Raw genomic sequence first — 71,379 nt, 5'->3', positions numbered from 1 at the left:
CATTGACCTTGACAGTTTCTATGACCCAGCCAGTCCTTCTCCTGATGCGTGACCGAAAAAACATTATGCCTCACTTTTATTTGCCTCGGAATGCCGAGTGATTATGTAACCGTTAAACTCCCTCGGGCTTGATGCTCGAATACTTTTGATCCATCGTCCAGTACTTTAGGATTTATCCGAACTTGGTTTATTTCCGAATATGCTTGCGTTTTGCCTTCAAGTGGACTTTGTTCTTTGCTCGGAATAATCTTTGTGCTTGAGATGCAGCTCTGAGGTGGTGACTCCAGTCGACCTCCACTCCATCGTCCTTGCGGATAGGGACGGAGCATGCACTGCAATCGACCTGCACCTCGTCGTCCTTGCGGATAGGGATGGAGTGCACATTGTACTTGTGGCGTAGCTCCGAAGGAGAAGGTTGCAGTCGACCTGCACCTCGTTGTCCTTGCGGATAGGGATGGAGCGCACATTGTACTTGTGGCGTAGCTCCGATGGAGAAGGTTGCAGTCGACCTGCACCTCGTCGTCCTTGCGGATAGGGATGGACCGCACATTGTACTTGTGGCGTAGCTCTGAAGGAGAAGGTTGCAGTCGACCTGCACCTCGTCGTCCTTGCGGATAGGGATGGAGCGCACATTGTACTTGTGGCGTAGCTCCGAAGGAGAAGGTTGCAGTCGACCTGCACCTCGTCGTCCTTGCGGATAGGGATGTGTTTCGAACTTAGGCGAGTACTGTACTGCAGCTAAGCCCCCGAGTGGGAGGGTTGCTCTCCACTCGGTAGGATTTTTCAAACTTAGGCGAGTACTAGACTGCAGCTAAGCCCACGAGTGGGAGGGTTGCTCTCCACTCGGTAGGATTTTTCAAACTTAGGCGAGTACTGGACTGCAGCTAAGCCCCTGAGTGGGAGGATTGCTCACCACTCGGTAAGATTTTTTCAAACTTAGGCGAGTACTGGACTGCAGCTAAGCCCCCGAGTGGGAGGGTTTCTCACCACCCGATAGGATTTTTTCAAACTTAGGCGAGTACTAGACTGCAGCTAAGCCTCCGAGTGGGAGGGTTTCTCTCCACTCGGTAGGATTTTTCAAACTTAGGCGAGTACTGGACTGCAGTTAAGCCCCTGAGTGGGAGGATTGCTCACCACTCGGTAGGATTTTTTCAAACTTAGGCGAGTATTGGACTGCAGCTAAGCCTCCGAGTGGGAGGATTGCTCACCACTCGGTAGGATTTTTTCAAACTTAGGCGAGTACTGGACTGCAGCTAATCCCCCGAGTGGGAGGGTTGCTCTCCACTCGGTAGGATTTTTCAAACTTAGGTGAGTACTGGACTGCAGCTAAGCCCCCGAGTGGGAGGATTGCTCACCACTCGGTAGGATTTTTCAAACTTAGGCGAGTACTGGACTACAGCTAAGCCTCCGAGTGGGAGGATTGCTCACTACTCGGTAGGATTTTTCAAACTTAGGCGAGTACTAGACTGCAGCTAAGCCTCTGAGTGGGAGGGTTGCTCTCCACTCGGTAGGATTTTTCAAACTTAGGCGAGTACTGGACTGCAGCTAAGCCCCCGAGTGGGAGGATTGCTCACCACTCGGTAGGATTTTTTCAAACTTAGGCGAGTACTGGACCGCAGCTAAGCCTCCGAGTGGGAGACCGGCTCATCACTCGATAGGATTTTGAAAACTTAGGCGAAACGGGAGCTAAGCCCCCGAGTGGGAGGGTTGCTCTCCACTCGGTAGGATTTTTTCTCGAACTTAGGCGAAACGGATTCACGACTAAGTCACCCACTGGGGGTTTTCAGACATAAACAAAAGCAACAACAATCGTGCCAGAGGACTGTAAAGCTCTTGTCTTTGGTAAAAAAGTTACAACGGTATTTCTCATTACATTTTATTCGAATGAATATTTAAGTATAAAAGGGGCGGAGCAGCTCCGCGTTCCAAGCCCGTGGCTCGTCCTTCTTGTGCTCGACACTGTAAAGGTGGTATGCTCCATTGTGGAGCACTCTGGTGACAATGAAGGGGCCTTCCCAAGCTGGGGCGAGCTTGTGTGGTTTCTGCTGATCCACTCGAAGAACCAAGTCTCCCTCTTGAAAGGCTCGACCCTTCACGTGTCTAGCGTGGAATCGATGCAAGTCTTGTTGACAAATGGTCGACTGGATCAAGGCCATCTCTCTTTCCTCCTCTAGGAGGTCGACTGCGTCTTGCCGAGCTTGTTCTGCTTCATCTTCAGAGAAGAGCTCAACTCGTGGAGCATTATGAAGCAAGTCACTCGGTAGAACAGCTTCAGCTCCGTAGACTAAGAAGAATGGAGTTCGGCCGGTCGACCGATTAGAAGTTGTCCTCAATCCCCAGAGAACTGATGGAAGTTCATCAACCTAGGCGCCCGCTGCGTGCTTGAGATCTCGCATCAGTCGGGGTTTCAGTCCTTTGAGAATCGGGCCATTTGCTCTTTCTGGAGGACATATCTGAGCTTGTCTCCTCGGGGGGATACCAGTACTACCCCAGCACCGGAACCATTCAGCATCTTGGAACCATCAAAGAACATGGTCCGGTGCTCCTAGTGTACTTGAGTAGGCAGTTGTTGTTCTATCCACTCGGCGAGGAAATCTGCTATTGCTTGGGACTTGATAGCTTTCTTTGCCTCGAACTTGATATCTAAGGGAAGGAGTTCAATCGCCCCCTTTGCCACTCGACCAGTTGCATCTCTATTGTTCAGAATCTCCAATAACGGAGTGTCGCTGATGACTATAATGGAGTGATCAGAGAAGTAATGTGCAACCTTCTTCGTGGTCATATAGATCCCATAAACAAGCTTTTGATAATGTGGATATCTTTGCTTTGATGGAGTCAAAACTTCAGAAACATAGTATACTGGGCGCTGAATTTTGTAAGCTTTTCCTTCTTCTTCCTGCTCGACCGTAAGTACTATACTGACGACTTGTCCAGTGGCTTCAATGTAAAGCAGTAAAGACTCTTTGCTGATTGGGGCAGCAAGCACGGGCTGGGTGGAAAGTAGGGCTTTAAGCTCTGTAAATGCTGCATCAGCTTTAGGAGTCCACTCGAACTTATCTGACTTCTTCATCAGTCGGTAAAGAGGCAGTGCCTTTTCACCGAGGCGAGAAATAAATCAACTTAGGGTGGCCAAACAACCAGTAAGCTTCTGGACATCATGCACACGCATAGGGCGTTTCATCCGGAGTATGGCACCCACTTTCTCTGGGTTAGTGTCGATCCCTCGTTCAGAAACGAGAAAACCGAGTAATTTTCTGCCTGGAACTTCAAACATGCACTTTGATGGATTAAGCTTGATATCATACCTTCTGAGGTTGGCAAAGGTTTCAACAAGGTCAGCCAGTAGGTCAGAACCTTTACGTGACTTGACCAGAATGTCATCCATGTACGCTTCCACATTCCGACTGATCTGAGTGAGCAGGCACTTCTGAATCATCCGCATGAATGTGGCTCCAGCATTCTTCAAACTGAATGGCATAGTGACATAACAGAAGCATCCAAATGGGGTGATGAAAGCTGTTTTTATCTCATCGGGTCCGTACAGACGGATCTGATGGTACCCGGAATAAGCGTCCAAAAAGGACAAACACTCGCACCCCGCGGTCGAATCGACTATTTGGTCGATGCGGGGGAGAGGAAAGTGATCTTTCGGGCAGGCCCGATTGATATGTTTGAAGTCGATGCTCATGCGAAGTGAGTCGTCCTTCTTTGGGACCATGACAACATTAGCTAACCACTCAGAGTGGTAAATCTCTCGGATAAACTCAGCTGCCAGAAGCCAAGCCACTTCTTCACCGATTGCCTTCCTCTTCTGTACGGTGGACCGTCGAAGATGTTCTTTGACTGGTTTCACTTTTGGGTCGACTCGCAAACGATGCTCAGCCAGTCCCCTGGGAACACCTGCCATGTCAGAAGGTTTCCATGCAAAGATATCCCAGTTCTCACGGAGGAACTGGATGAGTGCTTCTTCCTATTTGGAGTCGAGTGTTGTTGAAATGTGGGTCGGAGCAGCATTGGGATCAGTCGGGTGAACATGAATCGGTTTCGTTTCACCGCATGACTGAAATGATGAATCTGTGGCAGGCTTCTTGATACGTCTCCAACGTATCTATAATTTTTGATTGCTCCATGCTATATTATCTACTATTTTGGACATTATTGGGCTTTATTATCCACTTTTATATTATTTTTGGGACTAACCTATTAACCGGAGGCCCAGCCCAGAATTGTTGTTTTTTGCCTGTTTTAGGGTTTCAGAGAAAAGCAATATCAAACGGAGTCTAAACGAAATGAAACCTTTGGAAACGTGATTTTCTCATCAGATAAGATCCAGGAGACTTGGACCCTCCATCAAGAAAGCCACGAGGTGGTCACGAGGGACTCGAGCGTAGCCTCCTACTGGATTGATACCTTGGTTGTCAAAAACTGAGGGAAATACTTACGCTACTTTGCTGCGTCATCCCTTCCTCTTTGGGGAAATCCAACGCAGTGCTCAAGAGGTAGCAAGAAGAATTTCTGGCGCCGTTGCCGGGGAGTCTGCGCAAAAGTCAACATACCATGTACCCATCACAATACCTATCTCCCGCATTACATTATTTGCCATTTGCCTCTCGTTTTCCTCTCCCCCACTTCACCCTTGCCGTTTTATTCGTCCTCTCTCTCTCTATCCTCCCTCTCTTTTGCCGTTTGCCTTTTGTTTGCTCGTGTGTTAGTTTGCTTGTTTGTCGCGATGGCTCAAGATAATACTAAATTGTGTGACTTCACCAATACCAATAATAATGATTTCCTTAGCACTCCGATTGCTCCTCTTACCGATGTTGAATCTTGTGAAATTAATACTGCCTTGTTGAATCTTGTCATGAAAGATCCGTTCTCCGGCCTTCCTAGTGAAGATGTCGCTACCCATCTTAATAGCTTCGTTGATTTGTGTGACATGCAAAAGAAGAAAGATGTCGATAATGATATTGTTAAATTGAAGCTATTTCCTTTTTCGCTTAGAGATCGTGCTAAAGCTTGGTTTTCGTCTTTGCCTAAAAATAGTATTGATTCATGGAACAAGTGCAAAGATGCTTTTATCTCTAAGTATTTTCCTCCCGCTAAGATCATCTCTCTTAGAAACGATATTATGAATTTTAAACAACTTGATCATGAACATGTTGCACAAGCTTGGGAGAGAATGAAATTAATGATACGTAATTGCCCTACTCATGGTTTAAATTTGTGGATGATTGTTCAGAACTTTTATGCCGGATTAAATTTTGCTTCTAGAAATCTTTTGGGTTCGGCCGCGGGAGGCACTTTGTAGCGACCAGACCTCAAACAGTCTGATCTTTGTGCTCCGGTGTCATCCCTGGATCAGTAATGCTGACACCACACAGAAGTCGGAGGATTTATAGCAGAGTAGCAATCACACACTTATTACATCGAGTGTCTCAAAAGAGAACTTATTACAATAAATATGGCTTAAGGCCATCTAATAACGATAACAGCGGAAGGCTTGGAAGATAACTGAGTCTATCAACTCCAACGGCATCACTGAGTATAGAACCACGACCTAAAACTCCTTAATCATCGTCTGAAAAGTCTGCAACATTAACGTTGCAGCCCGAAACGGGTCAGCACATGGAATATGCTGGCAAGGTAACACATAGAGAGTAATGGAATGCAACAGCTATACTATATGCATATTTGGCTGGTGGAAAGCTCTATGGTTACAGTTTTTGCGTAAAGCCAATTTTTCCCTACTTCAAAGGAATAAAATTTATTTAACTATCATGGTAGTTGTTAAACATTGAGAATGGTTGACAACATTCTCAATCCCAATTAAGCATCATCATTAAACATAACCCAACAAAATTAATTTAGAGTAACATGTTGAGATTCACATGAAAATCCAGGTACTAGATACTCAAGATGTCCATAACCAGGGACACAGCTAACCATGATTAGTTTGATACACTCTGCAGAGGTTTGCGCACTTTTCCCCACAAGACTCGATCGCCTCCGCTTGTTTTCTCGCACTACATGATGTTTGAGAAGACGGATGACCAAGACATAGTCTTTCAGAAGCGCTAGCACCTTACGATCGGGTAGACCGTACCACCTATATCCCCTACATCTGCTAGTCTACCACTGTAAGAGTTCGCACAACTTAGTCAACTATGCTAGAGCCCATAATAGCTTGTGGCTGCACACGAAAGTTTCTAGTATGAATAGTCTTATGATCCCTTTGAGCCTGGATGGCGGTCCAAAAGAAAACAGGCAAGTCCCGGAATACCCAGGTGCCTCAATCCACCCAGATGTGTGTTTAAGTTGCCACCTTAGATAAACCATTACTTAACGATCTCACATCTGTCATGGATGTCACTCACCCAATCCACGTCTACTAGCATAGCATGGCATAATAAGCAAACGTAGAAGTAACTCCCAAAGGTTTGATAATAAACAGGTAATAGGTACTACCTCATCTACTTCCCATCCCACAATTTAATTAGATCCTAATCATGCAATGTGTGAGGATTTGATCTAATGCAATAAAACTGGGTAGTAGAAAAGGTATGATCAAAGTGTTACTTGCCTTGCTGATGATCCGGGAAACCTAACGATTCGAAGTAACAGGCTGCGCACTCCGGGTACTCTATCGCAAACAAACAAACAAGCATATAATAAGTACTCTCCTAATGCACAGGTAAAACTCAAATAAGATATCTAACCAGAAGGTTCAACTTAAGAACTCCGGTTGGCAAAAAGAATCAAATCGAACGAAGCAATGAAAGTCAAACGGCGAAAGAAAACAACTTCGTTCTAATAATCTGGATCTAGGGCAAGTTTTACAGTAGCAAAATCTTGTTTAAGTTGGTTAAACGGATAGAGGGTTTCGAGACGAAACTCTAGGCGCTTGAATCGCCTGATTCCGATAAACGAGCGAAAAGTTATACTAAAACGAAAATCGGATCAGGAATCGCGATCAGAAAAATCGCGGATTTAATCCGAGAGAAGAAAACGACGAACGGATTAACGAACGAACGTTCGTTATCCAGATCTAAACGATGAACGTGTTCGTTTAAACGAACAAACGAGCGAACGCTCGCTATTTAACCTAAACCGAAAAAAATCGATCTAAAAAAACTAAAACAAAAAAAGCCAAAAAAACCGACGGAAAACCGTTCGGTTTTCAAAAAAAACCGGCGGCGCGGACTACGATGCGGCGGCGAACCTCGGCGGGCGTGCGGCGGCGCGGCGGCGCGCAGGCGGCGGCGGCGGCGGCGGCTGGGGCGGGGCTGGGGCTGGGGCGCTGGCTAGGGTTCCCTCCCCCGGGGTGGGCCGGCTTATAAAGCCCCTACGGGCCGGGAGTCCTAGTCGGACACGGCCCGTAGGTCGGTTCCCTTTTTTTAAATAGTTACGCTCAGAAGAAAAATCAAAAGAAATACTAAACGGACTCCAAAAATCCTGAAATAAATTTTCCCGGGCTTCTAAAATCAGGCCCGACAAAGTGAACATTTATTTGGGCCCTAAATGCAATTTTGAAAAACGCACATTTTTTTCCTAAATTCAAATAAAACACCGAAAAACTCCGAAATAAAAACTTATTTGATTTTATTATTAAATCCTCAATATTTCTCTATTTTGGGAAAGTCATATTATTCCCTCTCTCATATTTTTGTAATAGAAATAATTGATGATAAAATAAATGAAATCAAATGATCCTATTCTCAAAATTTGAGAAAACTCAAATATGAAAATAACGAAATCCCCAACTCTCTCCGTGGGTCCTTGAGTTGCGTAAAATTTCTAGGATCAACCAAAATGCAAAATAAAATATGTTATGCAATGATGATCTAATGTATAACATTCCAAATTGAAAATTTGGGATGTTACAAACCTACCGCCCTTAAGAGGAATCTCACCCTCAAGATTCGGGTTGGCTAGAAAATAGGTGAGGGTGGTCTTTGAGCAAATCTTCCTCTCGCTCCCAGGTGGCTTCATCCTCCGTGTGGTGGCTCCACTGAACTTTGCAAAACTTGATAACTTTGCTGCGGATGACTCGACTGGCAAACTCGAGAATCTTAATTGGTTTCTCCTCATAGGTCAAATCGTTATCCAACTGAATTGTTTCCAAAGGCACTGTATCTCTCAACGGTATGTCAGCCATCTCCGCGTGACATTTCTTTAACTGAGATACGTGGAACACATCATGTACTCCTGACAATCCTTCGGGTAATTCCAACTTGTAGGCCACTTGTCCCATACGCTCCAAAACTCAATATGGTCCTACAAATCGTGGCGCTAACTTCCCTTTAACTCCAAAACACTTTGTTCCCCGAAGTGGAGATACTCGAAGATAAGCTCTGTCTCCGACTTCGTAAACTGTCTCCTTGCGTTTAGAATCTGCATAACTTTTCTGTCTAGACTGGGCTACCTTGAGCCTATCGCGAATCAATTTCACCTTCTGTTCAGACTCTTTAATCAAGTCAGGTCCAAACAACTGGCGGTCTCCAACTTCGTCCCACGACAGCGGTGTCCTGCACCTCCTTCCGTACAAAGCTTCGAAAGGGGCCATCTTCAAACTGGTTTGGTAACTGTTGTTGTAAGAGAACTCGGCATATGGCAGATTGTCATCCCAACTAGATCCATAATCTAGCGCACAAGCTCTCAGCATATCCTCCAAAATCTGAGTGACTCTCTCGGTCTGTCCATCTGTCTGTGGATGAAAAGCTGTACTGAATTCTAGCCTGGTACCCAAAGTTTCGTGCAACTGCTTCCAGAACTTTGAGGTAAACTGGGTTCCTCTATCTGATACGATACTCCTCGGAACTCCATGCAGACATAATATTCTGGTCATGTATATCTTTGCCAACTTAGCACTGGTGTAAGTGGTCTTTACTGGGATGAAATGAGCTACTTTCGTCAATCGATCAACTACAACCCAAATTGAGTCATAGCCTGAACGAGTCCTGGGCAATCCCGTGATAAAATCCATGCCTAGCTTATCCCACTTCCATTCGGGTATCGGCAATGGTTGTAACAATCCTGCTGGCTTCTGATGCTCTGCCTTTACTCTCTGGCATACATCACAAACTGCTACATACTCCGCTATATCCTTCTTCATTCCGGTCCACCAGAAAATATCCTTCAAATCCAAATACATCTTGGTATTTCCTGGGTGAATCGAATACGGTGAATCGTGTGCCTCTTGAAAAATCAACTTCCTGATCTCTGGGTTATTGGGCACATAAACATGGTCTTCAAACCATAGGGTATCGTGCTCATCCTCACGAAATCCTTTAGCTTTTCCTTTGCTCAGTTTCTCCTTTATAGCGGCAACCTCTTTGTCAGCTTTCTGAGCTTCCCTGATTCTATCCATCAAAGTTGATTGAATCTCCAATGCTGCTACATAGCTTCTCGAAACTATTTCCAAACATAGTTCACGAAGATTTTCTCCTAACTCCTTGGGTATTTCTCCCGTCATTAATGTATTGACATGGCTCTTACGGCTTAATGTGTCAGCTACTACATTAGCCTTTCTGGGATGATAATGTAATTTCATATCATAATCTTTGATAAGCTCCAACCATCTCCTTTGTCTGAGATTCAACTCCTTCTGTGTGAAAATGTACTTCAAACTCTTATGATCCGTGTACACCTCACAATGGTTTCCAATGAGGAAATGTCTCCATGTTTTCAAAGCATGCACTACGGCTGCTAACTCTAAATCATGCATAGCATAATTCAACTCATGGGGCTTCAGTTGTCTTGAGGCATATGAAACAACTCCCCCTTCCTGCATAAGCACTGCTCCAAGTCCTCGACGTGAAGCGTCGCAGTACACCTCATAATCTTTGGTCTGGTCTGGCAAAATCAACACTGGTGAGGTAACCAAGCGTTTCTTCAACTCCTGAAAACTAGCCTCACACTCCTCTGTCCATATGAACTTGGTATCTTTCTTTCACAACTCAGTCATAGGCTTCGCAATCTTTGAGAAATTCTCAATAAATCTCCGGTAGTATCCTGCGAGTCCAAGAAAACTCCGGATCTCTCCAACTGTTGTTCGGGCTTCCCACTTGGTCACGGTTTCAACTTTAGCGGGATCTACTGCTATACCTTCTCCGGATATAACGTGTCCGAGGAATCCTACTTCCTTCAACCAAAACTCACATTTGCTGAACTTGGCATATAATTGGTGTTCTCTAAGCTTTCCAAGTACCAAACGCAAATGCTCCTTATGCTCCTCTTCATTCTTCGAATAAACCAGGATATCATCAATGAACACTATGACGAACTTATCCCAAAACTCCATAAACACTTTGTTCATCATGTTCATAAAGTAGGCAGGCGCGTTAGTCAGACCAAATGACATAACGGTATACTCATACAGCCCATACCTGGTGGTAAAAGCTGTCTTCGGAATATCATGTTCTCGGATCTTCAACTAGTGGTATCCTGATCGTAGATCGATCTTGGAAAATACTTTAGCTCCTTGCAATCGATCAAACAGATCGTTGATCATTGGTAGTGGGTACTTGTTCTTGATCGTTACCTCGTTCAATCCTCGATAATCAACAACCATCCTTAACGATCCATCCTTCTTCTCCACTAGAAGTACTGGCGATCCCCAAGGTGAAGAACTTGGGCGAATATATCCCTTACCCAGTAACTCCTTAATCTGCTTCTTAATTTCCACCAAATCCTTTGCTGGCATCCTATAAGGTCTCCTTAATATTGGCCTAGTGCCGGGCAATAGCTCAATCAAGAACTCAATATCTCTATCCGGTGGCATGCCTGGCAACTCTTCTGGAAATACATCAGGGAAATCCCTTACCACTAGTACTTCCTCCTGCACAACTCCTGTTAGGCAATTTACTTGGGTCCTCTTCGGCACATGCCGGGATACATACTTGATCCTTCTCCCTTCTGGGGTGGTAAGCAAAATTGACTTACTAGCACATTCAATATTCCCTTCATACTTTGATAACCAATCCATGCCTAATATCACATCCAATCCTTGAGATTCCAATACTATTAGGTCTGAGGGAAAAACATAGTTACCAATCCTTAATGGTAACCGATCACACCATAGACTAGCCACATACTCTGCTCCGGGCGAGGTTACTAACATGGGTGACCTAAGGGCTTGGGTTGGTAGGTTATACTTATCCACAAATCCCCTTGAGATGTATGAATGCGATGCACCAGTATCAAAAAGAACGAGTGCAGTAAATGACTTAACCAAAAACTTACCTATTACTGCATCGGGCTGAGCTTCAACCTCCTCCACGCTAACGTGGTTCACCTGTCCCTTGTTGAAAGGGTTCGGCTTCTTCCCAGAACTTCCATTGCTATTTCCATTTTGTAATTCAGGACATTCATTGGCATAATGTCCGGTCTTCGAACACTTATAGCAAGTGACTTGGCTTAGGTCCTTCTTGGCTGGGGTTGAGGGGTTGGTGCGGTTCTGGCCGTTGCTTCCTCCATTGCCATTACCATTCTTGGTGCCATTGTGATTGTGCGAGCTACCTCCTCCATGGGTATGCTGAAAATGTCGTCCCGGTCTAGGGGTAAAACGTGGCTTCTGCTGAGCTCCTGAATTATACTTTCCTTGTCCATACTTCCTCTTGCGATTCTCAATTTGCTGCTGCTTCCCTTCAATCATAAGAGCACGATCTACCAACTCCTGGTAGTTATTGAAGGTGGCTACCATCAACTGCATGCTCAACTCATCATTCCGTCCTTCCAAAACTTCTCTTGCTTAGCTGCATCCGTAGCGACGTCATCTGGGGCATAACGTGCTAACTTACTAAATTCCTCCACATACTGCCAACTGTCCTTCCTCCTTGGCGCAAGTTGCGAAACTCACGCTTCTTTATGGCCATAGCTCCTGCTGAAACATGGGCAGTACGGAAAGCCTGCTGAAACTGGTCCCATGTGACAGTGTCTACTGAGAAAGTGGCTGTGAAATTCTCCCACCATGATGCTGCGGGTCCTTCTAACTGATGTGCGGCAAACTTCACCTTCTTCGCATCTGTGCATCCTGCTGTGGTCAACTCCCTAGCTGTCTTGCGGAGCCAATCATTTGCTACTATCGGCTCGGTGCTATTGGAAAACACCGGCGGATTTAGCCTAAGAAAACGGGCTAAGTGGTCAACAGGTGGTGGTGGTGGTGGTGGGTTGTTGTTGTTGTTCCCCTGATTCTGATTCTGGACTAGCAACTGCATCAATGTGTTCTGCTGCTGGATCAACTGGGTGAGCTCCGGTGGGAAAGCAAAACCGGGGTCACGTCTCGGAGGCATCTGAGGGTTTAGAAAAGATGAGATATAAGAATAGAGAGGGTCTAAAGAGAAAACACTACCCATATGCACATGAGGCAAAAGCAAACAATTCACTTCAATCAATCAAACAAAGGCATACAATCGATCTAACTATCGCAAAAGTGCTCGGGTTACTATATTTACATGGTGGACTACTACTACGGATGAGGTGGTCTATTAGAAATATTCTACGGTTGTTGACTCCATAATACCTGCTCCTGCTTCATCAACATAGTCATCATCGCTACTATCTGCTTCCGAGTCGGTGCCGTCGATGATGATGTAGTCTTCCGGGCTGATCTCCTTGGGTTCTTCGTCTTCATCTACGGGTGTCAGGCCTCCCATAAATATTCCAATCTTCTTGATCAGGTCGTCATTCTTCTCCACCAATACTTCAATTTCCTCTTCATAATCTTCACGTGTAGCCTTGAGTTCCTCCTCCAGTTCCTTGATTCTTGTCTTTGCCTTCTTCAGATATATCATGTCGGCGCACATCTGGTTCTCCTGTCGTCGAATGTGCTGGTTTAGCTCCTGGATAAAAGCTGCAATTGATCTATCCTTCCTGGTGCTAATCATCTCCCAGTGTTCATCTCGGCACCCACAAATCTGGTAGATAGTGTCCTTGAGATCCTTGCGGTAGACTTCTCCAATGCGTCCCATGGCGATGTGAGCTGCCATGCTCTTTCCTAGACTCCAAGTTGGTGCATCAAAAGAAAACTCTATGGGCTCAGTGACTGGCATGAACGTTCTTCCTGGAACTTGAACTTGAATCATCCAGCGCTCTTCTTCAGGTAAAGTGGCGTTGTAGGTTCCCGTGAAGCTTGGTACTCCTATGTTCAGGTATCTAGTGACTTCCTTCAAGTGACGTCCAAAGGGTGTATCTTCATCCGGTTGTGTGAACTTGTTCCTTGCATCCGCCATCCTAAGGAGTAGAAAAGATGAGAGGTCAGAAGAGAAGAGAGTGATCTAGGTCTGTAGCTTAGTGGTCGTGTCCTACAGTCAGCGTGTTCTCTGATACCATCTCTATAGCGACCAGACCTCAAACAGTCTGATCTCTGTGCTCCGGTGTCATCCCTGGATCAGTAATGCTGACACCACACAGTACTCAGAGGATTTATAGCAGAGTAGCAATCACACACTTATTACATCGAGTGTCTCAAAAGAGAACTTATTACGATAAATATGGCTTAAGGCCATCTAATAACGATAACAGCGGAATGCTTGGAAGATAACTGAGTCCATCAAATCCAACAGCATCACTAAGTATAGAACCACGACCTAAAACTCCTTAATCGTCGTCTGAAAAGTCTGCAACATTAACGTTGCAGCCCAAAACGGGTCAGCACATGGAATATGCTGGCAAGGTAACACATAGAGAGTAATGGAATGCAACAGCTATACTATATGCATATTTGGCTGGTGGAAAGCTCTATGGTTACAGTTTTTGCGTAAAGCCAATTTTTCCCTACTTCAAAGGAATAAAATTTATTTAACTATCATGGTAGTTGTTAAACATTGAGAATGGTTGACAACATTCTCAATCCCAATTAAGCATCATCATTAAACATAACCCAACAAAATTAATTTAGAGTAACATGTTGAGATTCACATGAAAATCCAGGTACTAGATACTCAAGATGTCCATAACCGGGGACACGGCTAACCATGATTAGTTTGATACACTCTGCAGAGGTTTGCGCACTTTTCCCCACAAGACTCGATCGCCTCCGCTTGTTTTCTCGCACTACATGATGTTTGAGAAGACGGATGACCGAGACATAGTCTTTCAGAACCGCTAGCACCTTACGATCGGGTAGACCGTACCACCTATATCCCCTACATCTGCTAGTCTACCACTTTAAGAGTTCGCACAACTTAGTCAACTATGCTAGAGCCCATAATAGCTTGTGGCTCCACACGGAAGTTTCTAGTATGAATAGTCTTATGATCCCTTTGAGCCTGGGTGGCGGTCCAAAAGAAAACAGGCAAGTCCCGGAATACCCAGGTGCCTCAATCCACCCAGATGTGTGTTTAAGTTGCCACCTTAGATAAACCATTAATTAATAATCTCACATCTGTCATGGATGTCACTCACCCAATCCACGTCTACTAGCATAGCATGGCATAATAAGCAAACGTAGAAGTAACTCCCAAAGGTTTGATAATAAACAGGTAATAGGTACTACCTCATCTACTTCCCATCCCACAATTTAATTAGATCCTAATCCTGCAATGTGTGAGGATTTGATCTAATGCAATAAAACTGGGTAGTAGAAAAGGTATGATCAAAGTGTTACTTGCCTTGCTGATGATCCGGGAAACCAAACGATTCGAAGTAACAGGCTGCGCACTCCGGGTACTCTATCGCAAACAAACAAACAAGCATACAATAAGTACTCACCTAATGCACAGGTAAAACTCAAATAAGAGATCTAACCAGAAGGTTCAACTTAAGAACTCCGGTTGGCAAAAAGAATCAAATCGAACGAAGCAACGAAAGTCAAATGGCAAAAGAAAACAACTTCGTTCTAGTAATCTGGATCTAGGGCAAGTTTTATAGTAGCAAAATCTTGTTTAAGTTGGTTAAACGGATAGAGGGTTTCGAGACGAAACTCTAGGCGCTTGAATCGCCTGATTCCGATAAACGAGCGAAAAGTTATACTAAAACGAAAATCGGATCAGGAATCGCGATCAGAAAAATCACGAATTTAATCCGAGAAAAGAAAATGATGAACAGATTAACGAACGAACGTTCGTTATCCAGATCTAAACGATGAACGTATTCGTTTAAACGAACAAACAAGTGAACGCTCGCTATTTAACCTAAACCGAAAAAAAAACGATCTAAAAAACGAAAACTAAAAACACCGAAAAAAACCGACGGAAAACCGTTCGGTTTTCAAAAAAAACCGGCGGCGCGGACTATGAGGCGGCGGCGAACCTCGGCGGGCGGGCGGCGGGGCGGCGGCGGCGGCTGGGGCGGGGTGGGGCTGGGGCTGGGGCGCTGGCTAGGGTTCCCTCCCCCGGGGTGGGCCGGCTTATAAAGCCCCTACGGGCCGGGAGTCCTAGTCGGACACGGCCCGTAGGTCGGTTCCCTTTTTTTAAATAGTTACGCTCGGAAGAAAAATAAAAAGAAATACTAAACGGACTCCAAAAATCCCGAAATAAATTTTCCCGGACTTCTAAAATCAAGCCCGACAAAGTGAACATTTATTTGGGCCCTAAATGCAGTTTTGAAAAACGCACATTTTTTCCTAAATTCAAATGAAACATCGAAAAACTCCGAAATAAAAACTTATTTGATTTTATTAATAAATCCTCAATATTTCTCTATTTTGGGAAAGTCATATTATTCCCTCTCTCATATTTTTGTAATAGAAATAATTGATGATAAAATAAATAAAATCAAATGATCCTATTCTCAAAATTTGAGAAAACTCAAATATGAAAATAACGAAATCCCCAACTCTCTCCATGGGTCCTTGAGTTGCGTAGAATTTCTAAGATCAACCAAAATGCAAAATAAAATATGTTATGCAATGATGATCTAATGTATAACATTCCAAATTGAAAATTTGGGATGTTACACACTTTTATGGAAATCACTTTATGAGAAGCTGCTAAACTCCTAGATGATATTATGGTTAATTATTCTCAATGGCATACTGAAAGATCTACTAAAAAGGTGCATGCGATAGAAGAAATTAATGTTTTGAGTGGAAAGATGGATGAACTTATGAAATTATTTGCTAATAAGAGTTTTTCTTCTAATCCTAATGATGTGCCCTTGTCTACTTTGATTGAGAATAATAATGAATCTATCGATGTGAATTTTGTTGGTAGGAACAATTTTGGTAACAACGCGTATAGAGGAAATTTAAATCCTAGGCCTGATCCTAGTAATCCCTCTAATAATTATGGTAATTCCTACAACAATGCTTATAGAAATTATAATAAGATGCCCTCTGATTTTGAATCTAATATTAAAGAATTTATTTCTTTGCAAAAGAATTTTAACACTATGATTGAAGAAAAATTGCTTAAGATTGATGATTTGGCTAGGAACGTTGATAGAATTGCTCTTGATGTTGATTCTTTGAAAATTAGATCTATTCCACCTAAGCATGATATCAATGAGTCTCTCAAAGCCATGATAATTTCCATTGACGAGTGCAAAGATAGAACCGCTAGGATGCGTGCTAAGAAAGATGCCTTTCATAAAAGCGTTTTCTTCTAGTTCCTATGAAAATAATGATGAAGATCTAAAAGTTATTGATGTGTCCCCTATTAAATCTTTGTTTTGCAATATGAATCTTGATAATGATGGGACTGAATATGGTCCACCTTTACCTAGAAGGTGTTCTAAGAATTCAGAATTTGTTGATCTTGATACTAAATTTGATAAAAGTGGGATTGAAAAAATTAAAACCCTAGATGTTGCTAAACCCACTATTATGGATTTCAAGGAATTTAACTATGAAAATTGCTCTTTAATTGATTGTATTTCCTTGTTGCAATCCGTGCTAAAATCTCCTCATGCTTATAGTCAAAACAAAGCGTTTACTAAACATATCGTTGATGCCTTGATGCAATCTTAAACTTGAATTGGAAGTTTCTATCCCTAGAAAACTTTATGATGAGTGGTAACCAACTATTAAAATTAAAATTAAAAATTATGAGTTTTATGCTTTGTGTGATTTGGGTGCTAGTGTCTCTACTATTCCCAAAACTTTGTGTGATTTACTAGATTTCCGTGATTTTGATGATTGCTCTCTAAACTTGCACCTTGCGGATTCCACTATTAATAAAACTATGGGAAGAATTAATGATGTTTTTATTGTTGCTAATAGGAATTATGTGCCCGTAGATTTCATCGTTCTTGATATAGATTGCAATCCTTCTTGCCCTATTATTCTCGGTAGACCTTTTCTTAGAACGGTTGGTGCAATTATTGAAATGAAGGAAGGGAATGTTAGATTTCAATTTCCATTAGAAAAGGGCATGGAACACTTCCCTAGAAAGAAAATAAAATTACCATATGAATCTATCATGATAGCCACTTACGGATTGCCTACCAAAGATGGCAATACCTAGATCTATTCTTGCTTGTTATGCCTAGCTAGGGGCGTTAAACGATAGCGCTTGTTGGGAGGCAACCCAATTTTATTTTTATTCCTTGCCTTTTGCTCCTGTTTAGTAATAAATAAATTATTTAGACTCTGTTTTGTTGTGTTTTTTGTGTTTAATTAGTGTTTGTGCCAAGTAGAACCGTTGGGAAGACTTGGGGAAAAGTCTTGTTGAACTTGCTGTAAAAAACAGAAACTTTAGCGCTCACGAGAAGTGCTGTCATTTTTATTTGAAAAGTACTATTTAGTTAATTCTTTTTGCAGATGATTAATAGATAAATTCTTCATGTCCATCAGTTTATTTTAGAATTTTTGGGGTTCCAGATCTTGCGCTAGCTACAGAGTACTACAGACTGTTCTGTTTTTGACAGATTCTGTTTTTCGTATGTTGTTTGCTTATTTTGATGAATCTATGGCTAGTAAAATAGTTTATAATCCATAGAGAAGTTGGAATACAGTATGTTAAACACCCATATAAATAAATAATGAGTCCATTACAGTACCTTGAAGTGGTCTTTTATTTTTCTTTCGCTAACGGAGCTCACGAGTTTTCTACTTTAAGTTTTGTGTTGTGAAGTTTTCAAGTTTTGGGTAAAGATTTGATGGATTATGGAACAAGAAGTGGCAAGAACCTAAGCTTGGGGATTCCCATGGCACCCCCAAGATAATCTAAGGACACCTAAAAGCCAAAGCTTGGGATGCCCCGAAAGGCATCCCCTCTTTCGTCTACTTCTATCGGTAACTTTACTTGGAGCTATATTTTTATTCACCACATGATATGTGTTTTGCTTGGAGCGTATTTTATGATTTGAATCTTTGCTTATTAGTTCACCACAATCATCCTTGCTGTACACACCTTTTGAGAGAGCCATACATGATTTGGAATTTGATAGAATACTCTATGTGCTTCACTTATATCTTTTGAGCTTTATAGTTTTGCTCTAGTGCTTCACTTATATCTTTTAGAGCACGGTGGTGGATTTGTTTTATAGAAAATATTGATCTCTCATGCTTCACTTAGATTATTTTGAGAGTCTTCATAGCATGGTAATATGCTTAAAATCCTAATATGCTTGGTATGCAAGATTAATAATAAAACTTTCGTATGAGTGTGTTGAATAGTAAGAAGAAATTGATGCTTGATAATTGTTTTGAGATATGAGGATGGTGATATTAGAGTCATGCTAGTTGAGTAGTTGTGAATTTGAGAAATGCTTGTGTTAAAGTTTGTGATTCCCGTAGCATGCATGTATGGTGAACCGTTATGTGATGAAGTCGGAGGATGATTTATTTATCGATTGTTTTCCTTATGAGTGGCGGTCGGGGACGAGCGATGGTCTTTTCCTACCAATCTATCCCCCTAGGAGCATGCGCGTAATACTTTGCTTTGATAACTTCTAGATTTTTGCAATAAGTATATGAGTTCCTTATGACTAATGTTGAGTCCATGGATTATATGCACTTTCCTTCCTTCCACCATTGCTAGCCTCTCTAATACCGCGCACTTTTCGCCGGTATCATACACCCACCAAATACCTTCCTCAAAACAGCCACCATACCTACCTATCATGGCATTTCCATAGCCATTCCGAGATATATTGCCATGCAACTTTCCACCATTCCATTCATTATGACACACTCCATCATTGTCATATTGCTAGCATGATCATGTAGTTGACATCGTATTTGTGGCAAATCCACCGTTCATAATTCTTTCATACATGTCACTCATGATTCAATGCATATCCCGGTACACCGCCGGAGGCATTCATATAGAGTCATATTTTGTTCCAAGTATCGAGTTGTAATTGTTGAGTTGTAAGAAAAATAAAAAGTGTGATGATCATCATTTTTAGAGCATTGTCCCAAGTGAGGAAAGGATGATGGAGACTATGATTCCCCCACAAGTCGGGATGAGACTTCGGACGAAAAATAAATAAAAGAGGCCAAAGAAGCCCAAATAAAAAAAGAGGCCATAAAAAAGAGAAAAGGCCCAAATAAAAAAAATGAGAGAAAAAGAGAGAAGGGACAATGTTACTATCCTTTTACCACACTTGTGCTTCAAAGTAGCACCATGATCTTCATGATAGAGAGTCTCTCATTATGTCACTTTCATATACTAGTGGGAATTTTTCATTATAGAACTTGGCTTGTATATTCCAATGACGGGCTTCCTCAAAATGCCCTAGGTCTTCGTGAGCAAGCGATTTGGATACACACCCACTTAGATTCTTTTGAGCTTTCATATACTTATAGCTCTAGTGCATCCGTTGCATGGCAATCCCTACTCACTCACATTGATATCTATTGATGGGCATCTCCATAGCCCGTTGATACGCCTAGTTGATGTGAGACTATCTTCTCCCTTTTTGTCTTCTCCACAACCACCATTCGATTCCACCTATAGTGGTATATCCATGGCTCACGCTCATGTATTGCGTGAAGATCGAAAAAGTTTTGAAAATGTCAAAAGTATGAAACAATTGCTTGGCTTGTCATCGAGGTTGTGCATGATTTAAATACTTTGTGTGGTGAAGATAGAGCAGAGCCAGACTATATGATTTTGTAGGGATAGCTTTCTTTGGCCATGATATTTTGAGAAGACATAATTGCTTTGTTAGTATGCTTGAAGTATTATTATTTTTATATCAATATGAACTTTTGTCTTGAATCTTTCGAATCTGAATATCCATACCACAATTAAGAAGATTTACATTGAAATTATGCCAAGTAGCACTCCGCATCAAAAAATCTGTTTTTATCATTTACCTACTCGAGGACGAGCAGGAATTAAGCTTGGGGATGCTTGATACGTCTCCGACGTATCTATAATTTTTTATTGCTCCATGTTATATTATCCACTGCTTTAGACATTATTGGGCTTTATTATCCACTTTTATATTATTTTTGGACTAACCTATTAACCGGAGGCCCAGCCCAGAATTGTCATTTTTTGCCTGTTTTAGGGTTTCGAAGAAAAGGAATATCAAACGGAGTCCAAATGGAATGAAACCTTCGGAAACTTGATTTTCTCATCAGATAAGATCCAAGAGACTTGGACCCTCCGTCAAGAAAGCCACGAGGTGGTCACGAGGGACTCGAGCGTAGCCTCCTACTAGATGGATACCCTTGGTTCTCAAAAACTAAGGGAAATACTTACACTACTTTGCTGCATCATCCCTTCCTCTTCGGGGAAATCCAACGCAGTGCTCAAGAGGTAGCACTTCTTAGCTCGTAGCAAATCACTCGGATCTGCATTTTTCTGATATTCCTGCAATTCCACTACTGCCATCTGCGCATCAGCGATCTTCGAGCCTTTCTGGAAGCATTCTTCTGCCTTCTTTCTGTTGCCAGTGATAGTGATCACGCCCTTAGGACCATGCATCTTCAGTTTGAGGTACACATAGCATGGTCGAGCCATAAAACGTGCATAAGCTGGCCTGCCCAGAATAGCGTGATAAGCACTCTGGAAATCCACAACTTCAAATGTCAATTTTTCTTTGTGGTAATTCTTGGAATCACCGAAAACCATGTCGAGAGCAATCTGGCCGAGTGATGCGGCCTTCTTGCCTGGAATGACTCCATGGAAACCCATATTGCTTTCACTGAGTCTGGACATCGGAATGCCCATTCCTTTCAACGTCTCTGCATACAGTATATTCAGGCCACTGCCACCATCCATTAGAAACTTAGTCAATCGGATGGCTTCGACCACTGGGTCGACCACCAACGCTTGCCTCCCAGGGGTGGCTATGTGCGCTGGGTGATCGGACTGGTCGAATGTAATGGCAGTCTGAGACCACTTCAAATAACTGGGTGTCACCGGGGCGACCATGTTTACTTCTCTGTTGATGACTTTCAGTCGACTCTTACTTTCAACGTCATCGAAAATCATCAGAGTGGAATTGACGTGGGGGTAACCATCATCGTCCTCCTCCTCATCCTCAACCTTGTCTGCTTCCTTCTCCTTTTCCTTGGGTTGTTTCTCTCGGAATTGCTGGATTAGGAGTCGACACTGTCAAGTGGTATGCTTTGGGTAAATGAAATTACCATCTTCATCCTTCTTGGTGTGAAAGTGGCACGGTAAATCCAGCACATCATTTCCACCTTGATCTTTTACTTTCTTGGGGTTCCACGGTCCTTTGGATTTCCCCTTGAACTTCCCTTGAGTTACGGTCAAGGCTTCCCCAGGAGTAGCTGGCTTGGCTTTGCGCTTCTGCTTCCGACTGGAGTTCCCTCCTCCGGTTTCGTGGGCGACTGTTTTGTGCTTGCCACTCCGGAGTCGGTCTTCTTCTTCACCATTGGCGTACTTGGTGGCAATCTTCATCATCCGAGTCAGAGTCATATCTCCTATCCGACCGAATTTCAGATTCAACTCTCGATACTTAACGCCTTCTTTGAAGGCACAAATTGCTTGGTGATCTGACACATTCTCCACTGTGTGGTGCAACGTGATCCATCTCTGGATATAATCCCTCAAAGTTTCATTCGGTTTCTGAACACAACACTGTAATTCTATCAACCCTGCTGGCCGCTTGCAAGTACCTTCAAATGTTCTGACAAATACTCGAGCAAGATCTTCCCAAGTATAAATACTAGCAGGAGCTAACTGATTCAGCCACGCACTGGCCGAGCCCTCTAGCATCAAAGGAAGGTGCTTCATGGCCACCTCATCGTTGCCGCCACCGATCTGAACAGCCACTCGGTAATCTTCAAGCCAAGTGTCAGGCTTGGACTCACCAGTGAACTTACTGACTCCAGTCGCCAACCTGAAGTTGGGAGGAATCACCGCAGCCCTGATGGCTCTGCTGAAGCACTCCGGGCCTGAGACATGCATTCTAATGCTGGTTGGAAAATCTCTGTTAGGGCCTTCTCTGTGAGCTCTGTTTCTGTCGACCAGACCCTAAACGAGAATAGATCTCGCATCGAGGCTTGGTTCCCTGGGGTCGACTGGAATCCTTCGCCCACCACTGTGAGGGTGTCTGTCATCCTGCTGACGGGGCACGTATGATCCACTCCTTGGGGGAGGCGTGGGCCCTCGACGACGATCATCGTGATCGAGTCGGTGATCATACTGCTCATGGTTTCTGTGCTGATCTCGACGGTCTCCACGTCCCTCACGCCTCAGGGGCGATCTCGGGCTGTGAGCCGACTGGACTGTGTCTGCAACTACGGATCTGTTATGAATCATATTCCATGACTGAGATACTACTGTATTCTGCTCTCCCGCGGCTCGGAGCAAAGCCCGGATCTGCACCAAACCTCGACCAGCTTTTGACTAGGAAGGTTGAATTGACTCCGCTATTCGGGCTACAGCTGCAAGATTCTGGATTGGAGTTCGGTATACCTGAGTCGGAGGTGGAAAAAGTTGACGTCGACTCGATTCGGGAGCACGCTGCCGAGCACGCTTGTCGAGTGCGCACTGGAGGTTCTCTAGTCGAGTGTGCTCAACCAAGTTGGCCACGCGCGCCTCCTCCAAGGCCTGGGCCTCAGGGGTTTCTCCAATGATAGGAGTGTAAAGTGCATCCATGTTCCGATGGTGAAGTTCCTCCCTCCTCTGTGAAGAGAGGGGTTCGGGTCGGTACTCTTCGTGGACACGCGACGGATCGCCGCCACCATCACCTCCGTCTTCATGGGGGAAGCCAGGAGGACTACGTGGTCCATTGACCATCAAAACTTCCGCCACGGGGTCGCTGCTATCGCACTCGGATGCAGTCTCTACGGAGTCGGTCGAACAGGCCATAGAGAGTTTCATCGGGCTCGATCGCTGTGACCTAGGGGGTGGCCGATTGGTGAGCCACCGCACGACTCACCCACTGCTGAAGCCTCAACCGACCGGAACATTTGCTCCAGCGAGTTGCAGGAAGGGGGGAAGCTACAGGAGCCGACCGATACTGGGTCGACGGCTGCCGCAGGAGGACGCCGCGGACACACGCGCGAAAGTGCGTTACCCCGCGGACGGGGAGTGCATCGACGTCGAGTGGAGCCTCCTGAAGCCAAGCGGAGTCGTCGGCGACAAACACGAGCGCGCCGAGACGGATCTCGCGGCCCTCAGCCAAACCTCCGCCTGAAACCATGATGAAGGGGATCGGAAAAATTGCAACTTTTCCAACAAATCGCTAAGACACTGGCCCCACAGTGGGCGCCAACTATCGTGGTTCTAAGTCTGACAGTAGAATGGGGGGTAGGAATGTAGAGGCAAGATCCTAGCTATGGAGGAGTTGTACACGCAGGTTTAACGAGTTCAGGCCCTTCTCGGAGGAAGTAATAGCCCTACGTCTCGGAGCCCGGAGACGGTCGACTGGATTATGAGCGTGTGTGTTACAGGGGGTGCGAACCCTTGTCCAGAGGAGGGGGTGGCTTATATAGAGTGCGCCAGGACCCCAGCTCCCCTCCGTTACATAGGATTCAATGTACATAAAGGGGTGGCGTTACAAGTAACGCCTATATTGAAGTGCTACAAATGATCATTAAATATATGAGTAAATACCCGACCGTTGCTGCGTAGAGCGGCTTTAGGTCTTCTTATATGTCGAGTGGTTTCATGGTCGAGTGACCTGGATAAAGAGAGGTCTCCGAGTGAATGGTAGGTCGAGTGAACTTCACTCGACACCTTTGCTGGATCCCTTCTTCTGATTCTTGAACTTCTTTGTTCTTAGGACAAGGGCTTTAGGTAGGACGTATAGGTCAGGCCTATTACCCTACCCCAGGTTCGTGTCCTCATCACACACCTCAACAGAATGGATTTGTTGAGAGGAAGAACCGGACACTCGTCGAAATGGCAAGAACGATGCTTGATGAGTACAAGACGCCAAAACACTTTTGGGCGGAAGCGGTTGAGACAGCTTGTCATGCAATAAATCACTTGTATCTTCACAAGCTACTCGGCAAGACGGCATACGAGCTCCTCACCGGTAACAAACCACAAGTTGGATACTTTCGAGTATTCGGCTCAAAGTGCTACATTCTTGATAAGCATCATCGCTCGAAATTTGCTCCTAAGTCTCATGAAGGTTTTCTACTTGGTTATGCTCAAACTCTCACACATACCGTGTCTACAATAATTTCACCCGAAAGATTGAAGAGACGGTGGATGTGAAGTTTGATGAATCTAACGGCTCGCAAGTAGAGCAATTGCCAGTTGATGTAGGAGACAAAGACCCTTCGGAAGCAATCCAAGACTTGTCTATTGGCGAGATTCGTCCAACGGAGGTGAAGGAGAGTACCTCGTCCATCCAAGTGGAAGCTTCTACCTCACGACAAGGTGAACCAAGAGGTGATACGGAAGCATCCACAAGTGGGACACATCAAGATGAACAAAACGAGGAAGTGCATCAAGATGAACGCCAACAACCTCCTTCTCCACCACGACAAGAGAATGACAACGTCAACAACGAAGAAGGCCAAGAAGAAGAACAAGATGAAGAAGATGTTCAACCAAGATCCGCAAAAGCTTTCACGAGTTCGAGAAAGAATTGCTAAAGATCATCCCGTCGAGCAAATCTACAATGATATCCAAACCGGGACAATCACTCGCTCAAAAACTCGTTTAGCTAACTTTTGTGAACACTATTCATTCATCTCTCGCATTGAACCTATGAAGGTTGAAGAAGCATTGGAAGATCTGGACTGGATAAGCGCTATGCATGAAGAGCTACACAACTTTGAGAGAAATCAAGTGTGGACATTGGTTGAAAAGCCCGACAACAACCACAACATCATTGGTACCAAATGGGTGTTTCGCAACAAGCAAGATGAAGATGGTCAAGTCGTCTGCAACAAAGCACGCCTAGTCGCCCAAGGCTACACTCAAGTCGAAGGTATGGACTATGGTGAGACATATGCCCCCGTTGCTAGACTTGAGTCCATTCGCATCTTACTTGCCTATGCTAATCATCATGATATCACCTTGTACCAAATGGACATTAAAAGTGCTTTTCTAAATGGTGAAATTGAGGAGGAAGTTTATGTTAAGCAACCTCCCGGATTTGTCAATCCTAAGAAACCTAATCATGTTTGCAAACTTCACAAAGCTCTTTATGGTCTCAAACAAGCTCCTAGAGCATGGTATAAATGCTTGATCAAGTTTCTTATTGAAAAAGGCTTTGAAATTGGAAAAATAGATTCTACTCTTTTTACTAAAAGGGTTAATGGAGAACTATTTGTATGCCAAATTTATGTCGATGATATTATATTTGGATCAACTAACCCTCATTTTAGTGAAAAGTTTGGAAAGCTAATGTCGGAGAAGTTTGAGATGTCGATGATGAGTGAACTCAAATTCTTTCTCGGTTTGCAAATCAAGCAAACTAAGGAAGACACCTTTGTATCTCAAACAAAGTACACCAAGGACTTATTCAAGAAGTTCAATATGCAAGAATGCAAAGGTATGACTACACCCATGCCTACTAGTGGACATCTTGATTTAACCAAAGATGGTGAACCGGTTGATCAAAAGGTTTATCGCTCTATGATTGGTTCATTGTTATATCTATGTGCTTCACGTCCCGATATTATGCTAAGTGTGTGCATGTGTGCACGATATCAAGCCGCTCCTAAAGAATGTCATCTTAAGGCCGTGAAAAGGATAGTGAGATACTTAATCCATACACCAAATTTTGGCATTTGGTATCCAAAGAGGGCTTCCTTTGATCTTGTTGGCTACTTCGATTCGGACTATGCCGGTGACAAGGTTGATAGAATGTCCACTTCGGGTACTTGTCAATTTCTTGGTAGATCTCTTGTATCTTGGTCCTCCAAGAAACAAAACTCGGTATCCTTATCCACCGCCAAAGCGGAATACATTGCCGCTGGATCATGTTGTGCTCAATTACTTTGGATGACCTAAACTCTTAAAGATTATGGAATATATGTGAAACATGTTCCATTGCTATGTGACAATGAAAGTGCTATTAAAATTGCTCACAATCCCATGCAACATTCTCAAACTAAGCATATTGAAGTTCGTCATCATTTCATTCGAGATCATGTTGCCAAAGGGGACATTAATCTTAAGCATGTTCGCACCGATAAGCAATTGGCGGATATATTTACCAAACCACTTGATGAGAAAGTGTTTTGCAGGTTAAGAGGTGAATTGAACATCATTGATGCTTCAAACTTGGAGTAGGAACTCCATTTGATACATGCAAGGCATGAGCCTATGACTAATCCTTGATATTTCTCTTATGTTGACTATCTTATGTCTTGGATATATTTGCACCTTGCATGCTATCTAACCCGTGTAGGTACTTGGATGAATTGAAATCTATGAGATTGCAACTCACTCACATCTTGAGCAATTTCTATATCCCAAGTCGCTACACAATGGTGGATGAAGACAAGGAAGCACGCAACCATTCAAACATATCCTTTGACAAATTCTATTATGATTGTCATTTTGGATACACAAGTGCTCTTCCTTGCAAAAACTAACCCATGTAGGTAGATGGACTCAAACTTCAAGTGATGCTCCCAACTCTTGATGAGCTACATCAACCTTGAGCAACCCACATAAGTTCAACTACATGATCATGATCAACACCACCACCCAAGGTATGTTATTCCATCTTAGAGAAGCTTTACTCCAAGTCATGGGATAAAGCAACTCAACAAGATGTGAATACATCAAGATGCTTTAATGAAAAATGGTAACCCCATTTTGAGCTTAAACGATGAGTATGACCAAAGATCAAGTGATCTCACTTGACTCCTAAGTCAATATACTCTAACATAGGTGACTTTGTCACCGCCCAATTCTAGATGAAGTTCTCTTGTGTTCTTTTCTATGCTCTTGCATTTGTCTCATGCATATTTGTTTCCCTCTTCAAAAAAAACTTCATCCAGATTCTTTTTAGTTTCTTTTATTTATTTTCTGTTCTGCATTTTCTGCATTAAATTCCTTGCAAATCCTTGTGAGATCTTACTTGTCTGGTGAGCTGAGGTGACAAGTGTTTTCTCTGCGATGAACTCGGTCACACCGAGCTGTTTACTTCGGTCCAACCGAACCCTTTCGGTGCCACCGAAGCACCAAACTCGGTGCTACCGATTTCATTGCAGGAAAAATATCTTGCCACTTGTTTCTGAATTCTTTTTGATCCAGCTTCACTCAATGAATCTTGTCCTCGACCAGCATCCTACTCAAATTGCTGCCTTGTTCTGTGACTCAAGGACCAAACCCATTATGACAAAAATCCGAAAGAACCCTTCTTGGAAATTGATGTCAAAGCGGGAGAAAGAGAGAGATCATCACATCAAAGCTTAATCATATCTATAGGGGGAGAGAATACTCTAGGGAAGAAAGAGACCCCAGATGCTTGGTGTTCAAGAGGAGAGAAGTCACATGTCTTCAAGAGGGGAAAGACATGTTCATATTTGCTCGATTGCATTAGCTCTGTTTATTTCCTTTGAGCTCTGATTTTGCTCTGATTTTCTGTTCCCTATCTTCTCCCAATATCCCATGTTAGATTCAGGGGGAGCAAGACATCTAAGGGAAGGGAATCCTTGAATTTATTGCATATGTTTACCTTTTGGGACATGTCTTTATCCAATGTGGTACTTAGTACTCGCTCTACATGTCATCCCGGTCTTGGTACTCTTGTGGTTTCTCTTGTTTGCTCTGGCCAGTGGGTGTATCTGTGTTTATCTAACATTGTTTACGCAGGTTCATCCCATCCTAAGCCAACTCAAGACCACAAGGTAAGTATATGCATCACAGTCATGTGAATGAGAATTTCTTGCTGATGTACATACTGTTTGCAAGAAGGACTCATGAGTATGAAGGTACATTTCTCATATTTTCATCATTTGCTCTGATGCATATAGCCAAGATACATGTAACACATTGCCTACTCTGTCATGTTTATGCATTCACATGCTCCTATATTCCATATTCACATGATTGCATACATGTAGGGGGAGCCTATGCAAGTTACATGTCTTTCCAAAGCTTTACTTACTACTCTTAATATCTTGATCTAAAGCTTTGATGTATGTTGTCATCAATTACCAAAAAGGGGGATATTGAAAGCACAAGTGCTCATTAGGTGGTTTAGGTAATTAATGTCAACAAATCTCTTGTTGGACAAACATTTTTATCTAGTATGTTTCAGATAAGTTCAACAGTGAAGTGGCATGGACTAGAGGATGTGAAACCCCTTCAAGATGCTAAGGACAAAGGATTGGCTCAAGCTCAAAACTCAAGACTCTACATTTTCTATTTTAGTGATCCAAGATCACATTGAGTCTATAGGAAAAGCCAATACTATCAAGGAGGGATGAGGTGTTGCTTAATGAGGCTCTTGCTCCAATGCTGAGTGATATGCTCCAAAGCCCTCAACTACTTTCTCACATCCACATATGACCTATAGCGACCAGACCTCAAACGGTTCGATCTCTGTGCTCAGGTGTCACCCCTGGATCAGTAATGCTGACACCACACAGTACTTGAAGGATTTATAACAGAGTAGCAATCACACACTTATTACATCGAGTATCTCAAAAGAGAACTTATTACAATAAATATGGTGTAAGGCCATCTAATAACGATAACAGCGGAAGGCTTGGAAGATAAGTGAGTCCATCAACTCCAACGGCATCACTGAGTATAGAACCACGACCTAAAACTCCTTAATCGTTGTCTGAAAAGTCTGCAACATTAACGTTGCAGCCCGAAACGGGTCAGCACATGGAATATGCTGGCAAAGTAACACATAGAGAGTAATGGAATGAAACAGCTATTCTATATGCATATTTGGCTGGTGGAAAACTCTATGGTTACAGTTTTGGGTAAAGCCAATTTTTCCCTACTGCAAAGGAATAAATTCATTTAACTATCATGGTGGTTGTTAAACATTGAGAATGGTTGACAGCATTCTCAATCCCAATTAAGCATCATCATTAAACAAACCCATCAAAAATTAATTTAGAGTAACATGTTGAGATTCACATGATAATCCAGGTACTAGATACTCAAGATGTCCATAACCGGGGACACGACTAACCATGATTAGTTTATACACTCTGCAGAGGTTTGCGCACTTTTCCCACAAGACTCGATCTCCTTTGTTGGATTTCTCGCACTACATGGTGTTTGAGAAACGGATGACCGAGACATAGTCTTTCAGAAGCGCTAGCACCTTACGAACGGGTAGACCGTACCAACCTACATCCCCTACATCTGCTAGTCTACCACTGTAAGAGTTCGCACAACTTAGTCAACTATGCTAGAGCCCATAATAGTTTGTGGCTGCACACGGAAGTTTCTAGCATGAATAATCTCATGATCCCTTTGAGCCTGGGTGGCGGTCCATAAAGAAAAACAGGCAATCGCTGGAATACCCAGGTGCCTCAATCCACCCAGATGTGTATTTAAGTTGCCACCTTAGATAAACCATTAATTAACAATCTCACATCTGTCATGGATACACTCACCCAATCCACGTTCACTAGCATAGCATGGCATAATAAGCAAATGTAGAAGTAACTCCCAAAGGTTTGATAATAACAGGTAATAGGTACTACCTCAACTACCTCCCAAACCCACAATTTAATTAGATCCTAATCATGCAATGTGTAAGGATTGATCTAATGCAATAAAACTGGGTAGAGGGAAAAACATGATCAAAGTGTTACTTGCCTTGCTGATGGTCCGGGAAACCTAGCGATTCGAAGTAGCAAGCGGCGCACTCCGGGTACTCTATCGCAAACAAACAAACATACAATAAGTACTCAACTAATGCACAGGTAAAACTCAAATAAGAGATCTAACCAGAAAGTTCAACTTAAGAACTCCGGTTGGCAAAAAGAATCAAATTGTACGAAGCAACGGAAGACAAACGGCAAAAGAAACAGGCTTCGTTTACTATTCTGGATCTAGGGCAATTTTTACAGTGGCAAAAACTTGTTTAAGTTGTCTGAACGGAAAGAGGGTTTCGAGACGAAACTCCAGGCGCTTGAATCGCCTGATTCCGATAAACGAGCGAAAAGTTAAACTAAAATGAAAATCGGATCAGAAATCGCGATCAGAAAAATCGCGGATTTAATCTGAGAAAAAGAAAAACGACGGACAGTGTAACGAACGTTCGTTAACTGGATCTAAACGAAGAACGCGTTCGTTAAAACGAACGAACGAGCGAACGCTCGCTAATTAGCCTAAACCGAAAAAAAACCGATCTAAAGAAAAAAACGAAACTAAAAAAATCAAACAAAAACCGGCGAAAACCTCGACGACTCGGCAGCGAGACGGGCGGCGGCGGCTCCGGCGAGGCGGCAGCGTCGGCGGCGGCGGGGTCCGGCGGGGCGGCGCGGCGGCGTCGGCGGCGGCGGGCGGCGGCGAGGGCGGCGAGGGCGGGCGCGGGGCAGCGGCGTCGGGCGCGGGGTGGCGGCGTCGGGCGCGGGGTGGCGGCGTCGGGCGCGGCGGCGGCGCGGAAGGCGGCGGCGGCGGCGGCGCGGGCGTGGGGCTCGACGCGGGCGGCGGCTAGGGTGTCGGCCCGGGGTGGGCCGGCGGCTTATAAGGGCGGAGGCCGGAGGAGTCCGGGCCTAGCACGGCCCGTAGGTCGGTTCGGACGTTTTTTTAAATATTTACGCTCGAAAAAAACAAAAGTACTACTAAACGGACTCCAAAAATCTCGAAATAAATTTTCTCCGGCTTCTAAAATCAAGCCGCACAGGATGAACATTTATTTGGGGCCTAAATGCAATTTTGAAAAACGCGCATTTTTCCTAAATTCAAATAAAATAGCAAATAAAACCAAATAAAATCTTAAATGATTTTTATTAAATCCTTAATATTTCTTTATTTTAGGAAATTCATTTTATTTCCTCTCTCATAATTTTTGTAATAGAGATAGTTGAAGATAAAATAAATAAAATCAAATGATCCTATTTTCAAAATTTGAGACAACTCAAATATGAAAATAATGAAATCCCCAACTCTCTCTGTGGGTCTTTGAGTTGCGTAAAATTTCTAGGATCAACCAAAATGCAATAAATATAATATGCAATGATGATCTAGTGTATAACATTCCAAATTGAAAATTTGGGATGTTACATGACCTAAACCAAAAGTTAAACTCGGCCCCACCGATTCTTCCTATCCGGCGCCACCGAGTTTCAAATGTCATAGCCACTGCCACAAACCCTAGGCAAATCGGTCTCATCTATAGGGATCTCGGTCTCACCAAGATGGGATTGCAAACTCTCTGTTGCCTATTGCAATACTTTCGGTCTCACCGAAACTTGCGATCAGTCCCACCGAGATTGCAATGTAAACTCTCCGTTTCCCTTTTGTAACATTTCGGTCTCATCGAAATGAGCAAATCGGTCCACCGAGTTTACCTGACCAACTCTCTGGTTAGCTTATTACCAAAATCGGTCTCACCGAGTTTGTGTAATCGGTCTCACCGAGATTACGTTATGCCCTAACCCTAATCATATCAGTCCTACCGAGTTGCATGTCGGTCCCACTGAAAACCCTAATGGTCACTAGCTTTACTGAATCGGTCCGACCGAGTTTAACCATTCGGTCCCACCGAGTTTGGGAAGTTATGTGTAACGGTTAGATTTTGTGTGGAGGCTATAAATACCCCTCCACCTCCTCTTCATTCGTGGAGAGAGCCATCAGAACGAACCTACACTTCCAACTTACTTTTTCTGAGAGAGAACCACCTACACTTGTGTTGAGACCAAGATATCCCATTCCTACCATATGAATCTTGATCTCTAGCCTTCCCCAAGTTGCTTTCCACTCAAATCTTCTTTCCACCAAATCCAAATCCTGTGAGAGAGAGTTGAGTGTTGGGGAGACTATCATTTGAAGCACAAGAGCAAGGAGTTCATCATCAACACACCATTTGTTACTTCATGGAGAGTGGTGTCTCCTAGATTGGCTAGGTGTCACTTGGGAGCCTCCGACAAGATTGTGGAGTTGAACCAAGGAGTTTGTAAGGGCAAGGAGATCTCCTACTTCGTGAAGATCTACTGCTAGTGAGGCAAGTCCTTCATGGGCGATGGCCATGGTGGGATAGACAAGGTTACTTCTTCGTGGACCCTTCATGGGTGGAGCCCTCCGGGGACTCGCGCAACCGTTACCCTTCGTGAGTTGAAGTCTCCATCAACATGGATGTACGATAGCACCACCTATCGGAACCACGACAAAAACATCTGTGTCTCCAATTGCGTTTGAATCTTCCGAACCCTTCCCTTTACATTCTCGCAAGTTGCATGCTTTACTTTCCGCTGCTCATATACTCTTTGCATGCTTGCTTGATATGTATTGTGTTTGTTAAATTTGTGCCAAAAATCCACTTCAACCTAAAGAATTTAAAAACTGCAACTTTTGGTACTTAGTGTCTAATCACCCCCCTCTAGACACCTCTTCTCGGTCCTTTCACTAGTTGATGTGAGACTATCTTCTCCCTTTTTGTCTTCTCCACAACCAGCATTCTATTCCACCTATAGTGCTATGTCCATGGCTCACGCTCATGTATTGCGTGAAGATTGAAAAAGTTTGAGAACACCAAAAATATGAAACAATTGTTTGGATTGTCATCGGGGTTGTGCATGATTTAAATATTTTGTGTGGTGAAGATGGAGCATAGCCAGACTATATGATTTTGTAGGAATAACTTTCTTTAGCCATATTATTTTGAGAAGACATGATTGCTTTGTTAGTATGCTTGAAGTATTATTATTTTTATGTCAATATTAAACTTTTATCTTGAATCTTTCGGATCTGAATATTCATACCACAATTAAGAAGAATTACATTAAAATTATGTCAAGTAGCACTCCGCATCAAAAATTCTGTTTTTATCATTTACCTACTCAAGGATGAGCAGGAATTAAGCTTGGGGATGCTTGATACGTCTCCAACGTATCTATAATTTTTGATTGCTCCATGCTATATTATGTACTGTTTTGGATATTATTGGGTTTTATTATCCACTTTTATATTATTTTTGGGACTAACCTATTAACCGGAGGCCCAACCCAGAATTGTTGTTTTTTGCCTGTTTTAGGGTTTCGAAGAAAAGGAATACCAAACGGAGTCCAAACGGAATGAAACCTTCAGGAACGTGATTTTCTCAACGAACAAGACCCAGGAGACTTGGACCCTACATCAAGACACAAAAGAGGAGGCCACGAGGTAGGGGGCGCGCCTACCCCCCAGGCGCGCCCTCCACGCTCGTGGGCCCCCTGTTGCTCCACCAACGTACTCCTTCCTCCTATATATACCTACGTACCCCCAAACGATCAGATACGGAGCCAAAACCCTAATTCCACCGTTGTAACTTTCTGTATCCACGAGATCCCATCTTGGGGCCTGTTCAGGAGCTCCGCCGGAGGGGGCATCGATCACGGAGGGCTTCTACATCAACACCATAGCCCCTCCGATGAAGTGTGAGTAGTTTACCTCAGACCTACGGGTCCATAGTTAGTAGCTAGATGACTTCTTCTCTCTTTTTGGATCTTAATACAATGTTCTCCCCCTCTCTTGTGGAGAACTATTTGATGTAATCTTCTTTTTGCGGTGTGTTTGTTGAGACCAATGAATTGTGGGTTTATGATCAAGTCTATCTATGAACAATATTTGAATTTTCTCTGAATTCTTTTATGTATGATTGGTTATCTTTGCAAGTCTCTTCGAATTATCAGTTTGGTTTGGCCTACTAGATTGATCTTTCTTGCAATGGAAGAAGTGCTTAGTTTTGGGTTCAATCTTGCGGTGTCCTTTCCCAGTGACAGTAGGGGCAGCAAGGCACATATTGTATTGTTGCCATCGAGGATAACAAGATGGGGTTTTCATCATATTGCATGAGTTTATCCCTCTACATCATATCATCTTGCTTAAGGCGTTACTCTGTTTTTAACTTAATACTCTAGATGCATACTGGATAGTGGTCGATGAGTGGAGTAATAGTAGTAGATGCAGGCAGGAGTCGGTCTACTTGTCTCGGACGTGATGCCTATACACATGATCATAGCTAGATATTCTCATAACTATGCTCAATTCTGTCAATTGCTCAACAGTAATTTGTTCACCCACCGTAGAATACTCATGCTCTCGAGAGAAGCCACTAGTGAAACCTATGGCCCCCGGGTCTATCTTCATCATATTAATCTCCTACTACTTAGTTATTTCCTTTGCTTTTTTACTTTGCCTTTATTTTACTTTGCATCTTTATCATACAAATACCAAAAATACTATCTTATCATATCTATCAGATCTCACTCTCGTAAGTGGCCGTGTAGGGATTGACAACCCCTATTCGCGTTGGTTGCGAGGATTTATTTGTTTTGTGCAGGTACGAGGGACTCGCGTGTAGCCTCCTACTGGATTGATACCTTGGTTCTCAAAAACTGAGGGAAATACTTATGCTACTTTGCTGCATCATCCCTTCCTCTTCGGGGAAAACCAACGCAATGCTCAAGATGTAGCATCCGACCGTACTTCTTTCGGCAAACCCGAGACAAACGTGGTGGGGGAGGGGGTTTACGGAGTCCGGACAACAACCATGTAGGCCTCCGACATCCCCAGCCCACCCAAAACCCTTTCCGGACCCCGTGCCTCCCATCCTTTCTCTTTTCTCTCCTTTCTTCTTTCTCTCTTGCCGTCGCCGTCGTTCCACTACTCCGGCCACTTTGCCACACCCCTGTTGAAATTCTAAGTCTCCGTCGCCACCAGTGTTCCAGTCGGGCTCCACTCCGTTTCTCATCTGTCGCCGTTCATTCAACCCTTCTCATCCGATCACCCCGCCAGGTAGCATCTGCTACTGATGTACTCACCATGCCTGACAACTGTTCTCTGAATTGTCAGAGCTAAAAAGGTTGTCTCTTTCTTCTTTCAAGCAATGGATTCCGATTTGGAGTACATTTACGAGCACCATGTTGAGTCGTCCATCAGCTCGTCCGACGAGGACTACACGGATGAGACGGCGATGATGCAGGCGGTCCTTGAAGATGCGGAGCGTGCGGTGGAGCATGTTCTCAATTTCAAGGGATCGATCAAGGGTCATCGAGTTCTCAACCGCAATAGGGTGCACGACCATTTGATACCGATGGCCGACTACTTTGCCCCCGATGCATTACACGAATGAGATAGTCGAAGGAAGATCAGATTGAGCATCCGTGGGCAGTTAAAGGGTGGCAACAATGTTAGAATGTAACATTTGAACTTTTTAAATTTTGAGCTACTGTTGCATGCGGTTATTTGATTGTATGCACTCTATGTATGCGGCTATTTGAACGTTATTACTTAAAAAATAGAGGGGCTGGATGTATGTGGGTGCGTTGGATGACCGTCTCTCGCATCTGTATCCGTAAACTGGTCCCTCCTATTCGCAAACGGATGCGGGGAAAATTTATGAATCAGCGTTGAAGATATCTTTATAAACTCCGTAAAGAAATATGAGAGTGTTTAGGAAAGTACTAGTGTTCTAAAACCCTCTTATAATGTTTTGGAGTAAAACTTCACATAGTAGTGTGGGCACTATTTTTGGTCAAAATTGCTGAGACAGCATGGGCATTATCCCAACGCCTTGGTCAAGGTTAGTAGGTTACACGTGTACTTTACATGCGAGCGTGCAAGCTATTGTCAGTCCACCGGTGAGCTGCTACGGCCAGCGCGCCCACACGTGTACTACCTACGTACCCCGCGCCTGTCCCCACAAGGCCGCACCCACGCAAGGGCCGTTGCTCTCAAGAAACCTGACATGACACGTGAGAGCGAAGCACAGGCACGCAGCCCCCACCGTGTCCTCCCCATGGCCGCTGCCCGCTGCGCTGCACACGAGAAGCGTCGTGGTGCGCAGGTAGGTGGGGCCCGCCAAGACAGGGACAAGTGAAAGCGAGCTCCGTCTGCGTCCCAACCAACCAACGGGGACGGACGACTGTTAGTTTTTTTTTTGAGTAACGGACGACTGTTAGTTAGGTTATTATCATTAACCTCCTTTTCTTTTCGTTTCTTCTGATTCCGTGTCTCGTTTCTCGTCTCGCTCGCTAGGGCCCAACGGCGACCCTACTGGTAGAGTGCTGTATCGGACAACTGCGGCCGCCTGCCGGCGTAACGCATCCGCTGGTTTCATGAGCGGTTGGTTTGATTGCTTCTGTGTTGTTTTCTCCGTCCGTCCGTCCGTCCGTCCAACACCTCGCATGTCCCCAGTGCCCTGTTCTCGATCACTCCCTGGAGCTGGAGCTGGAGCCGGAGTGTAATCCAGCACCAGCAGAGGTTTTGTAGCGCTCCCGTTGCTTCCTTCTCCGCTTGCGACCGATCTCCTGGCCTCGATCCAAAAGAAAAGAAAGGGGAAACGGCAGCGAGAAAGAAACGGCAGCGTGTGCGTGTGGGCTCTTGATTATCTCTTTCTTGCGATTGATGAGTCGCGCCCGTCCCCCGAGGCCCGTAGTGGCGAACCCGTGAGCCCGTGACGCTCTGCTCCCTGCCTTCTCTGCTGCCCTCCTGCTCCGGCCCTCGATTCAGCTCAGCTCGGTGGCCTGCCGATCGCCTTTCGCCCCAGCATCGCATTTCTTTTCTTTTTTCCCTCCTCCGGCCGGCCGTCCTCTCCTCTCCTCAAGCCGGGCGTCGGCGGCCTCCAGCTCCAAGCGGTGGTGTCTTTCTAGACAAGAAACAATTCCTCGGTCTCCACGCTTGCTTTGGACTTTACCCTTTCTTCTGCTGGGTGCTCCCCCCGGTTTTGAGCCGGGTACACACGAGGCGTCCTCTTGTGGTTGCGGGGGTTTGGGGGTCTCGCCTTTCCTGGCGGCGCATCCACGCACCGATTTCCCCTCCTCCCTCCTCCTGCGATTGCGGGTCCAGATTGATCGATCCCCGGCCGGATTTGCTCCGTCACATCACTCGGGATCTCCTCCCCTAACCCCTCCTCATCGGGCCGGATTTTTTCCCCCTTTCTCTCTCTCTAGGGGGCTCCGCCCCGCTCGGATCGATGGCGTGCATCCCGACGGGCATCCGGCTGCCGGACCTGGACATGGTCAAGGCGGCGGCGGCGGCGGCCGGAGCGGGGGTGGGGCCGCCGGGCGCGGGGCCGCTGCGGCCGGCGCACTCCTCGGCCTCCTCCGCGCTCTCCGACGCCTCCAACTCCTCCTCGGCCTCCTCGCTCTCGCTCAAGCGGGCGCGCACGCCGCGGAAGCGCCCCAACCAGACCTACAACGAGGCGGCCGCGCTGCTCGCCTCCATGTACCCCTCCGTCTTCCCCGCCGCGCCGCCCTCGCCGCGCCTCCTCGGCCTCGCCTCCGCGCTCGCCGACGACCCCTCCCGCGCCGACTTGCTCCCGCCCTTCCCCGTCCTCGGCAACGCCGCCTGCCTCCTCCGCGACGCCGCCGCGCCGCCACCGATGACGCCGCGGAGCCCCGTCCTCGCCAGGGCCTGCCCGTCCCCGGCGGCCGTCAGCAGCGCCTTCACCGAGTTACGCGACTCGGCGCCGTCCCCCGGGACGCCCGACGGCGCCGGCGCCGACGGGCCTGGGGAGCTCGACTTTGAGGATGATGACGACAGCTTCGACGCAGACTCCTTCCTCCTCGGCGGCGTCGACGAGGGCGCCGCTGCCCAGGGGATCGACGGCATCATGGGCAAACTCAGTATGGAAAGCGGCAGCGATGCCTCTTCCATTAACCGCGTGCTCTCCAGCTCCGGCATAGACCCCTACATCAGAAACCTCATGGTGCTCGGACTCGGCTTCCGGCGCTCCCGGTCCAACATCAAGCAGGCGCTCAAGCGGCACGACGACGACAGTGAATGGTGGATGTGCCCTGCCATTCCATTGAAGGACATTATGCCGGTGCCTCCCCCATCGATGGAACCACCGCCACCGGTGGAGAAGAAGAAGAAGAAGACTAAGAAGAAGGCGCTGAAGGACATCGCCGCTGGGCCATGCATTACATGTGTTAAGGAGGAAATTCCTGACCCTGCTTATGGGGATGATGGAATTTTTGGACCGAAGGCGCCTAAGACAGGATTGGGCCTGAGCCTCAACACCGAGGAGGTGCTGAAGGCGTGGTATGACAGAGGCTCCGTGTTCTCTGACGGCAACATACCTGATGCGTCATCCACAGATGGGCTGGTAAGGATGTTTAGTTTCTTCAGATAATTTTGGTATTCCTGTTCATGTACCAATGGCACAACTGATCGGTCGAAATGCCTGCACTGCATTACAACTTAATTTTGGTTATCTGCTGGTCTCTGCTAGGGAAAAAAATCTTTCAGTAAAGCTAATTTGATAAGTACTACTCCTATATGATAATTTCATCTTCTCAGTACATTATTAAGGAAAACAGGGCATCACATCCAAGTGTTTAATCATCTGGATTGTGTAGATGGAAGAAGGAAAACAAATCTTCAACCCACATTGTCCTATTGTAGTATCTTATTTGATCTACATAGTGGTGATCCTTCATTTTGTTTTATATGCAATACTACCCATTGAAACTCAAAATTCCAATATGGTATTCTGGTCTATAGTGTATCTCCTTGAGTCATAATCTTCAGGAAATGCTTCTTTGGGTGAGCCTGGATTTTCAGGCTCATTTGCAGTAAAGAATATTAGGAATAAATCCTTACAGAATGAATACATGTTTGCATCAGTTTAGTTAGGACGAGAAAAATGAGCTTTATAACAACTCTAGGTTAACTGGACCTTTCAATGAGTGATGGCTTATCTCAACTGTATCACATTCGAAACTAGACACCTTAAGGCATGCAACCGATAACTTTCTTTTTGATAGGGAGTGGTTGGGCTCAAACTGGTGCTTTTGGACCCATAGACACATCTACTGTGACATATTATATCCCGTATTAATTTGACCTTTTCCCCCTGAAGATTTCCTTAGCAAGTGGCAAATGTATTTTCTACATTTTTTGGGATTGCATCTATTGGACTGATCATTTTAGATGATTTTGTACAGCCAATTTTTTATGACAGTTGCATTATTTCATAGAAACTATTGCTATCAGGGAACATGGTTTACGCAGCCATAAACTACATTAGCATGCTGAAAACCATGTGAGCTATAAGCCAATAATGATATGAACATCTGATTCATCTCTTACATGTGTAACCTTCGTTTGCAGGCTAAACTTTCAGATATTGAACTGTTTCTAGAGAATGGTGCTGCTGGTGCTATCAGGGAAGGCAGCGTACAGAAATTGAAGCATAAGCAGAAGCAGTGCACTCCCCTCCTCTCAAATAAGACTCGGTACCAAGCACGGAAGGTGCACGCCGAGTCTCGCCCTCGGGTCAAGGCAAGCACCAGAACTCATTCTTGAGCAATTGAATTTTCGCAATGCCAAAAGCTCACAGTCGCAACCCTAACGCGAGTTTTGGGCCCTCCCAAGTAGTGTAGTCTGTGAAAGTTTGAAAAAGAGCTTCTGAAGGTCCTCATGCTCTTCTTTGGTTCTTGCAGGGGAGGTTTGTCAGCCAGGCGGCTCTTCTGCAGAAAGCCGCGGAGAAAGAGACCTAGGGGAGGACGTTCTTGCTCCCATGAACATTTTGTCTTGGGATTTCATTTCATTCCCCCTAGAAGTGAAGCAGATGAGGGCTTCTTTTCTTTTCTGCACTTATGTGATCATGTAGAGAGGGTAGAGATTGCCTGTAGAGTGGCTTCTTTGTCAGGGGATAGCTGCTGGTTAGTTTCCCAGCTCAGATGCTGCCGGGGCAAAGAAGGCCGTAAGCCAAAAACATCGTAACAATGGTACAGTGCTGTGGCAATGACCAAAGTGCTTCTGTTACTTTGCTTCCGTCTTATGCTCTGAACCCTCTGAAGGAATTGCACCGGGTGCAGGGTGCTCCCAAATGTTCTGGCACAGCTCTAAATTTTTGTACAAAAGTGAATCTGCAAAATTTGTTGGGACATTAGGGGAGCATTTGATTCGCAAGATTCCTAAAGCATGTGAATAGTAGTAATAAAGAAAAAGTAGGATTAGAATGTCATCTATGAATCCTAGGTCTGGGAAACATCACCGGAAAAGCAAAGCAAGATGTATGAAAAAGTAGGATTTGAATGTTATGTATGAATCCTAGGATTGGAGAACATCATAGTAAAAACAAAGCAAGATGTCTTGAGTTGAGTGGATGGAATTCTTCTACAAGATAGTGCACAGGGGGGACCCTAAAAAATATTTTTGCCAAGGATTTCTATTGTGTGAATCAAATGGTCTACTAAGAGATAATTTTGAATCCCCTAAAATTTCTGTGAAATTCCTTTGAATCGAAGGACAATATATTTTTTGTATCTATGGTGTCATCAGAATCTTTAGTCACATATTGTATCTATAGTGCCATCAAATTCCTAATCTAAATTAGATGCACTCACTTACTGAGAAAAATAAAGATTAATCAAGTTGTAGCTAATCTGTAGTTCAAACGGCGTCCCCAAATTAAGATTTTTATCAATTCCCGCGGTGCCAAATCTATTGAATGCAGGATTATTAAAAAAACATGGAAGAGGGGAAACACACGATTGAAATCATACCGTAGAAATTTGGGTCAAAGAACGTTTCATGCCACATGAAAAGAAGGATTTTATTTTTGAGGGGAAAAGGATTCCTATTCCTATGAATCAAACGACATACTACCATATGAAAATCTCACAAAATCCTCCCAAACTCCTGTAGAATTTCCTTTGAATCAAAGAGCCCTAATTCTGAATCCCCTGCTCTGAAATTCTGCAAAATTTGGTGTCGCTGTTTCCATCACCAACCCCCACCCAGCAGCATCAGCCCATGACCTCCCGCCGACCGCAGTGGGCCGCGGGTGGCGGTGGCGGAGGAGACGGGGACGGCACTGGGGTGGGGGCACAGCCGCCAAGACGATAGGAGCAGCAGCACAAAAGATTTCATTCATAAATAATTTCCGCACCAGCAGCGAACCACCACCCCAGAAAAGCGAGCCGCCTTTTCCCTCCTTCCTCTCCTCTGATCTCCCGGCCGCACCGTGCCGCCGAGATACAGAGATGGCCGCGCTCCGCCTCCCCGCCCCGCCGACGGCGAGGTGGTCCCCGCCGGCGCCGTCCTCCGCGCGGTGGCAGCACCCGCTGTGCCGGGGCGGCGCCAGGCGTCCCGCGGGCCTCGCGGCGCTGCGGGCCGGCGGGGAGGAGGGTCCGGGCCCGGAGGAGCCGCCGGTGAGGACGCTCCTGATCGACAACTACGACAGCTACACCTACAACATCTTCCAGGAGCTCTCCGTCGTCAACGGCGGTGAGCCGCCCCACCAACCCCGCTTGGCCGCTCCCCTCTCCCTCTCAACGAACACGCTCAGGGCATGCCTTAATCTAGTGCCCATTTGTTGAATTGAATTGAATTGATTGATTATTACTGGAGATGCTCTGAACTGGATTGAGAGAGATCACACCTTTCCTACTGCTTTACTGGACGGTGTCCTTATGGTCGGTCGTCTGAATCTGCAGTGCCGCCTGTGGTGGTGCGCAACGACGAGTGGGCGTGGAGGGACGTGTACAACTGGGTGTACAAGAAGAGGGCCTTCGACAACATTGTGATCTCGCCGGGCCCTGGATCTCCGGCGTGTCCTACCGACATAGGTGAGGACTATGCACCAACTCCAATTCAGCTGCTGCACTTATATATGTGAGAGTGTGATGTTTCATATAGATGTTGTTTTTCAGGTGTATGTCTGCGGATACTTTGCGAGTGCGGAGATATACCCATCCTCGGTGTCTGCCTTGGCCACCAGGTGAAACAATAATGTTTGTCCTTGTGAACTTGTTTATGAATCAGTCTTAAGAAGAAAAAGGAAAAAAGGAAATATATGACCATGTGGCGGCATCTTGGCCTGAAATGGATGTCGTGTTTGATCGTTGCAGGCCTTGGGATTAGTTCATGGTGCTAAGATTGTTCACGCTCCTGAGGCTATACACGGACGACTTAGGTAAGATGTTGAACTCTTCTGCGCGCTAATATATACTTTCAGCTTTCTGATAAATGCAAATCCCTGTCATGATCTTCAAGTTCTAGCTGCTCTTACGGTTAACACATGGCCTGACACTTAACTTTCCTTAATCAGTGAAATTGAGCATAATGGATGCTACCTCTTTGATCATATCCCATCAGGTATAAACTCTGGATTCAAGGTTAGTGTACCACTGAATTTACCAAGCCCTGTACCATTTGTGTTCCAGTCTGTACTTTCCACTTGCGCTGCAAAAAGCATTGCACTTACTGATGCTATTTTCAGGTAGTGCGATACCATTCACTTGTAATAGAAGCAAGCTCACTGCCTGAGGATCTTGTATCAATAGCATGGACGGCTTCTCCCAGAATGCTATCTTTCCTTGATAGCGATAAGCCTGACAACACCTCATTCTGGGGATCATTGAATAACTTTTCTATAACAGACCCTTTAGGGCGCACTAACAATTGTGAAGTTCCAGTTACCATAAACAATGCTAGTAAGCCAGACGGCTACAAGATTGTCATGGGCATCAAGCATTCCAGCATGCCTCATTATGGAGTGCAGGTATAATGTCTAATTCTGTTTCATGTTTCCTCTTAAATTGTTATTTTCTCTTACAATTGATTGCCTTTTATTTCAGTTCCATCCAGAGAGTGTTGCTACTCATTACGGAAGACAGATTTTTCAGAACTTTAAGAGGATAACAACTGATTTTGGATCACAATCATCGTTGTTTCAGGAAAGAAAGGTTCACAGTATTGGTAAACTGGAAAGCCCTCAAGTACCATATATGACTAAATATTTCCTGCACATACCCTTCATACTCCATTGTAGTTGACTTCCTAATTGTTCGGCAGGTCAATTCTGCAGATCAATGCAATTATGTCCCGAAGGGCTTGTCACACACTGAAGGACTGGAGCTTGGCGATTCTGTTGGGGTTCACATGCTTGCAGAGAGAAATGTCGAGAAAAAATATTTACGGTTGAGATGGAAGAGGATTGGTAACTTTCTCAGCCGCACAAGTGGCTCTGAAGACATTTTCTCGGAGCTTTTTGGTCATCAAAATGCTGAAGATACATTTTGGCTGGATAGCTCATCAGTTGATCAGGTGCCAAATCAGCTTACTCTTGATTGATCATCCAGTTACTTTAGTGTGTGGATTTCATCTGATGTAAGTGGAGCTTGATGAGGATATGATTTTATGTTATTACAACTAATTAGATGCTCATTGACATGCAGATTTAATGCATAAACAACAAAAGATGCATAAAACTTATCCATTTACATTTCTTTTCTAACTCAAGGCTGTTTCAAAAAGAACCTTGCTTTCACTCTAGGAGATGAAATGATCAGAGCAAATGTGGGTAATATTTGTCTTAATCTGCATGAATTAAGTTGGAATCAGTTTGCAGTCAAGTTAGTCAACTGGAAATGTATTAACTTCCCACAATGCATTTTTCTCTCTGTTTTTTTAGTTAAATGATCATCATATTTTCGTTCTGAGCTATTGCTTCTTGCAGAACAGGGCACGCTTTTCATTTATGGGCGGTAAGGGTGGACCTCTGTGGAAGCAAATGACATTTCATCTCTCAAATCAAAGGTAGGAAGGCACTCAAAACAGAAGCAAAAATATTTAGTGCATTTTCATGTGTCCTAAATCTTCATGTTATCCTGGATTTCTTCCAGGGCCAACTGTGGAGGAACCATTACTATTCGAGGTGCTCATGGATCTGCTGTGAAGAACTCTCTCAAAGATGGCTTCTTGGAATTCCTTCACAAGGTATAAATTGAAATGGTTCACTTGATGAACCTCACGTTATTTTTTTGTGATGGTAATATTGTATTCTGCCATTGCATCCAAGTTATTTATTTTCTCTGCCTGCACCGCACATTACACTAATTAAGCAAATGTGAGGCTACATACACATTAGCAAGGAACTAGAAGTGTTCTTTTACAAAACTGAACGTAAGTGCTTGATTGGCATTGGAGACGTGTCAACACAATCCATTGATAGGCATTTGATTATGTAGCATCTTTTTTACCCACATCGTTTGTATTCTCCACCTAATATATTCATGAATTCTCACTATGGTTGATTTGGTATTAAGATCATGTACTATGACTAAATCTTGAGCTTACCAGCAAAGCAGAATCTTGCCTGTGAGCTCCAATTACTCAATGTTTCACATTTTGCAGGAGATTCAGTCCATTAGATACAATGAAGAGGATTTTGAAGGGCTGCCATTTGACTTCCATGGTGGATTTGTTGGATATCTAGGGTAGGTAGATTTGTTATCATGGCTTCATCATATGCTTGGTATTTAACTTGTTTTCCTGCCTGCAGTTATGTTACTTCTTAAGATAGTATGTTCATAGTTTTTTGCTTCACAAAGAATCGCCTCAATCTTGTGTCCTTCATTCTCATATTTGTCTTCCATGATTTCGTTAGTGCTTTTGCATTTTAATGAAGTGCCATAGTATTTTTTTTTAAGTTCTCTTAGCTCTTCTCTGACTCAACAGCTTTCCTTTGAAACCAGGTATGGTCTTAAGGTTGAATGTGATGCATCATCTAACAAAGCTAAATCAAGTACTCCTGATGCATGCTTCTTCTTTGCTGATAACCTTTTGGCGATCGATCACAACAATGGTGATGTATATATTCTGTCATTATATGACGAATATTCTTTAAGTAATGGAAATGGAATGCACCATAATACGACACACACTTCATGGTTGCTGGAGACTGAGAAGAGGCTTCTCAGGATGGCTGCTGTGTCACCAGGACTACCGATTAATGGAAAATCACTCATTGGATCATCCAATGTGAATAAGCCAAGTTTCGTCGTAGAAAAATCAAAGGATCAATACATTAAGGATGTTCGAAGTTGCCTGGATTATATCAGAGATGGAGAAAGTTATGAGTTGTGCCTGACCACTCGGATGAGGAGAGGGATAGAGTATATAAATGCTCTTCAACTGTACCTTAAACTGAGAAAGCAAAATCCAGCCCCCTATGCAGCCTGGCTTAACTTCTCGTCAGAAAACCTGAGTATATGCTGCTCTTCTCCTGAGAGGTTTCTGCGACTAGATCAAAATGCAATTCTGGAGGCAAAACCGATCAAAGGTACTATAGCACGTGGCAGAACACCCGAGGAAGATGAATGTCTACGCTTGCAACTGAAATACAGGTTAGTATATTAAATATAATCTTCTTTTATTTTTCATACATCTTTTCATGTGCCCTTTTTGAGATGTTACACCAGTTTCTTTTGTTGTTGATTTATTCGCGTGTGCTACTCACAATCAGTACTGTCAGATGTTTAATTAGGTTGTTTACCGATTTTTCTTTTGGATTAATTTGCTTCATAAATTGATAATTTGAATTCAAAATATTTCAGTAGCCCGCAGAGTAACAAACTGTGCTTGCTGAAACTATTTCATTTTTGACATCGCATTACATCACAGTTTTATCATCGAAAATGACATGTCCTCTTGGCTGTTCAGTATCACTACTATGTAGATGTGTCGATTGTTATTCCTACAAACTAGCGAATTGGGATACCACAGTGCTTATAATGCTGATACTGTTTTTTGTTCTGCATTTGTTCAACAGTGAAAAGGACCAGGCTGAGAACTTGATGATTGTCGATCTCTTAAGAAATGATCTGGGCAAGGTCTGCGAGCCCGGGAGTGTGCACGTTCCTCGCCTCATGGATGTCGAGTCATACAAGTCAGTTCACACCATGGTTAGCACCATCCGCGGAACAAAGAAGCCCGACCTAAGCCCGGTCGACTGCATCAAAGCCGCCTTCCCAGGGGGCTCGATGACGGGCGCCCCGAAGGTGAGGTCGATGGAGATCCTTGACGTGCTCGAGAGCAGCCCGAGGGGCATCTACTCGGGGTCGATCGGGTTCTTCTCATACAACCGCACGTTCGACCTGAACATTGTGATCAGGACGGTGGTGCTGCACGACGGGGAGGCCTCGGTGGGGGCGGGCGGGGCGATCGTGGCTCTGTCGGACCCTGAGGCGGAGTATGCCGAGATGATGCTCAAGGCTAGGACACCGACGAGGGTTGTCGAGGAGTGCAGCCAACAGGCCGCGGCGCACAGCAGTCCGGACCGATCGGATTCGGTGCGGACGACTATAAGTTAGAAGACATGCCCCTTCTTCTGAATGAAACTAAACCAACATTGCAAGGTTCAGCATACATCAACCAACATCCATGGTGGGTTCAGCCTGGCAAGTTCATCGCTGCTGCGGACGGCCTTTGACCGAAGGAGGCTTGAAGGGGAAATTTTCCTTCGAGGAAAGCTGATAGTGAAGACTTGTTTTCTGGGGGAAAGCTGGAAGTGAGGATTTCATATTGATGGCAATATACTGCTTACCTCTGTACCAAAATATAATATGTTTTTTAGGCTAAGCTGATACGGAGGGAGTAGTATACTGTGTAGTGTTAACTAGAATTCACAAACAAATCAAAAGTTGGCATACATTTTTGTTTCCCCCTAAAAAATTAAACAGTGACGTTGCGCACTGATAGCTATTCTTTCTCGGAGACGATGATGCACTGATTGTAATGACAAATCAATCGATAGACTGATATTCACATAGCGCAACAGTTCTTTGGAGATTTGGACCGAGGAGCATGCAATGCACTTAGGACGCGTTTGGTTGTCTGCATCGTTTTTTGTCATTTTGCATACTTGTTCCAGTAAGATCTAGCTGGGTATATGTAGGCAAAAAACCATCATCTGTATGTTGACTGGTTGCTTGCAACTCCTCTCTCTGCATAATAGCAACGTCTTTATGCATTGTGTTTGGTTGCTCGACTGTGCTTATATTAGTACATGTTGTTTGATTGCCTGCACGGAGTATAATTAAGATTTAACAACTACCCATAAGACCATAACAATGCTTGATGACGAGGACACAAGCAACTAGCTTGCCGTGCCGCCGTCGGACTCGGCGCCAAGGCCATCGCCCACCGTTGTGGGCTTGCCCATGTGGAACGCCGGCCTCTTCGGGTCGACGAGCATGCCTCCCGCCGCTGTGGCGAGCAGAGTCTCTGGAGCTCATCAATGGTAGATAGATACCGAGCAGGGGAGGGGAACAACATGCTCTTCTCCAAGTTCGATACGCCCTGGCGCGGCTCGCCTCGCCGTGCTCCTTCCCGCCGTCGTGCTCTTCTGCAGGTCGTTGAGCGCGGCGCAGGAGCGGAGGACGTTGAGCGCGGGGCTCGGGAGTGGCTGGTCGGCGCGGGTTGTAGGCGTGGTCGATGCACACAACAATGGCTGGCCAGAGCTGCTTCATGATGCAGGAGAGGAGGCCGAGAGGAGCGACGCCAGCGGTGACGCCGGTGTAGCATGACACGGGAGAGTAGTCTGAGATTATGGAGTGTCATTAACACATAACACATATGCGTACATACGTTCTGTTAGAATTTTGCTAGTAGGCCTTGGCCCAAAGTCCAACTAAAATTCTGAAATTCTCTTGGCCCATTCATGCACACATGTGAGTGGAGTGAGTGAGGCTAAAGTTTAGTCCCACCCCGAAAGTTGAGAGAGTTGCACCTCTTTATAAGGTGAGCTCTTGTACCACTTGTATAAGCATGAGAAGAGGAGACCTACACGCGCGCTCCTCCTCGCCACGCCACGCCTCGTCACGACGCGCCGCGGGTTGCGGGATTGAGCCGAGCCGAGGACAGAGCTATGCACGTTGTCTATATTTTTGTTGCATGGGAAAATTAATGAGTCATTAATTACTAAACCGTTTCCGATTCTTTTGAATCGTGACGACTCGGACGTGGGGTTTACTCCCACGACCTACCCGGCCCGCACTATATAGTCAGGCAGACGTCTATCCTAACCGCCGCCGCTTCGTATGGTTTCTCACCACCGTTCCAGATCATTGCGCCGCCAAGCAAGTCTTCTCCATCCCTCCTTTCGGCGTGCACCGCGAGAAGGGACAGCAGGCCTCCGGAACCCCGCCTCTCGTGATCCTGTACGGGAGAGGGGCGATCAGGTTTTTGGGGAGCGCACTCGCGCGACTGCTGGCAGCGACGACTTCACGAACGACGACTTCTTCCCCGACCTCGGCAACCTCGTCCTCGACGACATGGGCGACAACGTCAACGCCGGCGGTGCTGCACCCGCTGCACCGTATGTGATTCTATCCTTCCTGTTTGAGATCGTGGTAGAATTCATGCTTCTAGTATGTGCCCTAGATGTGATATGTTCATCTGCTATGCTAGTTCGCATGATTAGTTTAATCTCTGCTGTTGTGGTCATGATTTATCTTCTGTTTATTCGGATTAAATCTCGTAGTAATTTGCTCATATTTCCAACAATCCAAAAACCTGATTATAGGCAATTTACTCCGAGTGGTTTTGCTGCGCATCTGAAGCCGCCTGCCTTTAAGGGGGCGCAATATAAGAGGTGGCGCACGAGAGCAGTCTACTGGTTTCAGACCATGGGCTGCTATGATGCCACCAAGGGCAAGCCTGAGGGCGATCTTAATCCAGCACAGCTGGAAGCTTTTGAGAAGATCGATACCTTCTTTAAAGGCGCTCTTCTGAGTGTTCTTGATGACTCCATTGTGGATTCGTATATGTCGTTTGACAACGGCAAGGACATGTGGGCTGCGCTCGAGGCCAAGTTTGGTGCCTCGGACGCCGACAGTGAGTTGTACGTCATGGAGCAATTCTATGACTACAAGATGACTGATGAACGCCCTGTTATACAGCAGGCTCATGAGATACAGTTGCTCGCAAAAGAACTTGAGTACTTCAAGTGTGTGTTGCCGGACAAATTTGTTGCCGGAGGCATCATTGCCAAGCTTCCACCTTCGTGGAACAATTTTGCTACTTCCCTGAAACACAAGAGACAGGAGTTTTCCGTTGCGGATCTCATTGGTACTCTTGATGTTGAAGAGAAGGCGAGAGCAAAGGACACACGTGCTCGAGTTGCTGAGGGAGGTTCTAGTGCCCACATGGTACAGAAGAAGAACTCCCAGCCCAACAAGTTCAAAAACAATAAGAACAAAACTCAGGGCAAAGGCAAGTTTGATACAAAGAACAAGCCATCACATTCTACCAACTTCAAGAAGAATTCTCATAAGAAGGGGAAGGGACTTTGCCATGTCTGCGGTGATCCTAATCACTGGGCTCCGAAGTGTCCTAACCGCTTTGAGGAGCGCGAACATGAGAAGAGCGGCAAGTCCGCTAATGTTGTCATCGGTGATACTGATATGAAGAAATCAGGGTACGGTATTTTTCCTACCACCCTTTCAGTATTTCAATCCCCTGATTGGTTAATTGACACCGGTGCCAATGTACATGTTTGTGCTGACGCCTCCATGTTTTCTTCTTACCAGGCAACAGGGACTTCACCCGTGCTGATGGGGAACGGGTCACATGCCATCGTTCGAGGTGTTGGTACGGTCGATCTGAAGTTTACTTCGGGGAAGACTGTGCGTCTGAAGAATGTTCATCATGTGCCGTCCATCAATAAAAATCTCGTTAGCGGTTCCCGTTTATGTCGAGATGGTTTTAAGTTGGTTTTCGAATCCAATAAAGTTGCATTTCTAAGTGTGGACAATTTGTTGGAAAAGGCTATGAGTGCGGAGGCTTGTTCCGCCTATCTTTGTCAGATATTTGCACTAAAGTTATTAATAATGTTTGCCGCAATAATGAGTCTGATATTTGGCATTCACGACTCTGTCATATTAACTTTGGTTGCATGACGCGGTTAGCCAATATGAATTTAATTCCGAAAATCTCTACTGTCAAAGGCTCCAAGTGCCAAGTATGTGTGCAAGCTAAGCAACCTCGCAAGTCCCATAAGACTGCAGAGGCAAGAGACTTGGCGCCACTAGAGCTTATACATTCTGATCTTTGTGAGATGAATGGCGTGTTGACAAAAGGTGGAAAGAGATACTTCATGACGTTGATTGATGACTCCACTAAATATTGTCATGTGTATCTTCTGAAATCAAAAGATGAGGCTTTGATTTTCTTTAAAAACTATAAAGCTGAGGCAGAGAACCAACTTGATCGAAAAATTAAACGGCTTAGGTCCGATTGTGGTGGAGAGTATTTTTCCAATGAATTTGATCTATTTTGTGCGGAACATGGTATAATCCATGAGAGGACGCCTCCCTACTCACCCCAGTCAAATGGGGTAGCCGAAAGAAAGAACCGAACTCTAACTGATATGGTTAACACCATGTTAGACACTTCGGGTCTATCCAAGGAATGGTGGGGGGAGGCGCTAATGACTGCGTGTCATGTCCTAAACCGAGTTTCCACAAATCATAAGACTATGAATCCATTTGAGGAATGGGAAAGGAAAAGGTTGAAACTCTCTTACCTACGTACTTGGGGTTGTTTGGCGAAAGTCAATATACCAATTCCCAAGAAGCGCAAGCTTGGACCAAAAACTATGGATTGTGTTCTTCTGGGCTATGCTTTTCATAGCATCGGCTATAGATTTTTGATAATAAAATCTGAGGTATCCGACATGCATGTTGGTACGATTATGGAATCAAATGATGTAACTTTCTTTGAGGACATATTTCCTATGAAGGATATGTCGAGTTCATCAAATCAGGAGATACCTACTCCATCTAGTGAGGAATTCACTGTAATTCCTGAACCCACCATTGCGATGGAACACGTTGAGAATCCTGTTGAGGGTAACAATGGAACTCCTGTGAGGAGTAAGAGACAGAGGACTGCAAAGTCTTTTGGTGATGATTTCATTGTGTAGCTCGTGGATGACACACCCAGGACTATTTCAGAAGCCTATGCATCTCCTGATGCTGACTACTGGAAGGAAACTGTACGTAGCGAGATGGATTCCATCTTAGCTAACGGTACCTGGGTGATCACTGACCGTCCTTATGGGTGCAAACCTGTAGGATGTAAGTGGGTGTTCAAGAAGAAGCTTAGACCTGATGGTACGATTGAAAAGTACAAGGCACGGCTTGTGTCCAAGGGTTATACCCAGAAAGAAGGTGAAGACTTCTTTGATACTTACTCACCCGTGGCTAGACTGACCACAATTCGGGTGCTACTATCACTGGCTGCCTCACATGGTCTTCTCGTTCATCAAATGGACGTTAAGACGACTTTCCTCAATGGAGAGTTGAAGGAGGAAATTTATATGGATCAGCCAGATGGTTTTGTAGTACCTGGTCAGGAAGGAAAGGTGTGCAAGTTATTAAAGTCTTTATATGGCCTTAAACAAGCTCCTAAGGAGTGGCATGAGAAGTTCGAAAGAACATTAACTGCTGCTGGCTTTGTAGTAAACGATGGTGACAAGTGCGTGTACTATCGCTATGGTGGGGGCGAAGGAGTTATTCTTTGTCTGTATGTCGACGACATATTGATCTTTGGAACCAAACTTGATTTAATCAAGGAGGTTAAGGATTTCTTATCTCGTTGTTTTGAGATGAAGGATCTAGGAGTAGCTGATGTTATCTTAAACATCAAGCTATTGAGAGATGAGAATGGTGGGATCACACTGCTTCAGTCTCATTATATGGAAAAGGTCTTGAGTCGTTTTGGGTATAGCGACTGCACGCCTTCTCCAACTCCATATGATGCTAGTGTGTTGCTTCGAAAGAATCGACGGATTGCTAGAGATCAACTGAGGTATTCTCAGATTATTGGCTCGCTTATGTATTTGGCGAGTGCCACGAGGCCTGACATCTCTTTTGCTGTGAGCAAGCTGAGTCGGTTTGTGTCAAAACCGGGAGATGATCATTGGCATGCACTTGAGAGAGTTATGCGCTATTTGAAAGGCACCGCGAGCTATGGGATTCAATACACCGGGTATCCAAGGGTACTGGAGGGTTATAGTGACTCAAACTGGATATCTGATGCTGATGAGATTAAGGCCACAAGTGGTTATGTTTTTACACTTGATGGTGGCGCTGTTTTCTGGAAGTCTTGCAAGCAGACCATCTTAACGAGGTCAACTATGGAAGCAGAACTCACAGCATTAGACACTGCCACTGTTGAAGCAGAGTGGCTTCGTGAACTCTTGATGGACTTACCTATGGTTGAAAAACCAATACCCCCTATCCTGATGAACTGTGATAATCAAACTGTGATCGTCAAGATAAACAGTTCTAAGAACAATATGAAGTCCTCAAGGCATGTGAAGAGGAGACTAAAATCTGTCAGAAAATTGAGGAACTCCGGAGTTATTATGTTGGATTATATCCAAACGTCGAAAAACTTGGCAGATCCCTTCACAAAGGGTCTATCACGTAATGTGATAGATAATGCATCGATGGAGATGGGTTTGAGACCCACCACATGAGTTGTCCATAGTGGTAACCCACTCTATGTGATCAGAGATCCCATGAAGTAGAAGTGGGAGACAAGCTGTTGGTCAGCTGGGAGGAGAGTATCCCTATATTAATTATCCCACTCCGTGAAGATGCAATACTCTCCTGATCTGCATGGCAGGTTGATACTTATCTTAATGTGTTCCAAGTGGCTTATTCGGGTAAGCAGAGATGTTGTCCTGCAGAACATCTTCTGAGGAACACACCTATATGAATTTGACTGTTAACGTCGCAGTCTGTAAGAATTGGGTGTTCTCTAATAAATTCATGAAAGGCCCTGGAGTATGACGTATACGCTCCACCCGCGGGGAAGCCTTGCGGCAGCCCAGTATCGGTCAAGAATTTGTGTGAAACTAGTTTCACAGAAAACTTATAGTTCAAGGCATAGTCCACTATTCAAGTTATGATCTAGTGTAGCATAAATTTCTAAGTGGAAGTTCAACTTCACAGTCTCCACTAAGCACCGATATATAAAACAATGTTTTGGAACTAAATGATGAGATGTGCCAATGAGACTTTGTGGGGGATTGTTGGAATTTTGCTAGTAGGCCTTTGGCCCAAAGCCCAACTAAAATTCTGAAATTCTCTTGGCCCATTCATGCACACATGTGAGTGGAGTGAGTGAGGCTAAAGTTTAGTCCCACCCCGGAAGTTGAGAGAGAGTTGCACCTCTTTATAAGGTGAGCTCTTCTACCACTTGTATGAGCATGAGAAAAGGAGACCTACACGCGCGCTCCTCCTCCTTGCTCGCCTCGCCACGCCACGCCTCGTCACGGCGCGCCGCGGGTTGCGGGATTGAGCCGAGCCGAGGACAGAGCTATGCACGTTGTCTATAATTTTGCTGCATGGGAAAATTAATGAGTCATTAATTACTGAACCGTTTCCGATTCTTTTGGATCGTGACGACTCGGACGTGGGGTTTACTCCCACAACCTACCCGGCCCGCACTATATAGTCAGGCAGACGTCTACCCTAGCCGCCGCCGCTTCATATGGTTTCTCACCACCGTTCCAGATCATTGCGCCGCCAAGCAAGTCTTCTCCATCCCTCCTTCCGGCGTGCACCGCGAGAAGGGACAGCAGGCCTCCGGAACCCCGCCTCTCGTGATCCTGTACGGGAGAGGGGCGATCAGGTTTTTGGGAGCGCACTCGCGCGACTGCTGGCAGCGACGACTTCGCGAACGACGACTTCTTCCCCGACCTCGGCAACCTCGTCCTCGACGACATGGGCGACAACGTCAACGCCGGCGGTGCTGCACCCGCTGCACCGTATGTGATTCTATCCTTCCTGTTTGAGATCGTGGTAGAATTCATGTTTCTAGTATGTGCCCTAGATGTGATATGTTCATCTGCTATGCTAGTTCGCATGATTAGTTTAATCTCTGCTGCTGTGGTCATGATTTATCTTCTGTTTATTCGAATTAAATCTCGTAGTAATTTGCTCATATTTCCAACACGTTCCATGAGGAAGATGTTAGATCTACTCGTTTACGATCGTCGAAACAGAAAATCTACAACACGAAAGTCATGTGAAATTGCAAGATGAAGATACTGGTCAAAGGAAATTTCAAACGATCGACCGTGCACGACAAATTTGACAAAATGGATTCAAAATAGCTCCAAACATGAACATGAAATTGAATATCTATGGTCAACGAAACTATGAAGTGATCACAAAAATGAAACAGTAACATTGATGTGCATCTTTTTCGTGTAAAGCTTACCTCAAAATGAATCACGTAGATTTGAATGGGTGGAAGAAAGGAGACTAGAGAAGGAGGTTACTGGAGGTGGAAGAAAATAAATAACATACATGCTACACACTAGCCCGCATCCTCTTGTGCGAGAGGACCCACCATGTGCGAATGAGGTGGGTCGACCCAGCCCGGTTTGCAAAAATGGTCGATTCGGCCATTCCTCCAGATCCAGGCTCATGCATGCTTTGAAGTTCGTCGAGCCAGGTTTTGGATGCGGCCCAGACAACCAAACATATCAGATTCTTTTCGTGCGGCCCTGGTTGGGATGGATGCACGCAACCAAACGCGCCCTTAAAGCATCTCTTACAAGTTTTCCTACTTGATATTTTTGGGAACTCGTCCTAAAAACACCTTCTCCTATTACGTTGGCAGGAGCCAACCACGTGAAACTTCATGCATGGTCACGCCACTGCCGCCGGCGATCGTCGCCGACCCGCCCCACCACACCGCTGTCTCCACTACCCACTGGTGCGCCGCACGGGGATACTGTCTGATCCCCCTGCCTCCCCGTTGAGGTGGATATTAGGGGTCCGGTTGTAAATACCCTAACATCTTTGCTATTCAGCCCCAACACTTTGAAAAGACAAAAGAAGTATAAAAATATGCACCCAATATGCCGGTGTTGTTGAGATACAGTACTAAATTGCCTATTGCCAGCAGCTGACTGATTTTACCAAATTGCCTATTGCCAACAGCAGAGTGATTTTAGACTTAAGGATAAGATAAACTGTTACCAGCGGTTGGCTGCTGCTGTTTGTGTTTGGCAAATATGGAACCTAGGTGTCATCTTATATCATCTTACTCTTCAGAACCATCTACATCTTGAAGGATTTACCTAGTGTGAGTTCATATTGTTCAAAGATGCTCTGCCCATAGATAACCTATCAACATGTCCCATCATTCTAGGACAGGAAGAACAACTCTACGGTGGCTTCAAGTGCCAAAGAACTTCTCCATGACAATGAAATTCCCATTGATGGTGGTTACCGTTTCTTCTTTTTCTTTTTTTTTGGGACAATGGTGGTTGTTGGGCCGTGTACGTACATGTGCGCGACGGAGGAGGGTGGTTGGCTGTCGATATGCGCTTGGGAGGGAATATTTTGAAAACCACTTTCCCTGTACCCTTTTCCCTTTGGTTACACATGACCTACCTTTGAGCCGAGTTCAAGCACGGTTAAGAAGCGAATCTGCAGCCTGCAGGGACGTGCCAGGTCATGCAAAAATTGACTATGGCGCAAAAGGACGCCGGCGCAGCGGCGAGCGGCGGCCGCACGGGCAAGCCGCACGCGGTGGTGGTGGTGTACCCGATGCAGGGCCACATCGTCCCCGAGACGCACCTCGCGCTGCGGCTGGCGGCGCGGGGCTTCGCCGTGACGGTGGTCACCACGGAGGCCGTGCACGACCAGACGGCGCGCGCCCTCGGCGTCGACCCGGCCGGGCACGACGCCTTCGCCGGCGCGCGCGCGGCGGGGATGGACGTGCGCTGCGAGCTCGTCAGCGACGGCCTCCCGTTGGGGTTCGACCGGTCGCTGCACCACGACGAGTTCCACGGCTCGCTGCTCCACGCGCTCCCCGGCCACGTCGAGGAGCTGCTCGGCCGCGTCGTCGTCGACCCGGCCGCCACGTGCCTCGTCGCCGACACCTTCTTCTCGTGGCCGGCCACCCTGGCCAGGAAGCTCGGCGTCCCGTACGTGTCCTTCTGGACGGAGCCCGCGCTCATCTTCAACCTCTACTACCACGTCCACCTGCTCACCGAGCACGGCCACTTCGGATGCAACGGTGAGCACCTCCCATATGCTCATGTATCAATTCAACGTAGCGAAATAGTCTGCCTGCCATGGCATCGATTTTGAAGATCCTTTCTGGGACGTGTTGCAGAGCCTCGGAAGGACACGATCACTTACATCCCGGGGGTGCCGGCGATCGAGCCGCACGAGCTCACGTCGTACCTGCAGGAGACGAACGCCACCAGCGTGGTGCACCGCATCATCTTCAAGGCGTTCGAGCAGGCGCGCGGCGCCGACTACGTCCTGTGCAACACCGTGGAGGAGCTGGAGCCGTCCACCATCGCCGCGCTCCGCGCCGAGAAGCCCTTCTACGCCGTGGGCCCCATCCTCCCCGCCGGCTTCGCCCGCAGCGCCGTCGCCACCTCCATGTGGGCCGAGTCCGACTGCTCCCGCTGGCTGGACGCGCAGCCGGCGGGGTCCGTGCTCTACATCTCCTTCGGCAGCTACGCGCACGTCACCAGGCAGGAGCTGCGCGAGATCGCCGGGGGAGTCCTGGCCAGCGGCGCGAGGTTCCTGTGGGTGATGCGGCCGGGCATCGTGAGCTCCGACGACCCGGACCCGCTGCCCGAGGGGTTCGCGGCGGCGTCCGCCGGGCGCGGGCTGGTGGTGCCATGGTGCTGCCAGGTGGAGGTGCTCTCCCACGCCGCAGTGGGTGGATTCCTGACGCACTGCGGGTGGAACTCCGTGCTGGAGAGCGTGTGGGCGGGAGTGCCCATGCTGTGCTTCCCTCTGCTCACTGACCAGATCACCAACCGGCGGCTCGTCGTGCGGGAGTGGCGCGTCGGCGTGACCATCGGGGATCGTGGCGCGGTGTTCGCCGACGAGGTGAAGGCGAGGATCGAGCGCGTGATGTCTGGGAAAGAGGGGGAGGAGCTCCGGGAGGCGGTGAAGAATGTGAGGACGACGCTCGAGGCGGCCGCGGCGCACGGCGGGTCGTCGCAGCGGAGCTTCGATGAGTTCGTCGACGAGCTAACGCGGCGTTGCGGCGGATGTTAAGCTGCGCCGACTGATCGGCCTGAAGCGCCACCCACCCGCCGTTGGAGAACGAATGCAGTTCAGTTCATAGGATTTTTCTGTCTTTGTATGTCTTTGTACTCTGCCATGTGTAGTGTGTACCTAATTGCCATCAAAAGTCAGATTTTTCTGTCTATATCAAACGCATAACCTTGCCCAGCAAGGCTAACACGTTATCAACACGATCCTCTCAAGACCGTCATGAAGTGCAGTTACATCATCAGAGAACATTTTATTCACCACATCATTTTTCAAATGATAAGATGATATTTTGATCATTTTTAATTTATTAGTTACTTGCCCGTGCATTGCAATGGAGTATAGCATAGTATTATATTGGTCCAACATCAATTGTGTTTGACATATACTCACTCAGTTCCTTTATACAAGGTGTATTTTTCTGATAAAATTGCACAATGTAAGATGCAATTTTTTTTCTAATTCCCCGTAATTTTATTTTTAGCCCTCTAGAAAAAGGAAATTATCTGATTACATGTATATCTCATTGCAGTGAAAAAAAAGGAAAAGTATCTCTATTCCGGTTACATGTATCTCTTCCTTTCCCATGCTTAATGTTTTACTTGCCGATAATCAACTAAGGGTAATCTCGTACTAGATTGTCTATAGTTATGTGCCTTGATCACCATGTCAAAAATAATACACCTTACATAAAGAAATGGAGTACCTTAAACCTACCATATTTTAGATTTTGATAATATTTGATTTGATTTGAGTATGGCTAGGGGAATACAAGGAAAGTTTTGATTTAATTGAGATTTTGATAATATTTGATTTGATTTGATTTGGGTATGGTAGGGAAGGCGATGGAAGATAGCTAAGGTTTGAGGCTTCGGTAAAACTTGATTTGATTTGACTGAGTTAATGCATGACATGATTTTCATAAAATTTGATTAGTAGGACAAGGAAATGAAAGTAACAATTTGGTTTAGATTATTCCAAATCAAGGAGGGGAATGGAGAAGAAAAAGCCAAGGTAGGTGTTGGGGATATTACTATCAGTTGAGACCCGTCCAGGAGGGGCCGTGTCAGCTTCAATGGCGGGTTACGCAAGAAGCTCAGTAAATATCCAAGTTTGTAGTTTATTAAGTCTTATAGAAGGCCCAAAGGCCTGGGGCCGGCTTGAGGCCCGATACTATAAGTAAACCGCCACATGTAAGGAAATACTTGTACAGAAAGACATGTAAAGAAAGTCACCGAGCCGGACACGATTATGAGCCGGCCGGGACTCTGTAGGCCACCTGGCGTCAACCCGTGTATATAAGGGGACGACCCGGTGGCGGTTTAGGGAAAGAAACAACCAAGTCGATAACCAAGCCGGCGAGTTGAGCCTCTTGGAAGTCGAAACCTCAGCAATACCAATCCCAACTAGACGTAGGCTTTTACCTTCATCGTAAGGGGCTGAACTAGTATAAAACTCTCTCGTGTCCTTTGTCCCAATTAACCCCTTTAACCTTCCTAGTGCGATGGCCCTACGACTAAGTCCTTGCTCTAGGGCATCTGCCATGTCAATTCCACGACAGTTGGCGCCCACCATGGGGCCAGCGCACGGTGGATTTGAGTTCTTGAAGGGCAACTTCGAAGGGCTCAAGGGATACGCCGTGGGCCGGATGACCAAGAGTCATTGCGGCAAGATCTACATCGACGACGAAGGCTGGGGCCCCGAGGCCGGCTCAATCGAGTACGGGTACCGGGTCCCCTTCGGCGGAATTCACGTCTTCATTGGCCGGATCGGCGAGTCAGGACCTGAGCCGGATGTCCACACCGACCTCATCGAAACGGCTCAGCGCGCCGGGTCCACCCGTGTTCAATCTGTCGTGAAGCATGCCTTCGTAGGCTGCATCCATGGCGGTGAATACTCCGAAGGATCAATGGAAGGCGTGGAGACGGCCATCTGCTCTGATACTGCATCATCAATAGGTGAGACGGACTCGTTGTACCAACTGCAAGACGGCTTGCTCGGGGGCTATTCCGATGGCAGCAGTATTCCGGACCCCCTTGAGCCACCGAATTGGGTCGGAGTCTTCATGGCAGGGACGCAGCCTGGGCAGAACTCCACCGCAGTGACAGCAGCGGCCACCGGGTCGGCAGCTGCCGGGTCAGGAGACCCCGCGCGCCCCCCGGCTCAGGTTCTCATGGATCTCATGGATAAACTGACGACTCTGTTAACCGCTGCGGTAGAGCCGGTGGATAAAGCCCAGCATGACGCAGAAGTGGCACTCATGCGGGAGGAGATGGTGCAAGCTAAGGAAAATCTGGCCGCGGAGGAAACCCGGATGGTAGCAGAACGAGCAGCTTTGGATGCTCGTGCTCAACAGCTTCAAGCAGAAACCTTCCGGCTCTCGGTGGATCTTAATGCGTCAAACGAAGTCATGAGGAGGAGGCGTCAGAAAACTCAGTCGTGTCTGCCTCTAACACTGGATCCGAGGAATCTGTTCCATACACCCGGAGCTGGATGGAGCAACCCGCCAGAGGCAAACCGGGTCACGACGCCCGGTGCACCAGTTCAGCCACGCACCATGGAGCCGCCGCGTATGAATATGGCTCCTCCTCGTTATATATCAACACCACCGGGTCACTTCTCCAACCCCATGGAGAACCTCATTGCAGCGTTGACTCGATTGGCAACTCTCCCGATGGAAGGCGACTTGCCAGCATCAATTGAAACCTGGAGGGTAAGAGAACTACTTCAGACAGCTTTGGCCCAGCAGGATGCATACTCCTACAGTCGATACAGGATTCATTCAACTCCTCGCCCAAGCCGGAGCCTGAGTTACAGTAGGCACATGGAATCTGCAGAGATGTCAAGTAATGCTCAACGTCACAACCGGCCATATAGGTATGAGCCGGTGCGGGCTGGAGCTCTTAACTTGGCGGATCAGGAGAGGATTCTTCAAGAGGCGGAATGGGCGGCTCAGATAGCAGCGGAGCAAGCGGCTCACCAAACCTTTCCGGCTTATCCAGCAACCTCGGTTGAGGCGGGAGTGGCTACAAGAACCGGAGGCGTACCTTGCCTAGTCCCAGCCATATGCAATGAGCGGTTGCCCAAGGATTTCAAGGGACCTCGTAAGGTGCCTAACTACACGGCTGACTTACAGCCGGGGGCTTGGATTGAGAGTTATGAGATGGCTATGGAGCTGTTGGAGGTTAGTGATGCTGCAATGGCCAAATATTTTACCATGATGTTGGATGGAACGGCTCGGACCTGGTTGAAAGGATCACCACCCAATTCCATCGGCTCATGGGCAGAGTTGAAGGCACGGTTCATCCAGAACTTTAAAGACACGTGTAAGCAGCCAATGTCGATTGTGAATCTGACCAATTGCAAGCAAGAGGATGGAGAATCTACAACCCATTGCGTGCACCGGGTCAAGGAGATAATACATTCATCTGATAAGATGGATGCCGGCTCAGCAGTTTTGATGTTGGAGAAAAATTGCCATTTTGAACCTCTGAAACAGAAGTTGGGGCGGCTTAAACGTGACTGTAATGACATGGGAACGTTGATGGCGGCTCTTGTCAAGTATGCCGATTCTGATACCACCAAAGACCCCGCATCTGATGAAGAAAAAGCAACGAAGGGAAAGAAGAACGGCAATGGAAAGGGTCACCAGCATAACCCGGCAAATCAAGGAGGTAATAAATGTAAAGCTGATGAGTTTGTTGCTAATACTATTGCGCAGGGTGGTAATCAGCGGCGCAAGGGTAGACAACCCCCTCGATCGGGCGGGCCAGGCCCCACTCTTGAGCAGTTGTTGAATGAACCTTGTCCAAGACACGACACCCGGGAGAAGCCAGCCACCCACTTGTGAAAGGATTGCACGATCATGAAGGCGTTTAAAAATTCAAACACATTTGATGGGGGTCATGTCCCGGGTGGCGACTCAGGTGGAGGCGGCTTTCAGGGCCCGGGCGCCGGTTCAAGCGAAGGAGGTTTTCATGGTCAGGGTCATCCTGGTCACCAGGGAGGATATAATCAGCAACACAACCAAGGGAATCAATAGCAGCAACAATCCGGCTATTAGAGCAACCCGAAGAAGTTGAGTAGCGGACAGTATCATGTCTTTACTACCAGTTTATGTAAGAGAGACCAGAAACTCCACAAGAGGGCCGTCAATGCCGTTGAACCGACAATTCCACGTTATCTATGTTGGTCGGAGCAGCCTATTGTGTGGAGCAGAGAGGATCACCTGCCCCGGGTTGATAATCCGGGTCACTTGGCTTTGGTGGTGGCACCTCAGGTTGGTGGGTACAAGTTTACAAAGGTACTCATGGATGGAGGCAGCAGCATCAACATCCTTTACTATGAGACGTTCCGCCGGATGGGATTGACGGATAAAAATCTTAAACAATCCAACACTGTTTTTCACGGTGTAGTACCCGGTAAGTCGGCATACCCAGTTGGTAAGATCGAGCTGGAGGTAGCCTTTGGGGATGAGTATGACTCCAGGGTAGAAAAATTAACCTTTGAAGTGGTTAAGATCAAAAGCCCATATCATGCTTTGTTTGGGCGGCCGGCTTATGCCAAGTTCATGGCTCGGCCGTGTTACGTGTATTTGCAGCTCAAGATGCCGGGGCACAATGGCACCATTACAGTCCATGGGAGCCGGAAGATCGCCTTGGAATGTGAAGAGGGGGATGCTGCCTATGCTGAATCTGTTTGTGCAACAGAGGAGTTGAAATTCTACAAGGATCATGTTGACCCGGCGGATATGACGTCATTAAAGAAACCAACAACAGAGCATGAGCCGGAGTTAAAGTTCAAATCGGCTGATGACACTAAGATGGTTGACTTTGTGCCTAGCGATTCATCGAAACAGTTCATCATCAGCGCAAACTTGGATCCGAAATAGGAAAGCGCGCTCATCGAGTTCATCCATGAGAGCCGGGACATCTTTGCATGGAAACCTTCAGACATGCCGGGTGTCCCGAGGGAACTCGCTGAGCACACTCTTAATATCGATCCAAAGTTCAAACCTGTCAGACAATTTCTTCGGCGGTTCAATGAAGAAAGGCGCAAGGTCATTGGAGAAGAGGTGGCCCGGCTCCTGGCGGCCGGGTTCATTATGGAGGTCTTTCACCCAGAATGGTTAGCTAACCCGGTGCTCGTGCTAAAAAAGAATGGCACCTGGCGTATGTGTGTGGATTACACAGATTTAAACAAGGCCTGTCCGGCTGATCCTTTTGCTCTTCCCCGTATTGATCAGATCATTGATGCTACGGCGGGTTGCGCACGGTTGAGTTTCTTAGATGCTTACTCCGGGTATCATCAGATTAAGATGGCAGTCAAGGATCAAGAGAAGACATCGTTTATAACTCCTTTTCGGGCTTTCTGCTATGCGTCTATGCCTTTCGGGCTCAAGAGTGCTTAGGCGACCTACCAACGGTGTGTGCAGAATTGTCTTCATGATCAAATTGGGCGCAATGTTCATGCCTATGTGGATGATATAGTAGTGAAGTCCAGGGAAGAGGAAACCTTGGTCACAGACTTGAAAGAGACTTCTGATAATCTTCGGGTTTACAAGATGATGCTTAACCCGGCCAAGTGTGTTTTTGGAGTGCCAGGCGGCAAGCTTTTGGGTTTTCTGGTGTCTAACCGAGGTATTGAAGCTAACCCGGAGAAGATCGAGGAAATTACAGCCCTGGCCAAACCAACCTGCGTCAATGATGTTCAACGACTGGCGGGTCGTGTGGCTGCTTTGAGCCGATTCATAAGCCGGTTAGGGGAAAAGGCTATGCCTCTGTATCAGTTGATGAAGAAAACATATGTGTTTGTTTGGAGCGATGCTACGAACGCCGCTTTTGAGGATCTGAAGGCACAACTGGTTGAGCCGCCGGTCCTAGCCGCTCCAATTGAGAAAGAGCCGCTATTGTTATACATAGCTGCCAACTCACGGGCTGTTAGTGTGGCTATGGTGGTAGAGCGCAAGGAGGCTGGCAAAGAGCATCCAGTTCAGCGGCCGGTTTATTATGTCAGTGAAGTGCTAATTGAGTCTAAGCAACGATATCCACATTGGCAGAAGCTTGTTTATGGGGTGTTCATGGTGAGCCGGAAGCTTAAGCATTACTTTCAGGGACATCCAATCACTGTGATTAGCTCTGCTCCTTTGGGAGACATTATTCAAAATAGAGAAGCTACAGGGCGAGTTGCCAAGTGGGCAATTGAGCTTGGGTCTCATGGGCTGAAGTATGTTCCACGCACTGCGATTAAGTCTCAAGCTCTGGTTGACTTCATCAATGACTGTACAGAGATGCAGATGCCAGAAGAAAAGCCGTACAACACATATTGGACTATTCATTTTGATGGGTCCAGGCAATTGGAGGGCTCGGGGGCTGGAGTTGTATTAACTTCCCCACGAGGTGATAAATTTTGTTATGTGTTACGATTGATGTTTCCGTGCACTAACAACGCAGCAGAGTATGAAGCATTGCTCTATGGTCTTCGAGTGGCAAAGGAGATGAGCTTGAGCCGGGTCAGATGTCTTGGTGATTCAGATCTAGTGGCTCAGCAGGTGTCTGGCAAGTGGGATTCCAAAGACCCTCTCATGGCGGCTTATCGCCGAGAGGTTGATGCTGTTGCAGGATATTTTAAAGGTTATCAGGTGGAACATATTGACCATCGAAAGAACGAAGCAGCTGATGCTTTGAGCCGGCTGGGGTCTCAACGTAAGCCGGTACCACCCAACACCTTTTTAGATGTTTTGCATAACCCCTCTGTCAAGTTACCCATAGAAGAAGATTTAGCTGTTCCTGACCCGGAGGCGCAGTTGGTAGCGGCTCTTCATGTCATCCCAGATTGGACGTTGCCGTTCTTGGCTTACATGACCCGGGGAGAATTGCTAGCAGATGAGACCCTGGCTCGACAGATAACCCGGCGGTCTAAGTCCATGACGATTTCGGATGGAGTGTTATTTCATCGCAGTGTTTCCGGAGTGTTTTAACGGTGTGTTTACCCCGAAGAAGGTCAATAAATCCTTCGTGAGATCCATGAAGGCGATTGTGGTCATCACGTCGGGTTAAAATCTTTAGTGGCCAAGGCGTTTCTTCATGGTTTTTACTGGTTGACGGCTCACGATGATGCAGAAGATCTGGTCAGTAGATGTGATGGATGTTAGAAATTTGCACGACGAGCGCATGTGCCGGCTCAAGAGCTCCGGATGATTCCAATCACTTGGCCGTTTGCAGTCTAGGGGCTTGACATGGTGGGACCTTTCAAAAGGTCTAAGGACAAGAAGACACATCTCCTGGTGGTTGTTGATAAGTTCACTAAATGGGTTGAGGCGGAGCCTGTGAGTAAGTGTGATGCAGCCACGGCGGTTCAGTTCATGAAGAAAATAATCTTCCGTTTCGGTTTTCCACACAGTATTATCACGGACAATGGCACTAATCTATCCCAAGGGGCTATGGAAGAGTTTTGTCAGCGAGAGCACATCCGGCTTGATGTTTCTTCTGTAGCTCATCCTCAATCCAATGGTCAAGCTGAGAGAGCCAATCAGGAAATTCTGAAAGGGCTAAAACCCCGGCTTATGGTTCCTTTACAGCGAACGCCGGGTTGTTGGGTAGAGGAGTTGCCTTCAGTGTTATGGAGCATCAATACTACACCCAACATGTCTACGGGTTACACACCCTTCTTCATGGTTTATGGGGCAGAAGCAGTATTGCCCAGTGACATCCGTCATGACTCGCCCCGTGTGGCGGCTTATGTTGAAGCTAACAATGAAAAAGCCAGATAGGATGCGCTTGACTTATTGGATGAAGAAAGAGACTTAGCATCAGCACGGTCAGCAATCTATCAACAGGACCTGCGTCGTTATCACAGCCGCCGGGTTAAGACCAGGACTTTTCAGGAAGGCGACTTGGTGCTCCGGCTCATCCAAGATCTTTCAGATACACACAAGTTATCCCCACCTTGGGAAGGACCCTTTGTGGTCAGTAAAAATTTAAACAACGGGTCTTACTACCTCATTGACGTTCGAGAGCATGCAGACTCACGTAAGTCGGAAGAGGAGACCCGCCGGCCGTGGAACATTGCTCAACTTCGGCCGTACTATACCTGAGCCACCGGCTCTCATCATGTACATACACTCACATTGTATATACGATGATAAGCAATAAAGTAAGACCATCAGTCTCTTTTCTTTTTAAAGATTATGCATCTTTATTATTCTTTCACAAATGACTATTAAGGAGCTGATCATACTTGAATCAAGTTTAACCTTTTCTAGTCCGGCTTATGATCGTATTCGAATCTAGATGTAAATCTCATGGTCACTTGGGGGCTTCCTGTTCAAACATAGGTCGTATTCGAACCAAAGAGAACATAGCTGTCGTAACCCTCTTGATCGGCTCAAGGCCAAACTCACTTTGGGGCTTCTTGATCGTATCCGAATCATAGCTTAACCCCTTTTGAGCCTACTTGGATCGTATTCGAATCAGGGTCATTAAAAACCTCTCAAGGTCATTTGGGGGCTTCCTGTTTAAACATAGGTCGTATTCGAACCAAAGAGAACATAGCTGTCGGTACCCTCTTGATCGGCGCAACGCCAAAGCCACTGGGGGCTATATGGTCGTATTCGAACCTTAGCTTAACCCCTTTGGTCCGGTTTACTGATCATATTCGAATCAGAAACCCCCAATCTTTTAAATACAGAGTTAAGATTATGTTTGTTATCTGTTGCTTGCCTTTGAGTTTTTGTTGTTTCAATATTACAAATGAGGTGGCCTGGTTTTTCTTCGCCGGCTCAATTATTGGACAACACAGCTGCCTGGGTTATCCAAACCGGTGGTCTAAGGATCCGAAGGTACGAGCTGCTGAGATATGATGATTACTGAATATTCAAGGAGTATTAACTTTTATACATATTGAGTTATCAAATTCATCACCCGGGTTATTTGAACCGGCGATCTAAGAATCAACAAGGACAAGGTGGAGATATGGCCTGTAAATTAGGTGTTTAAACCTAGTTGGTTTTAAACCGCCTTGCCAGGTTTTTCCTTGTGTTCAAAGGAACAAAGTTTAAACATTGTAGAGACAAGCATTAAATGATGTTTAAGACAACATTAAACATTGGCATCTGAAAGCACAAATTCACATAGAAGTGTTTTTTGCACGATGGCATAAGAAAAAACACGGTGTTTTAAACAGTTAAGCTATTACACGGCTTTATGAGCCCATGAAGATGATCATTGTCCTTCCCTCACCGGTTCACCATCTTGAGTCTGCTGGAAGTTGGATTTGGACCAATCAAAGCCATTCATGGCGACAAATTCAGCTTCGTAGTCAATCAGGCTGACCGGGTCAATTTCCGGGGCAAAGGTATCTTCTCTCACAGGTGGGATCAGATCAGCAACTTTGTATGAAGGAGTGGCCATCTTCTTATTTGCACTATCAAAACCCGGCTGGTATTTGTCCACGTTGGTATCATCTCCAAGGATAGTCGCCTGAGGCCGGACTTTACGGACGCAGGCTATAAAGTCATCTTGATCAAAAGGAGACCCGTCCTCCTTCACAGTAGGATATCCCCTTGCGACATCCCCCGGGTCTAGGTCTGGCACCCAAGCTTTGGAGCGGCTTAGGGCAGTCAGTGCACCGGCTCGCGCACAGGAGCGTTTTACCTCTTGGAATCTAGCAGGAAGGATGGATAGCTTCTTCAGGACATCGCTGAGCCGGTTGGATCCTTGATTTACCGGAGAGATAGCGGCCAGAGCCCGTTGTGTACCAATGTACAATTGTTGAACCAAGGTGTATACTGCCTTCAGTTTAATCAACGGGTCTTGGCTCAGATTTTTGCTTCGCGGACCTGTATATATTTTTAACAGAGTCAGTTGGCAGATCATATTCCGGTTTGACAAAACTTATATTCAAGATCAATTCAGACGGCTTACCAAAAATCACAGCAACCATCTGAGATACCCGACCCTTCAAATTGATCAGCTCTGTTGAAATTTCTTTCAGAGCTGTTTCGGTTGTCTCAGCTCGACGGGTCAGGAGTGTTTTCTCATTCTCCCAAGTTTTCTCTTTGGCAGCAAAGCTGGTCTTCAAAGTCTCCATCTCAGAAAGGCTCATTTGCAACTTGGAGGTGGAAGATTTGATTTCTGACTCCTGGCTTGCTAGCCGGGTCTTTGCGTCAGTCAATTGGGAGTTCGGTTCAGATAATGCATTCTGTGAAACATTCAGATAAGTCAAGATTTGGTTTTAAATTCCAGTATACATATTCAAAATTCAAAGTCCCAAGTACGTTACGAATAAACCACTTGGCACTTGGGGGCTAATGTATGCCAAATCAAATTTTTGTGACTCTACCAGCACATTAGAAGTCCCAAGTCCTTTACAAAGTAACAACACTTGGCACTTGGGGGCTAATGTACGCAGTTCAGCAAGGTTATCAAAGATAAACTGGAATGTTAAGTATTTTACATATAGTGTTCAATTCTGAAGTACCGATTCATTAATGATTAAATAAACCGGTCCTTGGGGACTATGGGTGAAGTCTTGTTCTACCAATATCAGGCAAAGATTCAGAAGTAAAGGTATCGGTCTATATTTTAAGTCTACAGGTTATTCTGTTTCTCTCATAATCTACAGACTTGGGGGCTGAAGGAATATTGGTAAACCGGAAACTACATACCTCATACTTCAATTGAAGCTGCTTGACCATCTCAATCTCAGAATCACGACTGGAGTGTACATGATTGAGATAGCCGGATAAGATATCACTGTCATTAAGACGGTCATAGTTGGCAACATCAAGACGAACCTTCCGCCTCTCCAAAGCTTCTTGCTTAGCTGTGCACCGTGCCAATACTGTCGGGTTCCCCGGCTCAACATAGCGGCTCCCAGTAATTTGAACATCTTGAACACGGGGATACGGTGGGCCGGTTGAGCTTGATGGACCAGCTGCAGAAGGGTTAATAGTGTTCTTGACAAGGGATGGCTCTAGAGGATTTGCTTCATGAACAATAGGCGGGTCTTCTGGGGCGACAGTTAATGGAGAAGGTGGCCTAGCCGGCTCAGATGTCAGTACTGGCGGGTCTTCCACTAGTTTTGTTGCCTTCGCTTTCTTGGACTTAGCTTGACCGCTAAAGAAAAATATTGCAAGATAGTCAGCATTAAGATAACAATTGATCAAACTCGGAAGAAAAAAAGGATTTTTAATTACCCAGGAGCAGTCTTGAAAGCCAAAAATTGTGTTTGTGATGAGTCGCCCGAGGAACGAGACACCTCCTGAAAAGGTAAATGAAAGGAGTTAAAGGAAATACAAGGAGCAGGATTCATTAAAACAAAGGTAAGGACAGTAATAAGTAAACCTCGTTCGGACGTTTCCGAGGGGTCTGTTCAGGGACGACAGCCGGCTCATCTTCAATCTCAACTTCACGATGGCTTTCATGCTGCTGCTTTTTCAAATGAAATTTGGGATCCAAGTGAGCTAAGGGGTTAGAAAACCTTACTTTACGGATCACTCGTCGAACTTTGTGTCTTGGTAAGGGCTCTGAGTCGGAGGAAATGATAGTTACCTCTGCTTCCCCGGCTTGACTAGCCCTAGTGTCATCCTGGTAAGGATCAGTATCAATAAGATTGTTAAAAAGTTAACCAAGGGAATCAAGGGCTACCTCCGAGTCATACGAGTCATCAAGCTTTATTATATCCTCAGCAGTAGTTTTCTTCTTCTTCTTTGATTTCCGGGTTGTCTTCTTGGTGTTCATAGCGGCGGCTTTCGCCTTCTTGGCAGCTTCGTGGTCATATTTCACTTTCCAGAAGTCAGAATTGGCCTATAAAGACAAGAAGAAAGATCAGTATTAAGTACTAATAGCTAGGCAAAACACGAAGAAAAAGAGATCAGAATGTACTTACTTCTGGCGCCGGATTAATCTTGCAGAAGGGACTCAACCCAACAATACTGCAATCTTCGTACTTCCCATTTACCAAAAGGGTTGACATCGAAACAATGTCTTCTTCGGTGAGTTCAACTGGGCTGTGACGAAGAGGGTTGTCTAGGCTTCCGTCATATTCATACATCAGTTGAGATCGATGACTTAATGGAATAACCCGCCATGAGATCCAGCAACGGGTCAGATCTACTCCGGTTAAACCATTACCCAACAAGCCGTTGATTCTTCTAATGGAGGGAAGAAGCTTCATACGTTCAGCGACGGTAAGCTTATCCAGAAGGGTGAACTTGGAGTCAAGACGACTAGGGCGGTAACCCGGCAGAGGCTTCTCGTTTGCTGGAGAAGTATCCTGACAATAAAACCAAGTTTGGTTCCAGTCCTTTGGGTGGCTCGGTAAGACGATGATAGGGAAAACAGCACCCTGACGGTGCTGAATCGAGATGCCTCCAAGTTCTAAGCTAGAACCATTGGTGCATTCATTCTGACAATTCAGATCAAAGTACTCTCTAAACAGCTCTACGGTGGGCTCTTGCTGAAGATATGCCTCACAGAGCACTTGGAAGTTACAAATGTTGGAAATAGAATTGGGTCCAAGGTCCTGAGGATGGAGTTTGAAAAAATGAAGGACCTCTCTGAAGAATTTTGAACCGGGCGGTGAAAAGCCACGGTTCATGTGGTCAGTGAAGATAATCACTTCTCCGTCTTTTGGATTGGGACGTTCTTCCTCTGGGTCAGGAGCACGATAAGACATGACATTCTTTGAAGGCAGAAACCCAACGAGGAAGAACTCTTTCAGACACTCCTCAGTTATGGTTGAGGGAACCCAATTGCAGATGGTGGGTGTCTTTGACGGCATGATGAACAAGGGACTGGAAAAGGAAAAATAATGTGCCAGGTCAATTAACAGTTAAAGGTTGAAATTGTAAAACAAGTAACGGCGGCTTAACTAAGGGCTAATGACATATAAGGAAAAGAAAGCCGAAATGGTAAGCCGCCATGACTACAGATTTCTTTGGAAAACAGATTCAGCTAAGTGTTGGCATAAACAAGTTTCGCCAAGCTATCATTATCATTTTGGATCAAAAGCCTGTTTCAAAAAGGAAAATATTCTAGACATAAAAACCTAGTACAGATGAGTTCGTCGACTGTAAAGAAGCATCTATACAGACAAAAGGGATCTACTGATATAAAAATGAATGCCAAACAATTACCGCGCGAGTTATATCTCTTCTTTGGATCAAAAGAAGTTGCGGAGAAGATCTACAAGATGATCCATGGCGAACAGGTGAAGAACACTGAAGAACTTGCAAACCTAGAACAGATCTAGGTGTGTGAGAGAAGAAAACTTACGAGATGCAGGCCTGCCGCGAAGAGTCGCCGCGTCCTCTGGTCAGACTCAAGATAATGCAGCGGCCGAGCTTGACGACGACGATGAGAGTTGCGGCGGTGGCGGAGCTCGAGCAGCGACGGAGGTTGCGAGAGGAAGAAGATGAGGAAGAAAGGAGAATGGGAAGGACCAGCCGCATGCCTATTTATAAGGGCAGATGCGAACAGGCGGGCACGAAAATCAAGGAGACCCAATAATAATTATCCAACTGAACAGATGCCTCGATTCTCGGAAGGCATTAAAAAAATAAAAGATCCGTTGTAAGATGACGTCATGAAGGTTTTTTGTGTTTTCAAAAGATGACGTCACGGCGGGTTACAGAAGTTTTCAGACAAAGGATGGATTCTGACTAAGTATTGAAGATTGACAAAGAACAAAGTTCAAAGTCAGCCTGGGGCCTAATGTTGGGGATATTACTATCAGTTGAGACCCGCCCAGGAGGGGCCGGGTCAGCTTCAATGGCGGGTTACGCAAGAAGCTCAGTAAATATCCAAGTTTGTAGTTTATTAAGTCTTATAGAAGGCCCAAAGGCCTGGGGCCGGCTTGAGGCCCGATACTGTAAGTAAACCGCCACATGTAAGGAAATACTTGTACAGAAAGACATGTAAAGAAATTCACCGAGTCGGACACGATTATGAGCCAGCCGGGACTCTGTAGGCCACCTGGCGTCAACCCGTGTATATAAGGGGACGACCCGGTGGCGGTTTAGGGCAAGAAACAACCAAGCCGATAACCAAGCTGACGAGTTGAGCCTCTTGGAAGTCGAAACCTCAGCAATACCAATCCCAACTAGACGTAGGCTTTTACCTTCATCGTAAGGGGCT

General features: G+C 45.8%; 4 protein-coding genes across 6 annotated transcripts in view; all 4 read left to right on the top strand.

The window, feature by feature from the left end:
• Positions 1-52, top strand: part of LOC147960719 (uncharacterized) — an 847-nt gene extending 795 nt beyond the window's left edge. Inside the window, exon 2 of the mRNA XM_087533513.1 lies at positions 1-52. This exon is cut by the window's left edge and continues 433 nt beyond it. Within this exon, the coding sequence (XP_087389639.1) occupies positions 1-52 (52 nt within the window).
• A 36,488-nt stretch (positions 53-36,540) lies between these two features.
• LOC125525993 (protein CHLOROPLAST IMPORT APPARATUS 2) lies at positions 36,541-40,320 on the top strand. The gene is made up of 3 exons (XM_048691009.2): positions 36,541-38,505; positions 39,513-39,683; positions 39,845-40,320. Exons 1-3 carry the CDS (start codon positions 37,372-37,374, stop codon positions 39,899-39,901), a joined length of 1,362 nt encoding a protein of 453 aa, XP_048546966.1. The 5' UTR covers positions 36,541-37,371; the 3' UTR covers positions 39,902-40,320.
• A 959-nt stretch (positions 40,321-41,279) lies between these two features.
• On the top strand, positions 41,280-46,980 carry EMB1997 (para-aminobenzoate (PABA) synthase family protein). Of its 3 annotated transcripts, none has more exons than XM_048691001.2 (13): positions 41,280-41,636; positions 41,846-41,977; positions 42,062-42,129; positions 42,260-42,324; positions 42,460-42,526; positions 42,631-42,912; positions 42,989-43,129; positions 43,206-43,457; positions 43,870-43,949; positions 44,036-44,129; positions 44,547-44,629; positions 44,888-45,538; positions 45,964-46,980. In XM_048691001.2, exons 1-13 carry the CDS (start codon positions 41,393-41,395, stop codon positions 46,502-46,504), a joined length of 2,700 nt encoding a protein of 899 aa, XP_048546958.1. In that variant the 5' UTR covers positions 41,280-41,392; the 3' UTR covers positions 46,505-46,980. The 3 variants fall into 3 exon arrangements, with proteins under 3 accessions (XP_048546958.1, XP_048546960.1, XP_048546962.1); XM_048691003.2 differs by having other exon boundaries at positions 41,281-41,636; positions 42,989-43,096; XM_048691005.2 differs by having other exon boundaries at positions 41,281-41,636; positions 42,989-43,109; positions 43,219-43,457.
• Positions 46,981-55,596: 8,616 nt separating this feature from the next.
• LOC125525992 (UDP-glycosyltransferase 86A2) lies at positions 55,597-57,398 on the top strand. The gene is made up of 2 exons (XM_048691008.2): positions 55,597-56,240; positions 56,340-57,398. Exons 1-2 carry the CDS (start codon positions 55,676-55,678, stop codon positions 57,242-57,244), a joined length of 1,470 nt encoding a protein of 489 aa, XP_048546965.1. The 5' UTR covers positions 55,597-55,675; the 3' UTR covers positions 57,245-57,398.
• The last annotated feature ends 13,981 nt before the right edge of the window (positions 57,399-71,379 follow it).

This window comes from Triticum urartu, chromosome 7A (assembly GCF_056163025.1).
Source record: "Triticum urartu cultivar PI428250 chromosome 7A, HENAU_Tu73, whole genome shotgun sequence".
Lineage (NCBI taxonomy): Eukaryota > Viridiplantae > Streptophyta > Magnoliopsida > Poales > Poaceae > Triticum > Triticum urartu.
This window is presented reverse-complemented; position numbering and strand designations above follow the sequence as displayed.

Bases quoted from the DNA above. Each gene is read 5' to 3' on its own strand.
- LOC125525993 (XM_048691009.2), top strand. From the start codon at position 37,372: ATGGCGTGCATCCCGACGGGCATCCGGCTGCCGGACCTGGACATGGTC. The intron at 38,506-39,512 runs GTAAGGATGTTT...CTTCGTTTGCAG, and splicing joins CGTCATCCACAGATGGGCTG to GCTAAACTTTCAGATATTGA. The intron at 39,684-39,844 runs GCAAGCACCAGA...TGGTTCTTGCAG, and splicing joins AGTCTCGCCCTCGGGTCAAG to GGGAGGTTTGTCAGCCAGGC.
- EMB1997 (XM_048691001.2), top strand. From the start codon at position 41,393: ATGGCCGCGCTCCGCCTCCCCGCCCCGCCGACGGCGAGGTGGTCCCCG. The intron at 42,527-42,630 runs GTTAGTGTACCA...TGCTATTTTCAG, and splicing joins GTATAAACTCTGGATTCAAG to GTAGTGCGATACCATTCACT. The intron at 45,539-45,963 runs GTTAGTATATTA...TTTGTTCAACAG, and splicing joins CGCTTGCAACTGAAATACAG to TGAAAAGGACCAGGCTGAGA.
- LOC125525992 (XM_048691008.2), top strand. From the start codon at position 55,676: ATGCAAAAATTGACTATGGCGCAAAAGGACGCCGGCGCAGCGGCGAGC. The intron at 56,241-56,339 runs GTGAGCACCTCC...GACGTGTTGCAG, and splicing joins CGGCCACTTCGGATGCAACG to AGCCTCGGAAGGACACGATC.